Source organism: Cyclopterus lumpus, chromosome 17 (assembly GCF_009769545.1).
Source record: "Cyclopterus lumpus isolate fCycLum1 chromosome 17, fCycLum1.pri, whole genome shotgun sequence".
In the NCBI taxonomy this organism is placed as follows: domain Eukaryota; kingdom Metazoa; phylum Chordata; class Actinopteri; order Perciformes; family Cyclopteridae; genus Cyclopterus; species Cyclopterus lumpus.
In genome coordinates, this window is record NC_046982.1 from 10,333,170 (window position 1) to 10,405,258 (window position 72,089).

At 41.6% G+C, this 72,089-nt stretch overlaps 4 protein-coding genes across 5 annotated transcripts; 3 read left to right on the forward strand and 1 right to left on the reverse strand.

The window, feature by feature from the left end:
• The first annotated feature begins 1,817 nt into the window (after window positions 1-1,817).
• LOC117746743 (phospholipid hydroperoxide glutathione peroxidase-like) lies at window positions 1,818-6,152 on the forward strand. Of its 2 annotated transcripts, none has more exons than XM_034556048.1 (7): window positions 1,818-1,953; window positions 2,771-2,865; window positions 3,008-3,152; window positions 3,268-3,419; window positions 5,086-5,110; window positions 5,214-5,280; window positions 5,607-6,121. In XM_034556048.1, the coding sequence occupies exons 1-7, from the start codon at window positions 1,888-1,890 to the stop codon at window positions 5,723-5,725; spliced, it is 669 nt and encodes a 222-aa protein (XP_034411939.1). In that variant the 5' UTR covers window positions 1,818-1,887; the 3' UTR covers window positions 5,726-6,121. The 2 variants fall into 2 exon arrangements, with proteins under 2 accessions (XP_034411939.1, XP_034411940.1); XM_034556049.1 differs by having other exon boundaries at window positions 1,824-1,953; window positions 5,214-5,273; window positions 5,607-6,152.
• An 864-nt stretch (window positions 6,153-7,016) lies between these two features.
• Window positions 7,017-19,475, forward strand: LOC117746485 (phosphatidylinositol 4-phosphate 5-kinase type-1 gamma-like). Its single transcript, XM_034555639.1, has 18 exons — window positions 7,017-7,110; window positions 10,220-10,248; window positions 10,431-10,520; window positions 10,679-10,809; window positions 10,920-11,037; window positions 11,925-12,077; window positions 12,588-12,887; window positions 13,125-13,333; window positions 13,424-13,507; window positions 15,035-15,083; window positions 15,277-15,361; window positions 15,515-15,682; window positions 16,153-16,309; window positions 16,438-16,506; window positions 16,594-17,149; window positions 17,945-18,019; window positions 18,957-19,043; window positions 19,189-19,475. Exons 1-18 carry the CDS (start codon window positions 7,017-7,019, stop codon window positions 19,189-19,191), a joined length of 2,457 nt encoding a protein of 818 aa, XP_034411530.1. The 3' UTR covers window positions 19,192-19,475.
• An 8,212-nt stretch (window positions 19,476-27,687) lies between these two features.
• Window positions 27,688-47,386, reverse strand: LOC117746161 (ephrin type-A receptor 4-A-like). The gene is given in 19 exon segments (XM_034555087.1): window positions 27,688-27,805; window positions 29,130-29,315; window positions 29,512-29,699; window positions 31,851-32,024; window positions 32,622-32,831; window positions 33,015-33,076; window positions 33,189-33,370; window positions 33,463-33,580; window positions 33,827-33,885; window positions 34,685-34,797; window positions 34,899-34,937; window positions 34,939-35,064; window positions 35,209-35,334; window positions 36,752-36,987; window positions 37,180-37,305; window positions 37,970-38,125; window positions 46,037-46,391; window positions 46,777-46,887; window positions 47,192-47,386. Coding segments are annotated over 19 exon segments (2,865 nt in total). The 5' UTR covers window positions 47,372-47,386.
• Window positions 47,387-58,083: 10,697 nt separating this feature from the next.
• On the forward strand, window positions 58,084-59,377 carry ccl20l (C-C motif chemokine 20-like). The gene is made up of 4 exons (XM_034556134.1): window positions 58,084-58,183; window positions 58,339-58,459; window positions 58,975-59,052; window positions 59,187-59,377. Exons 1-4 carry the CDS (start codon window positions 58,102-58,104, stop codon window positions 59,287-59,289), a joined length of 384 nt encoding a protein of 127 aa, XP_034412025.1. The 5' UTR covers window positions 58,084-58,101; the 3' UTR covers window positions 59,290-59,377.
• Window positions 59,378-72,089: the final 12,712 nt, after the last annotated feature.

Sequence of the window (72,089 nt, forward strand, 5' to 3'; positions counted from 1 at the left end):
CGGACAACAATGGCGATAAGTCCAGGACTTTATAGCTTCCTTGACATGATCTGATAATGTGCAAATTATAAATAACGTGTCAATAACATTGTCAATAAACTTGCCTTTCTGCAGTATGTGCCAACTGATAACCTGTTGGCTTTACACTTTTGAATGACTCCTTTGTATGTATTCCCACTCCAATATCCAATTTCAGCAGGGAATACATTCAATTAAAAAAGAAAATGCTGTTTCATGGGGACTTTAATTATGGCACCAGTCTGACGTCACACCACTGGAGTCTATTTCAAAGCAACGTCCCAGGACAAGGGCGAGAACATTAATTAGTCCTCGACCTGATTTATGTGCATTTGAATAAACTTTTGTATAAGAATAACATATCCAAATCATCAGACTGGTTTAACTTAACATGGCTCTCATACAGACAAACTCCTGATCCATTCTCTTTTCAAAACTCTCTCCATTATGCTTTTTTTTAAAATAACAATCACCCTTCTTTCGCAAAATGACTTTCATGCTGCAACCAAAGACATGATTATGTTCTATAGTTGGATAGTGCCATCTGCTGGAAGAAGAACACAACTTCAGCTTTGATGAACGAGCAACTTTCATACCGTTCAATCTTGAGAGCAGAGTGGGGATACAGTAAAACTACAGTGACTTTATAGTTTCTTAACTTTTTACAGTATTTTCAACCTTAAGACATAAATGAAGATAAGTTAAGATAAGATTAATAAAAGGAAAAGCCAAGTATCACTCTTGCATGTGTATATTCCTGGTGACTAAGTCTGTATACCCAGCAGTCCATAATATGTTGGGGACATAACATATTATAAACATGTTTGACAGAATTATAGACCCATGTTCACTTTTCTAAACTATTTATGTACATTATACAGAAATGTAGGTAAAATGCAACAACAAAATGGTAGCAGTAGTACTCTACTGTATAGTCCATATATTTAATTGATCCAATTCCCAACAGATAAACAAAAAAGTAAACACATTCAATACGCCTAATTTTGCGTCCCTCCCCTATAGTCTCTAGTCAACGTGCTTTAGCAATATCACACCTATTCATACACTGATGGCCAAGGTGCCACCTGCCCATCAGGAGTAGCTACGGGAGCAATTTGGGTTTAAGTGTCTTGCCCAAGGACACATCGACATGGACTAGCTGGGGATCGAACCGCCGATGCACTGACTGAAGGACAACCCTGCTCACCACTCCTTTTCCTCTTGGCTCCACATCTCAAGGATTCTTTTTTCAACATGATTTTTTTTTCACACAGTATTTCAACCATTATTCTATTCTATGTAAATAGTTGTGTTTATTAAAAATAAATAAATACATTTGTGACAAGGAAATGATAGAGCGTGCATAATGAGCCTATGACTGAATATGAGTGTGCGTACGCCTGCTCTCTGTTGCTGTCCAACGTTTGACTCTGTACCCATTGCACAAACATGTTTAGGCAAGAAGTCAAATGTCATATTCCCCAAGTAATCTTATCACATGATTTGCTCCCCGGTGAGTGGGTGAGCAAGAACATCACACTCAGGCTGCTATAAGAAGGAAAACCTTCTGTCATCGTGTCCTCTCATTGTCCTGTTGCTCAAAAATGTCAACAAAAAAAAGAAAAAGAAAAAGGCAGATATTTTTCTCAACTAAGCTAAAAGAGACCAATGTTTGACTGCAATCACCAGGACGGAAACACCACTTCCAATGAAATATATTCTTGTTCTGTAACTTCTGGATATGTAAATAAACAACAGTTTGCGAAATAGTTAATCTCCGAAGCTGTCAATGTTGGTTTCACAACAGATGAAAAGCCCCAGTGGGCGGTGGTTACAGATCACGTGATAACTGGCGTCACCGTCTCTGTCATGGGCCTCTGGAGACCCACTGTGTTGTTAGGTCTGTTAGGGAGCAGAGGATTTCAGAAAAGCATGGTGAGTGTGTAGCATGACACGGTATGTTGTGTATCTCAATGTGTGCCGGGGTCAAAACAATGATGTTCGTATGGCTGTGTGATGAAAAACAGCATGTAGGTCGGATTAAATTTTTCTATTTTTAAACGCGGTGTAACGTTCATATGGGTCCGAAGGGGAACAGCCACTGACGTTAGCGTCGTGTAGAAGACAACGGCCCGTGGCGTAATGTCTGCCTCGGGTTGGTAGTTTAAGGCTCACGGACGGATTTAACTATCTGTTTGTCCCTTCAGCGGGTCTCAGTTGCTGAGTCACGCCAAGTCAACCGAAATATCTCGGGGGTTTTTTTACAGTTATGAAAGCGTGACAGCTAGCTGGTCGGCTGTGCTGCAGCCTCAGCGCCGATAACGCGAAGGGAGGAAATGACAATCAAGTTGCTTATAAATCTATGATTATATTCTTTGGATATGAATTAACATCAGATAAAGAGAAGCTCCTTTTATGTCTTATATTTTAAATTGTCCAGGTTGTAATGCATAGCAGTAACCGCTGTCTTTCCTACCTGTTGAGTAAGATAGACGTGCATGCAGAATTTCCACATCATGTTCACCCTGTTGTATTTTTAAATTCAAGGGTGGGGACATTATTGATTACACAACCTTACTCGTATTTCCTTGTCTTGACTTGTTTTCTTGACCTCAGTCATCATGTCATTTTCTTCTGAGATTACTTTTGCCCTTTGGTTTGCTTTCATGGACTTTAGCCCTGACTAACCCATCTGTCTTATCCAATCACACACTCACCTACTACAATCTGATTTCTTCCCTTCTATTTGCAGTGTGCTCAGGCGGTAGACTGGCAGAATGCCAAGTCAATCTATGAGTTTTCTGCCAATGACATTGATGGCAATGAGGTGTCTCTTGAGAAATACAGGTAATATATATATATATACGTTATTATTCCATGAATCATGAATATTTTGTTGGCAGTTGCCATGTTTAGACTTCACAAATAAGCAAACCTTCCCAGAACTGTTTTCCCAGTTTAACCTCCTTGTTTATTTCTCCCCTACCAGAGGAAATGTATGCATCATTGTAAATGTAGCCTCTAAATGAGGAAAGACCAAAGTAAACTACACTCAGCTAGCGGGAATGCACGCCTCCTACGTTGAGCAAGGTTTACGCATCATGGGCTTCCCATGCAACCAGTTTGGAGGACAGGTAACAAGGATAAACTGATGACAACATATATATATATATATATATATATATATATATATATTCATAACTTCAAATGTTCTAACTTGATTTTTTTATATTTTTTTGTATGATCAAGGAGCCAGGGACTGATGCAGAGATCAAAGAATTCGCCAAAGGTTACAACGCCGAGTATGACCTCTTCAGTAAGATTGAGGTGAATGGAGACAATGCTCACCCTCTGTGGAAGTGGATGAAGGCACAGCCTAAAGGCAAAGGAACCTTTGGAAAGTAAGTTGTCCTTTTTTTTTTTCACCTATTCTTTTTAAAATGGGAGCTTTGTGTCTATATTCATGTCATCCTGCTGCAAATGCCACATAGCTGAAGGGAGGGGACAACGATTACAGCCTTGGTCTTGTTGATAGTTTTGGCCATAATTCCTGTTTATAATTTTCTCCTCAATTTCATCTCAGTGTGTGAGGGCTTAAAAAGTGCACAATTTGAATGGGGATGTGATTGTAATATGGTTTAACAGGCATTATTAATTTCATCTTCACTTTTAACAGTTTTATTAAGCTTGAACAAAATGATCACGTCTCTGCAATTCATTTGGTAATTAACATGTAACCATAAGTAATGGGAATGGTGGCTGAAGAATAGGACCCATGTTGATGGAAACATTTCTTAGAGCGCTATAGCAGCTTCATACAATCCCTTTTAAAGTTGGAGATGAATGTAGATACAAAGCACATTTTGATATAGTTGATATATTATTTATTTTAGTTTACAGTTTTTACATTTGCCCTGAAATGGGAACACTGTCATACAAATCCTTTTTCAGTTTCTATTACTTCATCGCACTGCTTTCGTCCTCTTTATTTCTCATTTGCTTTGGGTGGGGTAAAACTGAAGAGATGATTCTGTCATGGTCATCTGATTACAACAACTAACAGTGAGCTAGTGTTAATAAGGGTGTTCAAATAAGTTCAGTATTTGTATGTGTAGAAGAAAATGTTATATCTTTAAATTGTAATAACTCTATTTTATTTGTTGTCTCTAACAGTAACTTCTGTGCAGACAGAAACTATTTTACATGAATCAACAAACCTCTGAATGATACATTTTTGGTGTAGTGCAAATTCACTACTACAGACTTGATCTTGGTATATAGGTTCTCAGACCTGTGTATAATCCTCACTCTGGTTAGAGAGAATTCTACAGACTTGTTATGAACTTCTGTCTCCACTGCGCATCTGAACCAGACAAAGAATTGGGCCTAAAGTACATTTTCATCAACACCTGCTACTATACCGAAACCAATTTGTTGTTGTAACAGGTTTGAGTCTCGGGCAGGCAGTAACTTGTTTTATTAATTTCAGTCCCGTTTCCGCTTCTGAACGCTCCAGGCATCTGCTACCCACTCTCATTCCTCGTTCTCCTCCTTCCTCATTCTCCAGCTTCCATAGTAGGGTAGGACTCTTCTATGGAAGACGTTTGTCTGCCCTGAACCACACCCCCGCTCCACCCACTCTGCAGCTGAGCCTAACCACACCCCGCTGCCACAGTTGTAAATAAAGTACCCTTAATAAGCTACGCTTGAACAACCGACATTCGTCGTCATCTCTTTTCATCTTGATACCATATGTAAAGAGTATAAAACATACTATAAAACATCACGGCATGTTGGCTTAAAGCTGTTTTTTCTTGTGGCTCAAAAATCGACAAACACCTGCTTGAGGACTGATCGAGAAGAAGTGCATTTTACCATATTTGTTGTGACAATATGAGTGACGTAGACGTGCGGCTGCGGTAAAGGCTTGTGAAGTGAATCTATATATTCAATATCTGTCCTCCCTGGACACCGGTCACTATTGTAATCCATTGTAACTGAATGGAGGCTGTGCTTCATGAAGGTAAAACTGCAGTTTGTGATGTAATATGTTTTTCCTCTCAACAGTAACATCAAATGGAACTTCACAAAGGTAATTTGCTAAGTAGTTGGCACTGTCCCTTTTTTCTAAGAAGCATCTTCACTAAAAATACAATAGGTAAAAAGCTAATATTTATATTGTCTTCCTCCAACAGTTTCTGATTAATAAAGAAGGACAAGTGGTGCAGAGATACGGGCCAACAGACGATCCCAGCGTAAGTTGTATGTTGTGCTGTTAATTATGTTTCTGTGCATGTGTCAACTTTCTCATGATGCTGGTGCATATACAATAGTTCTACTTTCATTTAATTAGAGCTTTGTTAATCTCAACCTAACAGGGGTTTGTTGCATTGTGCTTCAAAGTTTATGTTAATATATAGAGAGGCCATTACAAAAATGAATGGCCTAAAAAGGGAGATTAACTGGTTATTAATAATCCATTGTTCAGATGTTTGCCTTTATCCATATGTAATTCAAATTTGTAGTGAACAGTACATATCCGTCCATTGGGCTGCAATAGTAACATTTGTACTTCTTTTTCTTTGCAGGTGGTGGAGAAGGACCTGCCACCGTACCTGTAAAACTGCTGTCTCTATGTGTCTGTGTGACTCCTGACCTCTCCCGTGGACTTCTTGGTATTGGTGTGTGTGTTTGTCTGGACCAGTGACGGCCTGTCTGTAAACCCAACATTGGGAAGGGCAGGCCTGATGATCCCCAGCGTGCAACTAACCCCCAGAACACACTCATGCCAGACCCGTAAGACCATATGAGAGGACCTTCATTAGTTATGCAAAGTAGGGGCCCATCACATCTTACTTCATACTCAGCCATTCCTCTTTCCAATACAAATACCATGTTGTCCTTTCTTAATGTTAAGTGACAAGTTTGTTCATGTGTCAGTGTCCATTTATTGTAATGACATAAGATGCCATATATTTAATAGATTTCTGAAAAGCTACTGATAATATTATTTGCACTTAACTTGCCGAAGGGTCCATGATTGTATCTGTAGCGTATGACTTGTCATGTGATGAAATTGGAAAATAAATGCTGTCCAGAACAATAAGGTGTCAATTTACATGCACCTTTGCTCACCTGCTGGTTTCATGAATGTTTACTAAATTACTATTTGTTTTGATACTATAAAGCTAATATGATAAATCTAATGCAAGGTTTTGCTCTGCAAAATGTAAACCAGTTTTTAATTAGTGTTGGTAATGGCAGTTATGCGTTCCATAGTTTCCTCCTTTTAGTGAATTTCCCCATTCCATTGTTATGGGTTGACATGTAGAATTATCCAAATGCACAGTTTTTTAAAAATGTTATATCAAATGCAGTGTGTTCTTAAACTTTAATTTATGGGTCGGTTATACAAGTGGATTCCCAGAAGGTTTCCTAGAAATAACTCATTTTAGGGGAAATAGATATGTATAATTGGAAAATCTGTATGGAGTATTAAGCTTTCCTGTTAAGCTTTGCCAATAGAAAGTGTATAAAAACAACTTTAAGACATAATTAGAGCTTATATCTTATAACTGCGGTATTTCATTATTGTCATGACTTTTTTTCCCCTGCAATCCTATTTTTGTTGTATTGTCGAGGACATGATGGGATTACATGCCGACGTTCGTCCTCATCAAATGCAGAACCTTATTAAATGTACCTACAATTAAATAGTCTCTCCCCTTTCCAGTGGTATCATGTCGCCAGCTAATTAGTGAAGATGATGCCGTCGCGGCTCGCGCATCAGCCGTTGCGTGAGAATGATGACGCTCAGGAGCGCCAGCGATGATCAGCACCGCTGGCTCTGTGCGGCTGCGTTGGCAAACACCAGCGACATTAAGCGCCAACATGATGTCATTGTAGCAGTAAATATTGAAATGACGGGGGTTTGGTATTGTTTGGAAGCCTCATTTAGTCTTTGCTAAGGAATAATATCGTCGGGAACAGCCCGAGAGATGGACGGGAGGACTGCGGTAACCGGGGACGACGGGAGGACGAGTGAGGAGGCTGCCTCCAGCCTGTGTTTACAGCTGGACCTGGGGGACTCCGGTTCGTATGGCTTTCCTTTAGCATCGGTCAAATAACCCCTCGTGCTGGGGGTCCACCCAGCCTGTGTTTACAGCTGGGCCCGGGCACTCCGGTTCCTTTAGCGGTCAAATAGCCCCTCATGCTGGGCTCCGGTAGCTGCCTGTGAGAGCAGGTGCACTGGTGATAGAAGTTGGGCAATAGGGAGGCAGCATCCTGTCAATTAATCATTTCTGATAAGGAGATTTTTCACTGTACAGTGAACATATTTATACATAATGTTTTTGCCACAAAAGTAGATACAACACATTGTAGTTGGAGGAACCTAAGAGGTGGAAATGAATAATGAATTGCTTGGTTAGATAACAGTGTCAAGATTCAAGTCACTGCTGTTCGGTTGTAAACGGCCCACAGTGGCTCGATGCACGCTGGCACACACACAGGGTGCACATTAGGGATGTGTTCACTACGCACAGTCCAATTAGACCTCGGGACCAACTGCTGGAGACATGTTAGGTCCTACCTGAATGAGTGTGGAGCTATTTATAGACACACAGGAGCTATCTTTGTACAGCATCGGCACACAGTGTCATTTTGCTCTTCTCCTCAACCTCTTGTCGGTCTTTATAATTCATTCCACATCCCTTCGCCTCCTCTTCCTAGCTAAATCTGAAGAGTGCTTTCCATAATCTGATATGGAATTATAACATAAACCACCCACTAATCCCTTGTGTGGGTATCAATTTTAGGCATCGCTGTGGATGTCATGGCTACAAATACAACACAAACTGCATGACAGGTTTATGATAGATATTTCTGTGCACATGTTAATGAAGGAAAACAGATGTGATCCTGATCAGTTTATCAGGTTGTCTTTGCATGTGAATGCTCATGTGTACGTGGTTACGCTGGATGTCTGTGCACACATGATTATTATTAAATCCACCAGATTATACATATGTGTGTGCAGAGAGCATCTACTGCTGTGTTTAGTGTCACATTAATATGTCGCAGCAACCGGCCACCACTTTCTCAGCTGATAAGGGAGAGATCTAATCCTCTTTATGGCACTCACACAGGCCCTCAAGGCATTTTTTTTCTTAACGTTGACACAAAACGTTTCACTGCAAAAATATCTGAGTGAGCTTTCAGTAAATGCATTTTAACACTCGCACGTTCATAAGCCATTTTACAAGTGGCTTGTTTCGCACATCAGAAATGCGACAATGTGCTTGTCCTGTTTGCTGCTTGCAGCTCAGTGGCACATTATTCTGGCCTGACCCTAATCCCACCGAGACTCTTTGTGTGTGTGCTCCGGCCCCGGGATGCTCCTGACATTGTTCTGCCCGACAGGCTTTGATGCAGTGGTAATCTGCAGGCTACAGGTGTGGGCAGCCGCGTGCCACTGTGTGACAGTGTCCACAAAGAAATTAATGTAATCATGGGGATCCACTTATTTTTGTTCGTGCAGTCCAATTTGTGTTCCCTCTTCTTAAGTGTGTTCCATGTGCCAACAACCACTGATATCTATTACAGACATTCATAGTGCCCACAGGAGGAATTCTGTTGACGTTGGTGATCACCTGACTTTTCCTTTAGCACCACCCTCATGGTGTGAAAAGTCACACCATGAGGGTGGTGCTAAAGGAAATGGATTGCTATGACATTTAGTGCAGATATTCATGTCCCGTGTGCTAAACATCATCAGCATGTTTGCACTGTCATTGTGAGCATCTTTATATGCTGATGTTAGCATGTAGTTGACATAGCTGTGTCTCAGAGCCACTAGTGTCACATGCAGGCCAGCAAATATCTAGTTCATCCTAGATACAAGCAATGATAACCACCTTTTATATCTCACCAAGATATTCACCATTATAACAACAAAAAGAAACACGGTTGCTGCTTGAGTCAAATATAGTTAGTAGTCCATCGTCTTCTCTTTCTCTCTCTCTCTCTCTCTCTCTCTCTCAAAATAGAATATGCTGTGCATGTTAGTTTGGATTTGTAAGAATTCAGATGTTGTTTGCATATACTGACCCAAAACAACAAATCGTTGTATTAAGTATGATACTATTCTTGTGTTCTGTCACAGTGATTGCAAACTCTGCTACAACGGGTGTTGTATTTAACATGGCTTAAAGATTCATTATCCGTGCTCTGTCAGCTGCCTTAATCTTCACCCTCACATGACCTGAAATGTAGCACGATGATGTAAACCATTTAGTTTGTATTTGAAGTACTATGAACTGTCTCTTTTCCCATTCACTTCCTTCCTTCCTGCTTTCTCTGCGTCTTTTATACACAGTCACATACGTACAAGGCCCAGTTTCGTCCTTCACGTAAAGGGGAAAGATTCTTCCTAATCCTCATGTGTGATTGGCCGACAATGTGACCTGAAGACTTTAGCCAATGGCAGCACTCAGATTAGGGAGGAAGTCAATCCAATAGATTTTACCTTTCTTGGTGCACATCTCACTGATCCAGGAATAGAAAACATTGACTGCACTCCGCCGTGGTCTGACAACCGAATGTTTCTTTGGTTCAACCAGAAATGTTGCTGCATGTCTTTCTGGATTAGAAAACAATTGTTAACCTGTAGGCACTGAACTCCTCTGCTGGTGAGTTGACCACCAATTGATTTGGAACAAGGTTAATGAAGTTACATTTGTATGAAAGTTGCCAAATTATCTTCTAGCTGTATCTGTTGAAATTAATTTATTGTGCATTTTGAGTAGCCTGAGCTGAGGGATGTGGATCTGGACGTTAATGAAATAATTGCATCCTTTTGCAGAATATTATCTGTTAAAAATGTCCAACTCTTCTTTGCACTTTAAGTTATTTACTACAGCTTCTGTTTGTCTTGATACTGGATTGTATTCCTTGTAAAAGAAAGAAGGTCTCAGATGGGCTAATTTGGTTAAATAAATACAAGTAAAATTCATAAAAACAACATATGCCCTAATGAAAGGTTGAGTTTATTGTAGTTCATGTCATGTACTCATAAACCCATCTGGGTAACAATTATCAAACCAAGTGTGTCTCTGAGGACAACGTTGACAATCTCTGTTAAATTATAATGTGCCTTATTAGTCTAAGTAATGTACTGATCTCCTGCCCTCTCTGTCCACAGATTCAGCCAAGAAGGCGCAGATAACAGAGGTGAGAGGCTACTTCACACTGTACACCTGTCTGTCTCACCTGTCTCTGTGGTTTCCTTCTCTTTCCCTTCTTTCATCTGTATTGGTTTATTGCATTGTTCAACCCCTTACCTGTGATTGAACAATACAATACATGCAGAACCTATATCACGTACACATTTCCTTTTTCTCTCCTTATAACAGATGCCGTCCCCATTCGGAGTAGGCCAAGCCCATGAGAAAAAGATTGGCCATAGGAGGGTAGACGCCTCTGGAGAGACAACATATAAGAAGGTCGCCTCTCCTCTTCATCTGTCTTTCTGTTTGTCTTTATCTTTTGCCTTAAATACCTCTTGTAGGTTTGTTTGGCGTCACGATTTTATCAACTACGTTCCACCCACACCTGAAGGCAACACTACTCTGTTGTTCTTGTCTCTGTTCTCCGCCTCCAGACTACCTCCTCTGCCTTGCAAGGGTCCATCCAGCTAGGTATTGGATACACGGTAGGCAACCTCAGCTCCAAGCCCGAGAGAGATGTGCTGATGCAGGACTTTTATGTGGTGGAAAGCATCTTCTTCCCCAGGTGCGTTTGTACGAGCGTGTGTTTATGTGACGGCGAGTTTGTGGCAAGCAACGCACCTTTTTTAAAATCTTCTTTAACTCTTCTTGTTGGCCCCATCTTGCTCCACGCAGTGAAGGCAGTAACCTCACTCCAGCCCACCACTACCCAGACTTTAGGTTTAAAACCTACGCCCCGGTGGCCTTCCGCTACTTCCGAGAGCTGTTTGGGATCCGACCAGATGACTACCTGGTGAGATGTTTATTTTTTTCTGACCACTGCTGCTGCATTGTCAGTATGTTAATGTCTTATAATGAGCTATATAGACTCTATAAAACAGACAATATGTCAGTCTATATTGTAGAGCATCAGAAGGGAAGTGAATATTTACACATCATACATAATTATTTGCCTCAGAACGCCTTACCAATGGTCATATTATCATATTATTGAACTATATTACACATATATATATATACACACATTTATATTACAATGTCCTTGTCTATGACCACAAAAATAAAGATTTGATCATATTTAATATTTTTTGTTGTGTCTCCAGATTCTAACCAACTTCAAATATTGCTCAGCTGCTTCATATGCATAATTTGCTTCAGTTTAACACAATTATTGCTTGTGCAATGGTATTCAGCACAAGCAAGAAGAGGGTGAATGTAACATTTACACAGTTAAATGTTTAACTTAACTGCATTAAGGTGTAAAAGTCATATTGCACAGTTTACACTCTTTGCACCCATTACGCCCTTTTGTACTTACTAATGTTTACACACTTGCACTTTGAAAGAAAGTTCCCTTTTTGGTTCTGGTGAGCAATGCCATGTGAGTGGGTGGATGTATTAATCTTTTGGTTGGTTTATTGGATCCAACATTAACAGTGCTATGCAGCCCTGCAGCGCCCATGAAGTGTTAAAGCTCGGATGAAATTACAACCTCTCATTAAACAAACCTTTCCTAAGAGAACATTGGTTCCTCTAAAACAGGCAGTATAAGTTTAGAAATTGAGAATGTCCGCTTTTATGACGGTTGTATGTAGAAACACTCTTTTTAGAGAGTGGGGTATTTTCAGGCTCACGTTTTTGATTTAAATCGTTGTTCCTCTGCGTCTGTGCTCTTTTTAGTATTCTATATGTAATGAGCCACTGATCGAGTTGACAAACCCAGGAGCGAGTGGCTCGATATTCTATGTGACCCGCGATGACGAGTTCATCATCAAAACTGTTCAGCACAAAGAGGCGGAGTTTCTCCAGAAACTCCTCCCCGGGTACTATATGGTGAGTAAAGCCGAGCCCTTCCCACGCCACAATCAACTCAATAGCCAAAAAGGTCAACATCCATGTTATTATGATGTATTACATACTGTGTGTACAATACAATATGTAGTATAGACACATTTGTTTACTAAACATAGTGTGTAATAGTGTGTCTATTCTGAGATGATGGGATGTGGGATGTTTGTGTGAATGCTGAGGAGCAACGCAGCACCTGAAACCTCTAGTCTTCTTAATCCTCTTGATCCTACCCTCTGGCGTTGTCCCCGGTCAGCAGTGACGCCAGCAGTTTACTTTGTAAAAGATATATTGTACCTGACCGAGACCCGGGCTAAGTTCTCCTTAATAGGTTAACAACCAGTGGAGACACACAAGAGTTGGCTGAGGCTTGTGGAAGGATCATGATCCTCTAGGCGCATGGTGCTGAGGCTGGAACACATGAAACTAAACACCTTATTAATGTGATTCTCTCTGTCTCTTCCTCTATGGTGGCTGCATGAACCCCTTCTCCAGAACTTGAACCAGAACCCCCGTACTTTGCTGCCAAAGTTTTTTGGCCTCTACTGCGTCCAGTGCGGGGGCAAGAACATCAGAGTTGTTGTGATGAACAATATTTTACCATGCTCTGTACGCATGCACCTCAAGTTTGATCTAAAGGGCTCCACATACAAGAGGCGAGCATCCAAGAAGGAAAGAGAGAAGTCCAAACCCACTTTTAAAGACCTGGACTTTCTGAACGACGTTCCTGAAGGCCTCACTCTGGACCAGGACACATATGGCGCTCTGGTCAAAACTCTGCAGAGAGACTGTCTGGTGAGAAAAGAAGAGCGGGGAGTTGGATGAATAGTGTTGTGTAAAAGTAGATTAACACTGGGCATTTTATTTTAACAAAGCCGCACAGCCAACCACACATGCACTATTGAATTGATCGCTCAGTAGTTGAAGAATAGAGGAAGAGAAGAGAGAGAAAGTACATTTAGTATTTTTATGCATATGTGAAAACAAATTGAATATGTCCTTTTGAAATATCACGCGTGTGTTTCATGTCAGGTTCTGGAAAGCTTTAAGATTATGGACTACAGTTTGCTGCTGGGGGTCCACAACAAAACCCAAGCCAAGCGAGAGCACCAGTCTCAGGGCTCACCTGCAGCAGGTGGGGACGAAAAGAGGCACGCAGCTCAGAGAGCCTTGTATTCCACGGCCATGGAATCCATACAGGGAGGCTCCACATGCAGGGACACCCTGGACCACGATGACACGTTAGTCACCATCTATAATCTTTGACCTGTTTGCTCTTATCACCACGTTACATTGACAAACGATGTTAATGTTCCCCTGTCTGTCTGTAGTATGGGTGGTATTCCAGCTGTGGGTAGTAAAGGAGAGTGCCTCCTGCTCTTCATTGGAATCATTGACATCCTGCAGTCCTACAGGTAGGCATAACCACTATAAACCAGCAGAAGTTAAAGGTGCCATGTGTCATATGGGGTGAGAGTAGGTGGCTTGTTTGTACACACTTTAGGCTTTACTTTCATTACTATTGCAAGATAAGGTATTTGTGGTGCATTCATATGGTGTAATTACTGGAAACATTTGTTTCCAACTGGAATGGATTTGAACGCCCTTGAAAGTCGGAACAAGAACAAAAAAACAGCCGATATGTTGTTAAAGCAATAACATATCTTGTTTGTAATGTCTATGTTGTTGCCACATTGTGACTCAAAGCTCAAGAACACACTGAAGCCTGAAGAACGACTTCCCAACTTGCGAAATGGGACGGTTTGAGAAGCATCCCATTGCTCCAGTGGCCAGTGCCAGTGTGTGAGTGCTCAGCCAAGACCTGAGAGTTTTTAATCCGTGCTGGCTGCCTTTCCAAAACTGTTAGCCGACTGCTGTCAAACGTCAACTTCTGCTGCAGCTGAGTGTCTGATATCGAGTGCTGTGAGTTTGACAGCAGGTCAAACACAATATGCACATTCAGTCTGCTGGCATACACGTGTGCATCTTTATTGGTCAACTCGTGAATTTAGTTGTAATTCAACACAAAATAAATTATGATTTTCAAAGTTTTTTCAACATTTTCACACTAATTATTCAGCGGCATTAAAATAAATAATTTGCTCTACATGACGTCAATTATTTCTAATGTCTTACACAGGCGTGATATTTACAAGGTAGCTTTAAATTTAAAAACTGAAAGATCATGCCTTCTTCCCCCTGAACCTCTTCTGCCTCCTCAGTCTGACGTACTGTTAGCCTGCTCTCGTAATCAGTCTGCCCTTCATCTGGTTGTTCAGGACACATTAAATGACAAGGATTTTTCTCTGGCTTCAACATCAGGAAATGATTAGTTTTAGGCAGACAGTAATCCAGACATTATGTGTCTGCAAGGAATATTAATAGATGTGAGATCATAAGGGGAAAAGCAATCCCAGACTTGTCAGACTGTTTTCAATCAAATACTAATGGAGGAGACACATAACAGCTATTAAAGTGGCAATCCTTAAGAGCTCAGTCTTGGTTGATACCTTTTGTTATTTGATTGAAACCAAAGAATTGTGCTTTGAGTTTAGCAGCCTTGAGTCTTTGGCTGTATACAAAAGTCCAAACTAACAAATATCTTTCAGAATTGTGTGCATAGGTTCATGTTTGGTGTGTTTTCAAAAAGAGGGAATTTCGCCACATACACCCAGTTTGTAATTCTACAGATCTATAAATATGTAATACTTTCATCAGTGGGACAGAGGCTCAATCACCATTGTGTTGCCTCATTCAGCAAAAGATAATTACATACTTAAGTACTTTAAGTGTTGATATAATGGTGCTGAGCACAAAAGCAGTTTTTTTAATGCACATCAGCATTATGAGTGGGGCTGTAGCCTCTGATTCAGAGCTGCCAGGTAACCACAGTAAGTCACGGAATGAGTTTAACTAAATAATTCAATTGTTTTGTCTGACAGAATGATCAAGAAACTGGAGCACTCATGGAAGTCCCTCATCCATGACGGGGTGTGTACCTTTCACATAACTCATATGTAATTTAATGTAATCCAAGCAAAGCAAACCTCACCACATTTGTTTAATTTGTTTACCATATTTTGTCACTGTGTCTGTCTTTTATGTAATAAGTTTAGCACATTGATGGCATTATGTATACAAAAAGTGTGACATTATTCAAATCTTTTTTGGTATCGCCCCTCAGGACACAGTGTCAGTTCACAGACCGAGTTTCTACGCTGACAGGTTCTACAAATTCAGTAGCACCATCGTCTTCAAGAAGAGCAGCTGTGAGTTTGTGCATGGGCCATTTACTTCTGCAGTGTGTTATGTTTGACGACAACAATGCCAATAAGGCATACTTATTTAGATTTCCTATTAATTACAGGAATATTTTACTTTGTGGAATGAGAGCAAACGTAAACTATCCCCTGCTTTCACAGCATTGCGGTCTTCTCCATCCAAGAGAGGACGAGGGGCTCTCTCAATGTCCAAGTCCAGTGCAGGAACGGGTTCAGCCGGGCAGCGTCCCTCACTGAGCGATGAGATGCAGGACAACCTGGAAAACTTTGAGAACCTTCGAGAAGTTCGCAGCATGCTGGAGGACAATGGTAGTTCACTTCTTATCCACTTTTACTTTTTCACTGTTTTTCTTTCAAAGTGAAAATGAGATGCTTAATACCATATATTGTTTGGCCATGTAGCAATAGCCCTCTGTCATCATTAAAGCTAGTGAGGAAATGCCTATGCAACATACTAGTGCTGCTAGAATACAATAGTAGATACTAAACAGTGAACTTGTGATTGAAGGTTTGCCCAAGTTACCTTTAATGATCCCTGTGCAGAAATGCTGCAGCAGTAACTCATCAAGACTAGATATGTATTGATATATGTAATGATAATGTAATGTATTACAGGTGTAGGAGCATGCATTAATTATTGCCCACATCAACACTCATGAAGGGGTTAAGAAAGGAACAGGATGTGACCATGCCTTGGAAATCTGTTCAGATTATTGTTTTCGTAGTAGATCGTCCTCTCTTATATTTAATGATCTCTTGGTTTTAATTATGCCTGTCAGGGCGAGAGCCACCCTGCACTCCTCCTTCTTTTGAAGATGCCACCACAGCTTCTATTGCCACCACTCTCTCCTCTAACAACTCCTTACCCACAACCCCCTTCGATACTCCAGAGCACCCACGCTACAGGAGACAAATGCTTTCCCCGAGTGTGGCCAGGTGAGAATAATCATATGAATATGCAATGATGCATCTTTTATGACAATATTTTGTGGAAAGAATGATGTCCTTTGTGCCCTGTTCCTCCCTGCTGATTTCACATTCTTCACTGTCCTGGGTTCTTTCAGGGCACAGAGAGAGGTAGTTGAGGTTCATGGGGAAAAGCAGGACACAATTACAGTGGAGGTGCAGCTCAGGTACACATGCATAACACAATATCATGGTGCAACGTTCAGAGCAGCCCGTGCAACAGTATTTTAACATTGTTCTTTGTCTTCATACAGTAAAATCCCAAAGAGCACTGAGCTCACACAGATGACAGAAATGACCTCTCCCAGCCACCTGTCACCTGACCACCAGCTCCATGCCGCTGCCTCATCCACCCCTCCCTCTGTTTGTCCATCCTCAGCATATTCCTCTTCCACTCTTCCTTCTTCCTTTGTGTCTTCCTCCTCCGCTGATCAATGCATTAGCCAGTCATCCTCCACACTCGCTTCATCCATCTGTCCATCCACCAAACCACTCACTTCTCCTGCCGCCGCTCAGTCTTCCACTCTTTCTTCTCTAATCTCTCATTCAACTGCTCAATCCAAACTTCTCACTTCAGCTCCGAACACCTCCACCCTCCCACCTAGTTCAGCATTTACTCCCATCTGCCCTGCATCTTCTCACTCCTCCACCCCTCCCTCTTCTCCCCATCTCCCCTCGACCCCTCCCTCCTCCCACCCTGCAAGCCCCCAGGTACCTCAGCAGGCGCTGAAAACACCGTGCAACCAGCTGTCTGTGTCCAGCAGCCACAACTCGTTGGATGGAGAGGTGCAGGTGTCTGACATCTACTTTGTAAGTCCCAAGGATGTTAGTAGTAAAACTAAAAATAATTAACTGGAAGCTGAACCACCATACACCTAAAACAGACAGAATAAGAAATACAATTCTCACCTATTTTGAAGAGGCTTTCTGTGTAAAAAAGAAATAAAAGAATTGGATCTGGATCGGGTGTATCAGTACTCATTCGTATTCAGTAAACTAGAGAAAGCTCTCTTAGGTTGGTTTTTGTTGACATTCCTCTTCCAGAAAGTAAAGATAATTTCCCTTCTCCTGTTTTCCTTTGATCCACTGGGTCTCTAGCAGTGGCCCAGTCAGGACAGCGTGGTAGAGTTATGATGGTGAGGGGGGCGGGGGAGTATGTGTGTGTGTGTGTGTGTGTGTGTGTGTGTGTCTGTGTGTGTGTGTGTGTGTACTATGGGGTTGCTCTGGCTGTCCCAAATGCTTTTATCCAAAGCACGAGGCTGCCACCGGTCATAGTTCATGCAACACTAGGTGTGTCTTTCCTGCACAGCATGATGTTTCAATATCTATATTCTACATTCATGCATCATGTCAGCGTCATGCACAGCTCTCCATAATCCTCTCTTTCTCTCTGTTTGAATATTTTTTTTACATTATAACATTCATTCTCCATTTTCCACTTTCTTTCCTCTCTCTCCTCGATTATAACTGCTTCTCTCTTCTCACCTCTTCCCTCATAGTTCTCCTCCACTATTTAATAATTCATGCATTTCCCTTCACTTTCCTGTGCACACATTATATGCATTTGTGTGCTCATTTTCGTGTGTGTGTCCATCCATCTATCAGTATGCAGATGGCAGATATTGGGTGTACTCTCCTGTTCTTGGCCGTCGTAAGCTAAACTCTAGCTTGAGTTACAATGTAAGTCTGAGTCATTTGTTCTGCGTTCCATCGCATCGCTGGTAACGGTTCCTCTGGGACTGTCAGCCACAGCTGCTATGGATCTTCAGAAGTAGTTTCTTCCCCACATTATTTATTTCTTCGTCTAAGACTGCAAAACACTTTTGCATATTAATAGCTAAAGGGCGATTATATGCATTTGAATGGAGCATGCGTCTTTATGTTACAGTAATGTAATTGTTTGAGGGTCTTTGACCTGCATTTACTTAACTGTAGCTAGCTTGTATTGGCGTTGTGCTTTAAGCGATCCATCAAGCTTTTGCCCTGAAGCACTGAGGTACAGAGATTAATGTTGTCAGTGCTTGGCTTTTTACATTTTAAAGGCCCTGAAAACATGGTTTCAATTATTGAGTATTTGTATACAACATTGAATATCCATTACTTACCATCAAAACATATCTGCCTCATCTGGTTTGTGTAGATGTGGTTTGATCAGATGGGCAACCCCACGCTGATTCAGGCGTGTGACATCCCCTATTTTCAATTTAGAAAAGGCAAACTAAACATAAATTAAGACATTTCTTACATGTAAGAACCAAAACCGTTATGACTTTGACAGAAAATTGTTTGGGATAAGAAGCTGATTGGGAAAATATGATTTTGGGGTCTTTAAAGTAAAGTAAAGAATATCCAGATTATATCATCCCTTCTAACTAAGAACCTGTAGATTTCCCTGAGTTGCAAGTTGTCCTTTTAAACAGTAATCATAGGTTGCCCGTGAGCCCTCTGTGTGCATCTTGGTGCCTCCAAAATGTAAAATTGTACCGGGCTGCTCTAGCCCATCCAGTATGTGGGCGCTTTCTTTATGAATTATTATTTCCCCTAGCCCTCCTTTTATTGGTCTCCTCTTGTCTCCTCTCTTCTTCTGCTGCCCTCTGCTGCCTGCATTTGATCACAGCAGACTCCGGAGGATCGGGGCTGGGTGTACTCTCCTCTGCACTTCAGCTCAGAGTCCAGAAGGGGCTCAGACGGGGAGAGTGAGACAGTGAGTGTACGGTTCAGTAATTATTCATCATCAACTCACACAACAGAAATTAAGTGTATTAACTGTATGTTTTGCTATTCTCCTGTCAGAAAGTCTCCTAGTCCTACTAATTCCCGATGTCTCTCCCTCTGTATTTGTCTCTTAGTAACTCACAGTGGAACAGCAGGGATGGGTGGAGCCAGAGGCTGTCCCCATATACAGAAGCTGTGAGGTTTTAATAACAAAGCCACCAGGACACTATGATAATTAATGCTAGTTGCCCAGGCTGCATGTGGGAGCTTGCTTTGCCCACAGAGACGAAAGGAATGAACTTAGAAGCATTCAAGTGTACAACAACACAAGTATGTGTATACACTCGCATAAATTCAAATGAACATACATACATAAAATGAAAAAAAGAAAATCATATAGCATCAATTCCTGGACAATCTGACAAGCAGATAAATAAAGATGAATCACAATTAGCTGAGTGACACTGTGTTTTAAGTATGTCGCAGTGCTGTTGCCTGCTGCGGAGGATTGCCCTGTTCATGAGTCACGCTGCTCTGGGCCAGCTCTGTTTATGCAATTTGGACATATGTATTATTGATTTCTCCTATTGATGAACTACTTCTGAGTTTATTCATGCGTTGATTTTTCACTAGGGGCATGTCAAAGCTGTATATAATTTAATGTTAGCACTTTATCAATGTACATGTGGCTGAAATTGTATTTGTCTGGTTATTTTGTCATCAATTATTGTTTGAAACACTCCAGCACAGTCAATGTGTTGCGTGCGGTGTACACACAGTGTGCTGTTTTTTCCAGGGTTGTGTGGTGGTCCACTGAAGAAACTTTGATCTGACAATGAATGGTTGTGTTCAAAATGCCTTATTGACAAACTCATTTTCATAACTGTTTTTCATATTTTGGTCACTTCTAACCATTTAAAAATAACAAAAAAATATAAACATAAAGAGTATTTTATTGTGTGTAAATACCAGATATTTGATGAACAGTAAAAAAAAATATATATATATAGAGACCATGTATTTACACCTCTTCAGGATTTAGGACCAAAAGATCAACAGCGAACAAAAGAAAATAAATAAATGAATCTTTTGTAAATGATAGATCAATTGTGTGTGCGCTTAAGCACATGCATGTCAGTTTGTATGTGCCCTTATGTCTCAGTGGGCGCATGTGTTTGCATGCATATTAACGTGTGATTGGAAGACATTCTGTCCTGCCTCGTTGTCAAACTGTCAAAAGCTGTAACTTCCATTTGTTGTAATAGGCCATGAAAGTCTGAACCAGCTACTCGCATGTTGGCTGTGTGAGAATATGGAAATATCATCTTCTATGACTGGATTAATAAACGACCCAATGAAACAAACTGAGCTAAACTGAAACAACCTCAGATTGTATAGAGTTTGGTAAGAACATCAATGTACTGTTAGCAGACAGCCTCCCTTCTGTACATGGGGATCATCAGACTTCCTGACTGGGTCGATAAGCACTGCTGTAACATATGACTGTGTTATTTGAGTGTGCTGAAGTTAACCTGCCGGTGTGTAGGCAACAGTGTGTGTAGCTGATTACTGTGTTGAAGAAAATAAAAATGATATTGTTTAAAATTATTTTTGACTGTTAAATGTTATGTGCATAATTAGTCCACTAGAGGGCACTACAATGTCTCAGAAAGAAAGTATAGTTCTTAATGCTGCACCATCTTGTGTGGAATCTTACAGTCATGCACAGTCTTGAACTATTTGCTTAAGACTTAGTTGCACTGTAAAATTAAATTACACGGAAGCATATGCCAATATTTAAGCTGCTTAAGTGCCATAAATCTTTTTATTCTGTTCATGATAGACCTGAAATGAAAGTTTATATTTAAAGCTTCATACTTCAACCCCCCACATAACAGTGACATTTAAATACTCGCAAACATAATGATATGAAATTGTGATTGCTATAGTGGTGCTGGCATTTTACATCTACAGAGGCTTTGCTGCTAAAGATACACTAGAAAAAAACAGACAAAGATCAATATGGCTTTAACTAAAACACCCCTCTGGGATCTTAGCCATCTTAATACATACACACACACACATATATATATATATATATATATATATATATATATATACATACACACACACACATTCACATATAGAAAAAGGAAAACGAGAGAATACAAGCTGTAGTCCCCCGAAGTAGACATTAAAGTTAGCTCAGTGTGCGCTCACTGTATTCCTCTGCATGTGCATTTGTCTGCGGGTACACGAGCATTGCTCTGTGGATGCGTGTGCTTTATTTGTAAGCCAGTGTTGCGAATGTCACTCAGGGTGACAAGTGAGCCATGTCGGACCATGATGGAATGTGTGATGGACAAGGATCAGCACCCACGTGACCAATTGTCCTGGAATTAAATTGTTTTCCTGACCCTCTTTTTGTCATCCTTCCTCTGGAAACACCTAATCCTTTTGCTCATTCTCTTGCCTCCTCAATATCCTCCCTGATATTGAGCCAGGTGGGCACTTCCTCAGTTCAATGGTGCCAGTGATCAACTAAGGTAAATAATTGTTATAGGGTACGGCTTGTTATATTCTAATATAACAAGCCTTTCATAAAAGGATCTGTGTACCCAAAGCTTGAAATACAATATCTTATTCATCCCATAGTTGTCAAAAGCTTACTGAAAACACATCGATGAGGCCAACAGTTGTACTATTCCTTCATTATGATGAACATGGGCAGTGTAGTTTAATGTAGTGGCTACTCACCTGAGCACCAACTATGCAGAAATCTGCAGTGGACATTATCAACTCCACTTTTGAGTAACGTTTGCTAAAACCACAGTGGCTGTCTGTTAAGGTCATCTTTTGACCTTGGGGTCAAATGAAAAGAGTCCTATGAAAAGTTTATTGTATAGTATCCAATAACACATTAGAAAGTCTTGTATTAATCATCATGGTTACCAAATGAGAACTTTAGAACTATGATGTTATGGTCAACAGCGGCAACATTTATACATCTGAGAAAGCTGAGCTTTCATCTGCAGGACACATAAACAAATGCCTTTGTTCTTTCAAAGGACAGGGGGGCGAAAGCCACAACAAACAGGCAAGTGTGTGTGTGTGTGTGTGTGTGTGTGTGTGTGTGTGTGTGTGTGTGTGTGTGTGTGTGTAGAAGAGATGGGAAAGAGGAGATGGTGTTAGAGAGAGCAGAGAGAGATCAAAGCAGGGGGTATGTTTTTGAATATCTGTGTGAGAGGTGGAGCCTCACCTACCCAGAATGCCTTGCCTCACTTCTTACAGCCCACTCAGGTTTTAGAAGATTCACTTTTCTTTTCAGCTGGTTTATTATGGTATCTCTAGACAATCATCTCCAGCTATTCTCAGAGAAAACTGTTACTTGGTGTGACCCAGCAGTCCACCTCTGCTCCGTGATAGTAAAACTCCGTCTCCCACACGCGTCAACACGTGTATGTCGAGCTGCGCACAAAGTGAAACATCGACAACATTTCAACAGACTCTCGGTCTCATTACTCTCACTACCTAAACACACTACCACCACATTGGATCAGATCCCACCCCCTTCTCCCAATCACATGAGGGAATTGACGCGTCGCCTTTTAACTCGGCATGAGCAGCTGCAAACAGATGTCTATCTGTCCACACAGGGAACGTCGTGCCCTCTCACACACAGATGAAAAGCCATAAAAGTCTCCGTGGTGCGTTGTCAGTGTCTTAAGGCAGTGTTTATCTTTGGCAGGCTGAAGAAAACAAAGCCATCGATTTCTAATCCTAATCCCCTTCTACTGCTTCTCTCCTATTGATCATCTATCCATCGTTAATGAGATGGAGAGATAGAGGAATGGAGGGCTGATGAAGGGCACAACTTTCCCTGCTGGTGTGCTGTCCTTTTCTCTCTCTCTCTCTCTCTCTCTCTCTCTCTCTCTCTCTCTCTGCCCATCTCTTTTCAATCGCTCTCTTTCTCTCTCACGCTCGTGGGGCTTTCACTGACCTGGCATTCTTTATGGTGCAATACAAAATAAATGCAGCCCTGGTGCGTGTGTAGAGGTTTATCAAACCTAGAGGCTTGCAGAGCTGGAGACGTTTCACCAACATATTGAAATTGGATGACATGGATGAAAGCACTGCATCCACAGTGAGAGTGGATAGAGTTTCAATCCAAACAGCATCGTGGTATTTCAGCCCGTGTCGTACCATGTCTCTGAGTCTGTGGTGACGTCTGCTCTCTCTGGTAAATGTCTGATTCAGTGGAGTTGGCTTCATGTTGAGGGAACTCAGTTCCCTTTATAGGATTTTAGTCAATCATCTTCCTCACTACTAACTTTCACTGATTCATCAATGTCTATTATTGGCTTCTTACTAATCTATGGAGTATAATTGTCACAGAATGTGACAATTAACAACATGTTCAGCGGGTATTTGGCGACTGTGTCTTGTCTTGTCGAATCCTTTTTTTACGGCTGCATGTATCATTACTATTGAATGAATCCCTTTGGTGATGCATCTACAGAGAATTAGTCCCCGACTACAGTTTCCCGTCTGTAGCGTCTTTCAGTTCATTCTTTACCGTTTTGGTTCACTCTCCCTCCTCTGATCAACAATCGTGTTTCCAGTCTCAGCAGGCAGCTGTTTCTAGCGTAAAAGCTCAGATGAACCGACTGTGTTTCTTGAAGAGTATTTTACCTTTGTTCTAGTATGCTGTACTTAATTCCTGCTGAGGGAAATTGTTTGTTATCATTAAATTGTATATCTTCTTTATGCTTCATATATATAGTTTGTGATTCAGTGTCTTCACCATAACAACATATCTGAGTCTTTCAGACCACTACAGTAGACCAGATATAACAGTTTTTACTTAAATGCTAAATTTCCCTCAGATTTATTTTTAACAGATTCTTATGCGTTCACTAATGTTCAGGACTTGAAGAACAAATGCTTGAGCCTTTTGGATCCTCTGTCCTTCTCACGCTGTGATCACAGCAAGATTGTAAAGAAAGAGAAAAATCAGGGGGAAATCAGCTGATTGACAATGGCCATAAGCAATATTATTCTATGGACTTACTTAACCCTAAACCTAGACAGGCACAATTTCAAACACTGAACTCGAATGTAAGGAAGAGATGAAAGCTCTTGAACACCTGCTGTTGTTGTTAGAGTGCATTTGGATATGGTGTCTGTGTTGTTTGTGCAGAGACTTGTAGGATTAATGTTAATCACAGCGGTATCCCCTGTGGGATCATGGGTAAACAATCCATCTAATGTGGGATGTCCATCAGCAAAGCCCCACATTCCTTAAGCGTTGCTTCTGAGTGAAACTCACGGATATCCTGGACTTAACTTGAGGCATCATCACAGGCAAAAGGCAAACAAGAGAAGAAACAAGAGAATGATTGCCTAGGAGTGAAGACCCTGAAGACTTGCAAAACTTCTGGACACACAATCCATGTCACTGCAAAAATGGCACCCTGGGGATGTTTCTCCCTTAATGTGTGATAATGGCTGCAGCAGAAGTCATTAATAGCAGGCTAATGTGTGTCAGATGCTACCTGTCCAGCAGCAGCAGGGAAGAGAGAGCCAGGACACGAGTGACTGGCCAGCTTAATGAGAGGGACATGGCCTGCCAACTTGGGCAGCTGCTTCTCTAGTGGGACTGAGTAGTTTGTTTGTGTGTGTGTGTGCGTGTGTGTGTGTGTGTGTGTGTGTGTGTGTGTGTGTGTGTGTGTGTGTGTGTGTGTGTGTGTGTGTCTTCTCATCTGTGCTCTTTCTGCTCCTTTTCTCAATGTATTTCTCATCATCAGCATCAAGAAAGCAGTTATACTCTACATACACTGGCACACACACACACATAAACACACACACACACACACACACTCAAACACAGACACCTTCATGAGGTTACCGTGGGAATGCCCGGGGCATTCTGTCAGTCATTGAGGTGATGCCTTTAATCCTGAGACAAATCTAGACTTTGTGCTGTGTGTCTCCGGCTGTGTGTGAGTGAGCGTGCCTGTGTATAAAGCCCAATCTCACACCCATTAGATTACGGCTGGCTGCGCAGCAAAGACACCCCACTGCCACTCCCCAATGGCGGAGCGGGCAGGATTAGCCAGCTCTATACCCGCCCTAATCTGAGGACAAAAACCCACAATCGCCTCCCACTGAGATACGGAGACAGAAATATTCAATTTGATTTGCCCTCCTCATTATAACAAGAGTGTCATTTAGGGTTAAAATTACTACTGCTCACTCTACCATCAGTCAATGTGGATCCAGCCCTAAACGGTGTCCTTTTCATCCCTATTATCAATCCCTTTCATAACAATTTGGAGCAGCTCCAGACCTTGCTCTGTGGCAGGGAATGCAAATGCAAAAGAAGATCAAGCGTCTGCAGCCATGCAAGCGTGTCTGCACTCAGCAACCAGCTGGGACTACGGTCGGCATGCTAACCTGACACAATGACAATGTTTACGATGTTCACCTTCTTAGTTTTGTGTGATGGCATGCTAACATGCTCTACTTAGCACTTAACACAAAGAACAAATCAGTGGGATAATAATTAAATCAGTTTAGCAGGTATTTGGTCATAAACCAAAGTAATGGACTAATTAGATGTCTTACTTGATGATGGCTATAGAGGAAAGGTCAGAGGTTCACCAAAGTTGGGAGAATTCTTCACGAGGGACACATGACTGTCTGCACCAAATGTAATGCTAATCCATCCAATAGTTAAGATGTGTTATTCAGAGCCACTAAAGTCTGCCTCATGGTGAAGCTAGAAGAAGTCAGGGGATCACTAACGACATTAAGATTCCTCCTCTGGGAGCAATGCTTGTCTGTAGTGACTTTTGTGTCAATCCATGCAATAGCTGCACCGATATTTCAGTCTGGACATTGTCATCAATAGAGCTAAGTCTGAAAAAGAGTTTATCTACAGTGTGCAACCAGTTATTTCCTATATGAACAGATGCCTTGCTCTCAATTTCGAGTAGAGCTCAGCATGTGATGCATCACCACAAAAGGCTACCTGCTTAATGTGTTGTGAGTGTCTCATTATTTGACAGAAGCTGCTTGTTCCATTGCCCCCGAGCCAAGCCAAACTCTTTCTTTCTGTCTCCTACTCAGAGGCATCTGCCTCATTAACCACCATCAGCATTTTGTTTGCTCTGCGTGATTTGGATGTACTGGGAGTAAGGTGGGGGAAGAGGGGGGGGTCACTTGTGCGTGTGTGTGTGTGTCTGCAGGAAACCCTCATTAGACTAGAAAAACACTGACATTTTCCACAAAATCGAGATCATATCTTTTCATCCTTTATCTATCAAAGGATTCCTCCAATCAATTCCCTGGTGTGTGTGTGTGTGTGTGTGTGTGTGTGTGTGTGTGTGTGGTAGTGGGTTGTGTAGAGACAGATGTTGATGATTCGACAAGTTTGCACAGCAAACTCAGCCCAATTTAGCCTATAAAGAACATGATGCCACACAGACGCTCGTGGTGACAGCCCACTCTAACTTTTCAGTCCTTTTCTCCCTTCGGTTTCCCTCTCTTACTCTTTTTTCTCTCCCTTCTTCCTCTCTTTCACAAACAAACACACGCACACACACACACACACACACACACACACACACACACACACCTGAAGCTTTTCAACTGACCGTTCTGGGACACTTTCTTCTGCCAAAATGTATAAAGAGCATACGGCTTCATTACAACATATGCTGTGCATTATATACATTAAAATGCTTAAACAACATCAAAACTTACATACATGGATGGGTTTGGGAATTTATTGCAATGCAATATAGCAGTCATTACAATATTTACTCAGTGTTTCTATTTTACAATGTACAAACTATAAAAAAGACCATAAATAAACAAAATGCTTCATGTACCTAATACTTAACAAAAGACATGTACAATTGACGAGATATGCCATTCTATTCTAAATGTCATACAAGTAAAACATTTGTAAACATAACAATTAAAAAACACAAGTAAATCATACAGTCTGTTAGTATGATCTTCCAGTATGAAACCATGAGCTCGTAATGATACATTCAGTCCGGCTCCTCCCGCTCTCTCTCTATTGGGTAACTTTGCATATTCAGAATATTCAAAGATAGCTGACGTCTTGACAAGGGAGAGTCCATGTTGTGTGCATTCACGCCACACACACACACACACACACATACTCACACGCACACACACACACACACACACACACACACACACACACACACACACAGACACAGACATCCACAGAGTAAACACAATATACATTTTATTCAAGTCAAGCCCAAAGCAGCAAAATAAAAGTTGGAAGCCATTCTGCTTATGCACAGCCTTAACATGTCAGCCTTCACAAAACATATAATAATATGATGAGAAATAGAACTGGATAAGAGGATGAGGCTTCAGGCTAAGCTCGCAGTAGCTTAATGCTATCTGTGGCCACGTCCAGATCATGGTTTTCAGAAAACTTCACAGGATGGAAGTTCACAAAAGTGCTGCTTTTCTCCTCTTGTAATTTACGCCACTCCTTGTATTTCCACTGGTGAAAAGTTTCTCTAAAGTGCATGGATGAGGTAAATGAAATTCTTCTCGAAAAAGGTTTGTAGTCCATCTCCAGCTCAGACTGGAACCATCGTGTGTTGCATATGCTGCATTTGAGACAACATTTCCTGCTGCACACTAGCAATTACTATGTCCTGGTGAGACGGTGTGATTATTCCAAGTCTGTCCATCTCCCTGTGGGTGCAGAGACAAAGTAATATCAATATAACTTGACATGTAAACACATGTTCAGACACACAAATCCACATCATGCAGTATTCAAAGGATAAGGCTGGTGGCAGATACTTTGATTTTCCCCTCTACACGTACATTAAAAGCTTTTTTGGGTTCAGTGTCGGCTCAGAACACATGTACAACCGTTAAACTACCAACCTGCCAATTATTAGCCAACCCTGTCTTCCAATTAAGATAGAACCTTATTATCAAGTTGTCTTTGTCGCCAAAGCCTGATACAGTCTTTGTTATTCAGAACTATTAAAATACATAAAAGAGTAAAGCATCAAAGCAAAGCAATGTGAACAAGAAACCACAACCCTGAGCATGCTTTGTTGCAAAGCTGTTTTACATTACATTTCAAGAGCCATATTCATTATAATAAATGGGTATGTAATCCTTGCATCGGTATGGCTCTTTTATCTGTTTTTAATCGATTACAGATGACATTAGACATTCTTTAAATAACCTAAGATTAAGGACAGGATTTTGCTTTCGGAAGCGTTCTGGTTTCTCTTTGTAGTCCAAGTAGTATAAACCAATCAAGTTGGAGCGATCTTTGGTTGAATGCAAGTAAACAGTCAGTTTGGAGGGCAAATAAGTCGGACCACATAGACCGAACAGTAATCCTTGGCTTGGCTATCGTCTGACTATGATTTCGCTTTTTATTAGTTTAAAATGAGCTAATCGGACGGTAAGCGATGAGCAGCACATAGTAGAGGAAGTCTGCTGGCTGGCGCCCGAGCCCCAAAAATAAAGCCTAATGCCTCCAGAAGCTTATTCCCGACCGATAGCCGATGGGTTCTGAGATTGCTCATTAAATGAAGCAATTAGAGTATATTTATAAAGAGGTATCTACTGACATCTTGACAAATTGTAAAGGTGTCAGTGTGCTTATTGGATCGTTGAATCTGATGTCTAAAACCTCCTCCCTCCACACCTTCCTGACATGAACAAGCACCGCTACCTTTTATCACTTCATTTTCTTTAGACGTGTTCCAATCACATTTCATACAAACTACTTTGTTTGAGCATACTGAGTCCAGATACAAACATGACACCAAACACGGTACATCTTTTGCTCTTTTATGTGTGCAAATCAATACGTCTGTGCTACAGGCGGCTCTCATTCTGACTGTGACACATGAGAAAACGTCTGTCTCTTGTTTTGACTTGAGCCTGACTGTTGAGCTAAAGGGTTATTCTGTGCATGCAGCTCGTGCTTTTGCACTAGAAACGTGACGAACAAATGCCAAAGTCCATTTTCCCATGAAGGTGCACTTACTGGTGTGTGAGAGCCAGTAGGCTGTCGAGGCTGGTATATCCTGCTGCTGCCAGAGTGTCTCTGTACCTCTCCAACCCGATGGACCGCAGCCACTCACATACTGACCAGGCTGGCACACACACCTCTGGCAGGACTGACACACACACCTCTGAACCCACACCCGACTCCAGCATGGTGGCCGTGTGTCTGTAAAAACACAGAGAGCGAGAGTTTGGTGGTGGCAAAGTACTCGAATAGGACTGTGAAATCATAATTGAAGGAGCACTGTGTGCGAGGAATCATCCGTGTGAAGGCGTGGAGGTTGTGAGTGTAGAATGAGTGCTGAATTAATAAGAAATGGACATGTATGTATTCAGTGTATTCTTTTGTGATTTACATGTACCTGTCCCCTCCTGTCCGGCGCAGAGTACCAGGGTTACGGATGAGTTTATCCAGCATGTTGAGGATCTGGCTGAAGGTGGGTCTCTCGGCTCGCTCTCTCTCCCAGCAGTCCAACATGAGCTGGTGCAGCACCACAGGACAGTCCATGGGAGCAGGCAGGCGGTAGCCTTCTTCTATCGCTTTAATCACCTAAGGACAGGTCAGGTGAACGTTTCTTTTCATTAAGAGTTCCCAAAACTTGGATGCAGTTAAACACTAATGCCAAACTACAACGATACAAAACAAGAAAAGACTCATAAACAGGCTGAGATGATACGATACACGGCACACTACACTTACTGTTACAGTACATTGTATTTGTATTGTATACAATAAATGATGACGGTTTGGTTACGGAAATGATTAAATATATGCACCAACAGACTTCAATCAAACCGCCACTTTGAAAAGCCACTGCCAGTTAAATTTGACAAAAAGAAAGCCAAACATTTCACCCAAGATGTATTGCTTTTCTGTGGTCAACATCTTTCCAGAGCTGTCTCACCAATTTTATTGTAATTTTTTGCAGCTGTGAGCAGCGCCACGATTTCCTTCGTAAATTATAGTGAGGGACTGATCATCAGGGGTTTCCGAAGTCTGACACTGTGGGCCCCCGCTCAGTCAGAACTGAGACAAGTCTGAGTAGCGTCAAAAAACAATATGAACTACTAACTAACTAATACCTCCTACTAATTTTCTTTGTGTATTCCTATTTTGGGGAAAACATGTTTATTTTTGGAACCTGCAATTGGGGGCTTTGGGGTTGTAAACAGGAATATTAATTGTTGCCTTGGAGTCAGTGAGTTAGTGTTTTTTAGCCTATATGTTGTTTTCATGTTGGATCATTGCCATATGTATAATTGCCTCCACAAGCTGTGTGTCCCAGTCCCTGCTCAGACAGCATTTTGACTATGAAAATACTTTGTATTCAAAAATGTTTTTGCATGAAATAAGGATAAAAGTTGTATTTAGCTGTATTTCACAAAAACATATCAGCTATAAAATAACAGAAGAGCATCTCAGCGTGCACTAATTTGCTCTGAAGAAGAAGAAAGTAAATAAGCTGGATAGAGTGTTTAGAGATCGGCTTATGAGGAACGTTTTCTAAGACTACAACAGCGCGGTAGATGAAATCAATCATGTCTGAAGATTTCCATATGCCAGACTGTCTCTTTGACCTACTCAAACTTAACAAGCTCTGATAGCAAAGTGATTGCAAATTTGGGCTGAAATAGGATTTTTGTCTCAGATCTAAAAACTGTTTAGAATAACTGAATCACCCCAAAATTTAAATATAGTGTGTGCTTTTTGCTGAGGGATAACACCAAGCAGCATTTTCTAGTCAATTCGAATTAAGACTAAATATTTATCTCCAACAAAATATCTTGTGACTGAAGAACTAAATCTTGGCTTTCTGCCCTTTTCCATTTTTAACAGGGTGCAGAGGCTTCTGGGTCAGCATTCAGTCCCTCACATAGAAGTCCTCTCCGAAGATATCCTAAAGAAGTGGTCATTAATGTATTATCTGTTTGAATTGAGTTCATTTAAATCCAGTATATGGACTGTACAGAAGTGAAAGTTTAATTTGAATTTGACTTATAATTCATTTTATTGTAATGTCAACAGTTTTTTAGACCAGGAGGTTGATAAGAAAAGGTTTTAGTTTAATTTATCTTATCCATCTCTTTTTGGTCATCTTCCCTTTCAGTTACGATGACATTGTACTCACCAACTTCATTGCCAAAATCAAACTTCACGACAGAGTCCATGAGTGTCAACCACGAGTGCAATCCCAGAGACAGCTTTTAAGAAAAAATCGCTTTGACCATATTATACAAACCACGTATTTGGAAATTAAAATGAAGATGAATCTTTCAGTTATTACTGAAACCGTAACCCTTCATTTGATCTTAAAGGGCTACTTTGATGTCGAACTTTGACCTACCGTGCCTGTGCACACACACAGTTTCATGAAGAACATTTTGGGTCTTACATTTGTTTTCATTTGCAAATAACTGTTTAAGATTCCCCAGAAGTGAGCAATAAAGCAGGCAAGTAGAGTGTTATCATTACCAACAGATGTATGGCTAGAACAATGAAAACAACTGCATCTGCTCTGAAAATAAGAGAGTAATCCCCGTTCTGGAGGCAAATAATTTATTCCTTGAAATCATCATATGATAATAATGGAGGTGAACGGTATTTTGAGTTGCCATTTAGCTTTTAATATTATATTGATTGTTTGGTGATTTAGCTCACTCGTTTGTCTTTGAGGCAACTCGTCGATATGAAATGACTCACATCCTGGTTGTTCATCTCCCAGTAGGGTCTCTCTCCGTAAGAAACCACCTCCCACATGACGATACCGTAACTCCACACATCGCTGGCCGTGGTGAACTTCCTGTAGGCGATGGCCTCTGGAGGCGTCCATCTGATGGGGATCTTCCCTCCAGGGGACAGATAAGTCCCAGTGGCCTCCTAGAACAGCAGTACATGTCATTTTGTTTTAGTGAATAATAGCCGCGTTAATTTGAATTCTAAAGATACTTTTCAAGGAACTAAAAAGCAGTATGGAAACACGATTGGCCCTCTATTGTCAGTGTTTCCATATTGGTCTAAAGACCTGGGAAGATTAGGCAAATAAGTGCACTGACATGAAAAAGCAACATGACATGGGACAAGGGCTGCTAATGGTCACATAGCTAATACACTTTATAGCCTGCAGTTCAGTGTGCCCACCTTTTTCATCTAAAAATCCTGTCATTTACTGCTGCATAGTATTTAGTGATGCACATTGGTTGTAATGAATGAACTGCAACTGAGAGTGTGTGTGAATCATCTGTGTTTGATGCTCATCTATTTGTGCTTAAGAATGTAACCGCCGAAAGGCAATCAGAATTTCTCTCTCTTCTACCTCCCACCCTCTCATCCTGGTCGCCTTTTTGTCTTTTAGCCTATAACACATATGTTTACAAAGGCAACTTTCAACAATAACAGTCCATACACATAAGCTGGCATCAGATATGTATCCATATCCAGTTTGTGTGCATCCGTTACTTCTGAGTGTCTTACCCTCGTAGTGTAGGCCGCCTCTGGGTCGTCTTCCAGAACTCGACTCAGGCCAAAGTCAGACACCTTACACACCAGGTTGCTGTTGACCAGGATGTTACGAGCTGCAAGGTCTCGGTGGACGTAGCTCATGTCTGACAGGTACTTCATACCTGAGGCGATGCCACGCAGCATGCCGACCAGCTGGATCACCGTGAACTGGCCGTCGTGCTTCTGGAAAATTAGAATTATAAAGACGCGAGAAGAGGTTGACATGGGCAACGATGACTAGCTGTACAGTCATGAGTGAGTGCATGCTATCTGTGAATTGGTAAATGTTTCAGCCCAAGTGGGGAAAAAAAATGCTACTAAGAGCTACATTTATAAAAATGAAACAGTAAAATCAAATGCATGTACCCGAAGAAAAGCATCCAGGGATCCATTTTCCATGTATTCTGTGATGATCATCAATGGTTTACCTGAACAGGTAAGTTTAGAAATATTGAATAACAAAATGTACATAACACACATACAACTACTACTACTACTATTACTACTACTAAGAGTTCACAGGTTCTGTCAACAACTCACATCTTGTCACCACACCCTCCAGCCTGATGATGTTGGGATGGTCAAACTGGCCCATGATGGAAGCCTCAGACAGGAAGTCCCTCCTCTGTTTGTCAGAGTATCCCGCTTCAGACTCTTGATGGCCACAGTAGATCTCCCTCTTCCCCTGAACACGCAGCCGACCACTGCAGACGTCCCCAAAACTCTCCTAAACACAGAGAGAGCAAGCAGCAGCGTCAGCGCCACGTGAGTGTGTGTGTGTACGTGTCTGTGTGTGCGAGCTCTAATGCCAGGCTTACCCATGCCAATAACCCTCTCAATGTGAATACTGCTAACATCAATCTCCTTGGCAAACTCGTGGATAGCCTGTTCGGGGTCTTCATAGGTGAACGGATCCACGTAGATTTTAACTCCTGCCATAGAGGAGATGCGGGAGAGGAGAGGAAACGAGGGAAGAGGAAGACAGATGCAGGAGGAGGGTATGAAATATGAGTTGTGTAACTGCTGTTGCATATGTTATGTAAATGTCTTTGCAGTATGTGTGTAAGATGTGTGAAGGCGGATCGAAGAGAAAAAGAGCATCCATCTATCTCTCAAGTTTTCTTTTCTTCTTTTTTTTAAACAGTATATTAAAGTATGTATATGAGTGCTTGAAGTACCTGGGTTAAGATGTTTCTCCTCCTCTGAGTCCTGCTTTGTTTTACTGTACTTGCTCCTCCTGATGAAACATAAGAAGTGATGGACATTTAACACACAATCATAGACACTTAAGTCTGGAACAATCTTGTTCCCCTTGTCACGTGTTTTGTTGTGATTTTTACAGTTAAGAGAACAGATAAAAGGACAAATGTGTCAAATTGTGATTTTTACACACACACGCAGAGACACAAACACATTTCCAGTAGCGCTGTGCATTCATTGTTTTTTTTTGCTGCAAGAGAAAGAGCGATGACAATGAGAACAGAGAGCAACGGGCTGCAGGGAAGACAGAGCGAGTAGATGAAAGCATTCGAGGGAGAGAGGGAGGAGGGGCGATGCCTCAGGGTAGCGAAAGATAAAAGGTGTTTTCCATTAAACAAAGAAACTGTCAAAAACACCTTTGTGGCTGAGGCAGGTGTGTGTGTGTGTGTGTGTGTGTTTGTGGGCAGTTGCGCGTTCTTGTGTGTGTAATGTGCACGTCAGCGGAAGCCGACACACAAGCTGTGCTGCTGAGAGACAGTAATGACAAGTCAGGGACAAAGGGATTATCACTGTCTCCACTCTAATCCCCTTTAAAAGCTCCAGGTACACACACACACATTATTTAGCCGCACAATAGCAGGGGAGTTGTGTGTGTTGTTTGTGTGCATTGTGATAGTTTGGTCAAAAGCAGTAGTTATGGTTTAGATACAGCACTCATGTTGACGACAGTGATGGCACTGATGGGGAACTTCAAACCAAGCTATAGGTGTGCATGCATGCCTGTATGGATGCCTGTATGCATGCCTGTGTCTGTGTGTGAGTGTGTGCATGCATACCTGCGGCTAATGATGAAGACAGCTGCAGATATCAGCAGTAAAATCCCAACTCCACTGACAGACAGCAGCAGGAAGGCTGAGTTAACTCCTTCTCCAATCAGGGGGAAGGGAATCTAGGAGGGAAGGAAACACAGGTCATCAACCAGAAAGTTGTGAACCTTCGTGAAAATAAACTTTGGTGCATCCTGTAAAACTCTGAAACAATTATTGCCACAATACCTGAATTAGTGGCGAATTCAAACGGGGAGCTGAACCTCTCCGTATCCAGCAGCTGTGCGAGCACGCACATGGAACACGTACACAGTCAGGGGGTTGAGACCTGTGACATCGACGCGCCGAGAGAAGGTCCTCATTATGCGGTAGGACCTCTCTTTCTGATCCTGATTAGGCGGGACAAAAAGAGGGGTCTCTTTTCAATGCTTGACTGCAAATCCATCGTCAACATCAGTGAAATACAAACAGCGTGCCGCCATATTGGCTTTCCAGACAGCTGCCTTAGCTGCATTAACCTGCAGGCGGCCCACCTTTTCATAGAACTTGACCTCGTATTCCAGGATAACCCCGTTGGGTCGATCCGGCTGTTGCCACGACAACGACAAACTGTGCCTGGTGACATCGGTGGCTAAGATGGACGACACCGGAGAGGGGAGCTGGGAGGGAGAGAGAGATGAGCAGATATGATGAGGTGATAATAGTCTAAATTTGTAGAATGACATTCTGTATATTCTATGATGCTGCTTATAAGATAACATGTATAATAGTTTGTTCACATCCCAGAATAGTTAACAAGTTATGCATGGTGCCGGTTTGTCAACAGTCCCATTGACCCAGTGCACCTGAGAACTGACCTACATCTCATTCCTTCTTATTCCACAGAGACAAGCCTCATTCTCCACTTTTTCTCCTCTTACATCCTCCCATCTTCCCTTCCTTCATGCTGTGTGTCCTCCTTTCTGGCTGCTCACATGATATAGGGCCATATGGTGGTGCTGGTTGGACTTCACAAATCCCAGTCAGTTCTCATGCTGTGCACACAAAGTTATTTCCCCGGGGCACCTGGCACTAAGCAGGTGTGGTGTTTTCTAAATGCCATCTTAAAGACTTAAAGCAATGACAGTTGAGATGTAACAGCATGCGAAAAGAATTGCACACATTGAAAACTAATGGAGAGCATTTGTGAAGAGCACCACACACCGGCTGACACCTTCACAACTTAAATGAATTCTAGCTGATTTTTCACAGACTTCCATTGTCAAGAGCTGACCAGGAAACCCCGCTCTCACACTAATAATGTTCTGAGTCTACGGGGTTGTCATTTACTTATTCCTTAAATCTACTTTCCCAACACGCTCTTCCTATTTGTATTTAAGTCAGTGATTTACATGTCCCAGAATGCTTTCTGACATCCTCTTAAGAAAACCCCTGTAATTAATTCAGCAGGTGGACAGAGTAATAACTATGGCAACTATGACAGTGATAGTAAGAGCAAGAGTTTTCAGTTGAGAAGGAGCAAGAAAGGTGTCTTGGAGCTTCATTAGTGATGATGCTGTTATCGGTGGAGAAGTAGTACATTTGCAATATAAACACTATATACAATGTTATGTGCTATTAAAATTGAATGCAATTTATAGCAAATATATTTTATTTAATCAATTTAATTTAGTCCGTTTTTCTTCATTAAATGTATTTGAAATATTCAATTTATTATTTATTCATTATCTCAAAATTAATTTTAGGTCAGAAACAAAGACATGGCCGAAGCACTGAAAATATATTTGGAAAGCGTTAAAGAAATAAGCATTCAAAATATATTTCTTCAAATCATTTTGAATGCAAAACTACATTACCAATAGCTGTATTCAACAGTGTTCATAGTAGTGTTGGCATGCACGTATGTAGCTCCATACAAAGGATGTTCATAACATGCTTCCACAGTTTCAAACATTACCCATGGGGCTTTGCTTCCCTGGAGGCCCGCATGCAGTGAACAGCAGTTTGTATTGTGCTGACCCACTTACGGACAACATCTATAAGCACATTTTGTGTTGCTGCAATAATCTGAAAAACAGATAATTTATCACACTCACCAGCTTGGTTGGTAGTGACAGTGACAAACACACTCTGGGCTGCCCCTGCACCGCTGGCCTGGGAGACCCCGTTGCGTGCATGGACGATAAAGGTGTAGTGTGTGTGGGCCCTGAGCTCGCTCACCACCACCCTGGTGGTCTTCAGGCCGGATTGGTCGGGAGAGAAGAACACATCGGAGCCACAGGGCAGGCAGAGTTGAGAGCTGGAGATGGAGCCTGAGCCGAGTCTCGGGTAGTCTCCAGGTACTGGTCTGCTCTGGTAGACACCTCTCCCGGACTGGACTTCAGATCCCACAATCCCCTGGTCTGACTGCATCCCTTGGCCACTGTGCTGAGCCTCAGGCTGGGAGATGCTGTGATTCCTGGGGAGAGCTTTACTGCTAGTGTGACTGTGGCTCGCTGTTTGACAAATGAGACACTCAAGACTGTAGCTGGTGTCACTTCGTCCTCCCAGCCGGCGAGGGGGGCCCCACTCCAGGACCACCGAGGTCTCGTTCACCACAGAGATGAGCTGCTGCGGGGAGGACGGTGGCTCTGAGGACGACACAAGCTTGACAATGAACAAAACCAACCAAGTGTACATTCTATCTGCACATAACTGGACATAACACTCTGCGAGCTGCTGGCATGAGTCGCAATGTAGACATCTGGCATCAGACTGAAAACCATACTGTTCAGTGATGTTTTTGAAGGGTTGGTGTTTTCTTTTGTGGTATTCCTTTTTTGTGTGTCTTATGTTTGAGACAGGGTGTGTGTGTGTCTGTGCGTGCTCGTGCATGCATGCATGTTTTCATTTTTCCCAGGCCAAGGAAACCATGTGCTGTATATAGGCATAATTAAGTTTATGACACAGACCAAGGTCTCCAAGTCTGTATGTAACACACAAACTACTCAGAGACTTGGAGAGAGAGACCGAGCGAGAGAGACAGAGCGAAAGGACATTTATTCACTTCTCAATGTCTTTACTCTCTGACAGGATGTAGAAGGTGGCTTAGTCATAAGTAATGGGATCATGAAACAGGGGTGGCATTCAGACACGTTTGTGTCTCCCTCTGTTTGGTAGAGATAGAGATGTTGGGAGACAACGCTTTTATTTGTAAGCAATGCTCAGACATATTGTCTGCCTTTTCACTTATGTATAGTCTTACTAGTATTTGCGTGTGTGTGTGCGTGTGTGTGTGTGCGTGTGTGTTCTTACGGGTGCAGGCCATGGAGGGTGGGTCGCTGTCAGCGCGGAAGAATACAGAGTTGCAGTCACAGACAGTCGCCCCGTCTCTTGGTGAGTGGCTGTGTGGAGGACACTTGGAGCATCCTGCATCTGAAGACTTGGCCTTGTAAAAACCAACAGCACAGGCTGCAGAGGGACAGAAGAAGACCGATTTAAGACACTAATTAGCCAGATACACCAGCAACAGAAAATGTCAAAAACACATTGATGCAAACGTTATGAAAGACATTAAAAAAGTACTTGTTATAAATGAGGTAATGATGTTACTTCGAACAGAACACACTTGTTTAAAGGTGCCCTGTAACCTTGGTTACTCGTGGTGCTTTGGAGCAACGCTTTTATGAAAAGGTCCCAGTTTTACCTGTATTTTATTCTCAGCTATCATATGCACATAGGCGAAACATTATTTTTTCCTGAGCTGAAATTATTATCGGCAATAAATAAATTAACAACAATTTGGATGATTTATTAATTGTTCAAGTAGAAATGCCAAACACATTTTGTAGTTGCAACTTATAAAATTGAGATATTTTATGTTTTTCTTTGTTGTCTCTGAAAGTGAACTGATTGGGGTACGTTTTGGTCCGTTTGTTGAACAAAGAAAATCTGCCATTGTTACTTTTTATAGAACAAATGGTTAACCAGGTCAGCCGACCTCTGACCCATTGATACAGTCTTTGTTGTCTTCCACATTGACAGCTTCAACAGCCCACATATCAAGTTGGATCGATCCAAAGAAAAACAACTGTGAAAACAAATATAGAGTAAGCAGTAGATATAGCAGAAAGGGGATGGACTCTATGATTTCTTTTATCTTTGATTATGATAAGCGAAGAAAGAAACACCTAAAGAACACTCACTGATCAGCTCCCACTCACAGAAACCAGAAACACTGAACATCGAACAGAATACATCAAAACTAAAACGCCAACACAAATATTACTGACATTTAAATATATGGAGGAGAAACAGAGGAAGAGAGAGAGACAGAGGGGGGAGGAGTGAGCGAAATCTTCTCTCTGTATACCAAGGAATTCATGCATTGACAGAGCAACAATACAATAAATGAGTGCTTAATTATACCGCTTGACATCCACTGGTGAAGCAAAAAAGATGGCATAGCGTGACTGGTTAGAGACACGTTTCTCACTTTAAATTCAGTTAATTTGTCTCCACTGCAATCATTTTTCCAACACCTTCTCTTTCATCATCACACCCTATTCACTGTACTTCCTCAATCCCACCATCTTTCCCAGTTCTCTTTTCACATTTCCAAGGGAGATGAAGACATCCCAGTGGGAGTGGATAGGAATGTGGGAATGATGTGTGTGCGTATACGTGATGTGTATGTGTGTGTTGGAGTGTCTCAGAGTGCTTTATGACACTCTCATCAGCAAATGAAAGGGAGGAAGTCTCCTCTGTAATCAACTCACACCGACAATCCTGCCCCATCTGCATGAGCCACCATAGATTTGCTCTTTCACACACTCAGTTGCCCTCGCTTTCACATTTTTCACAACCTCCCTCATTCGCTCCCTGCGCACTTCCTCCTCGACCTCTACTCATCTGTCTTTGTATCTCTGATAATTCTCTCACTCCTGCTGCATCCCTGCATATCTCTGCAAGCTTTAAAGTCCACTCCCAGCGTTTATGGCTCGATATTGATACCAATTCCAATGAGACTGCACACATGGCTGAAAACTATAAAGACGAAACTTGTAAATTCATAAACACGTTTACAGCTGATAAGGCTGGCTTTCATCTGGTGAATGACTTATCATAATGTGTCAGCTGATATAATCAACAGTGAGATAAAACAAAGTATTATCACTCTCCTGCTGTTGTGCATATTCCTTTGTTTTTAATCATCAATGTGGGAAAGGAAGCCTTTGAAGGGAAAGGGGGGGAATTAAATGGAGACGTAGAAAAGTATTTGACCTGCTAAGGACTTAAGGGTTGATTATAGGCCTGAACAAGACTCTGCCAGGGGGCGTAGCACACTGCCTTTGTCTCTGTCCCACCAAATCCTCTGTCCTTGTCTCCAGCACAGAGGACAGACTGAAGGAGGAAGAGAAAGAAAGGAGGAAGTATTTGAAGCCATAAACTTCCTTCAGCACCCTCACATGTCTCTATTCTGTCTGTTGTGTGTCGCCTTTTGTGTCTTTTTTAGAGCTGGTTTCGACGAGGGAGGGGTGAGTGCTGCTGACCTGGAATGAGAGCTCATGAGAGTGTCATTAACCCGACATTAACCCCTACGCTACCGAGGTCCGTGCAGAACCTGCACAAACCAATAAACTGGGAGGGGTTTGGACAAACGCGCATAGCGATAAGATAAGGTGATGGGGGAGATTTGTCGTGCGTGTCTATGAGCGTGTCCACATTGTGCCTGTTAGCAGAAGAGCTCTGCAATCAGCTTCTTGTCTGCTTGTGGCGAGTACGAGAAAGTGACAGCGTGTAAAGGATGGAGGGAAGGTTGTCTGGGACAGACAGCGAGAGAAATAGACTGACAAGGAGTGAGATATAAAGAGGTGAAGATAGAAAAGAGAGTGAGTGAGAGGAGGGAGCGAAGCGGAGGGGAAGGTGCCCTTTGATTACTATCAGCATTGTCGGCATTTGCATATGTATTCATCTGCTACCTAAAATGCAAATGCAGCTCACATGAAATCCAACTAAGAGCCTTGTCGGGACACTGTATGTGGCGGGTGTGTATGTGTATTCTCCTTGACCCCGTGTTATCTGTCATCATCCCTTGTTCCTTCCCAGCAGAGGGTGTAGAATGGAGGAAGTACCCCCGACCGCTCCACTGTGACACCTGTCTCTGTGATGGATGGATGGAGGAGGGACCGATTGACGGATGGATGGACGGATTGATAGACTGTCACCCAAGGAGGGACACCTATTAATCACAGGGGTCATGCCCTGTTAATTAAACCCACAGAAAATGCTGGAGATAAGATGTGATTCTTATCTTTCCCTATTGTATGTCTTCCTTGAGAGGACAGCGTCGCTCACCAGAAACTCACATTCCTACACAGCTTGGTATCACAATTCCTCTCATATCTTACATGGGCACCAGCCATCATATCACTCTGCGTTTAAAACCTCAGGAATGTGCTCTGAGGAAGCCACAGCTTTAAGTTTGCCCACATTTAAATACTCACAAAAAACTTGTTGTTTGAGGAGAAATGTGTATGGATGTGTGTGTGCCTGCCCAAAGCCAACAGTTGTGAACATTAGCATGTGAAAAGGGCTCTACAACAATACCCTCCCCCCCCTCCCCAAACACAGAACACTCCCCGCCACCAGCAGTAGCACCCCCCACCCGAACCCTGGATCAGGAAGAGGAGTTGGAGAAGAGAAAGGAGGGATAATGAGAGCAAGACAGAGAGACAGAGAGGGAGAGCGAGGCTTGTTCCGATGCCAAAGAGCTACAGACGGACTGGTGGAGCTGGCAAACCTCCTCTCCATTAGGAACAACCTGGGAGAAGAAGACAATAGAACGCACACAGAGACACACACACACTGATTGTGATGGTGCAAACCATTCCCCCCACCTGGGTTTTGTTTGCTTCAGACTTGTGCACTTTCTTTGCCTGCTTTGTCACCTGCATACACACATATGTACACACAAACACAGACACAATACACACCCACCACACACACGCACCACACCACACACACACACCACACACAACAACACTACGCACACACACGCGTCCTCCCTCTCTGTTTGCCCCACCACACTCTAGGCAATTCTGGGCAGCCCTCCAAACTGCAAGTATATGGAAGGGAGGGCTTTGTCTAAATCAGAGATACAGTATACCCACACATTTACACGGGTGCAAACACACACACACACACAAGCACAAAACACAACACACACACACACGCACACACACCCACGCACGCACACACACACACAGTAAATCAGCAATCCAACATGACCACAGTCCAGAAATGCGATGCAATAATTAGAGGGACTGAATAGAGCGATTACGCACTCTTTCTATCATCCGCTCGATCTTTCTTTCTGTCGTCTCTCTTTGAGTGTGGCTTTCTTTCTCTCTGACGCTCTCTTCTCCCTCTTTTCATCCCCCTCGTTGCAAATGCTTTCTGCTGTTGACGAGACACTGCAGGTGCGTTGGAAAGAAGTACAACCATGAAATCTCTCTGGAAGCAGGGAGCACACACACACACACACACACACACACACAGAGCAACAGTCCAACCCTCCCAGGCAGTGAGCAGAATCAGACGACAGAAAAAGGAGGCCAGGTCAGAGTCAGTCAACAAAAAGCAGAAGGCTCCTCTTCATTCCGCCTCTCCGGCCGTTCACATTTCAAATTCTCTCTGTTGTTTCGCTCCTCTTGTCTCTCCCCTCTCGTTTCCGATCCTCCCAGACGGATCGCAGCTGTCAAACTTTTGACGTCTTCATCTACCTCGGTCATGACCCTGCACTCTGTAGCTAAACTCTCTCTGTATGAGTATGTGTGTGTGTGTGTGTGTGTGTGTGTGTGTGGCTGTCAGTCAGTTTTTGACATCTTCATCGGGCTCAGTCATGACCTCGGTCTTAACCGCGGGTTTAGAAAAGAGGGGGACTTCCCTCTCTCTTGTGTTTCTCTACTGGTCCCCTTTGCAAGCCGCTGACGAAACCCCAGCGGGGAGGGGCGTCCCTGTATTGATGCCTTCTGCTGTCAGTGGCCTTCTTTCATTCGCCCTCTCGGCCCATTCAACGCCTAATCCCTTCTTCCTCTCCAGAGCTTCTCCTCTCTTCCTCTCCATCCTCATTACTCCGTGACAACAGTGAAAATTAATTTTCACATTTAGCTAAGTCTATTCTTGTTTCACTTTAATTCAACAGGACTTTTTGGGAATGCTAAAATAAATTAGAAAAGCAAAAGCACAGGGCAGAGAGTACAAATATCTGCACAGAAGTAAACTGTGGTTGTTACACCAGGGCCCTTCGCATAATGAACAAATGTTCAATAAATAATGCCACATGTTGCTGTAAAAAACAATGTAAGCTATATGATGTATTCTATTACACAAATCCATAGTTTTTCACCAAGAAGGTCTGGACTTGTTTTTGAGTTTTTCTATAATTTGAGGTATATCATGGTGGTATCGTAGCAATAGTTTGATTTAATCTTTTTTTGAAAGAGTTAAATAGAAGAGTGATATCTGTCTGTTAAATGTGAAACTAGGAGAAGGTTAGCTTAGCTTAGCATAAAGACCGGAAAAAGGGCGAGGCTGCTAGCCTGGCTTTGCTTAAAGGTAAAACTTATTTAAAGAACTCAATAAGAAACATAGAATATCTAATGTGTTTCATACGTACAAAAATACAAGTAAAGAAACAACAAGTTGCTGTTATAAGGGGTGTTATAGACAGCCCAGAAGCTGTGATTTCTTCAATTTTTTCATGAAAGCAAATGACTAGTAGTAAAAATGTTGCTTGGTAGCTATTTGGTGCATAGAGTGAGGGTATACAAGATTTATTTTTCTTTGCATCGTTGAGTATGAACCCATAATCACAAGTGTCTTTGTCAAAGCTATAACTGGCGGTGTGCACTCAGCTTCTGTCTGTGTCTGTTCCATTGACTGAGTGAAGGCACATGAATCTCGAAGATCCAGAAACCTTTTGACAGATCATCTAAACCTCCTCTCAAAACTCAATGCCTTGTCCCTCCATCCTGCTCTGCCCGCCCCTCTCCTCTCTTTCGCTCTGCAAATTTCAAACTTAAAATGGAAGAGGTGTTAAGGCGTCCATCCAATACTGCAGGGTCAGAGTTTTCTCTGAGCAGCATTCGGTATTCATTCAGACTTTGATAGATTTCCACTGAGGCAGCTGAGCGCGGCCAACAAGCTGACAGGCAGCGAGAGTGGGGAGACAGAGACGAGAGCAGCAGATAGATAGATGGCACTTCACATCTGCTGGAGGTTCAACAGAGTCAAGGGGCTCTCCTAAATCTAGTTGAGGAGGAACATCTTTCAGCCTTCAGGGACCACCCCACAAACCGCCTCCTCTTTTCAGATCGAACAAATGGGGCGAGCGGACTAAAGGTTTTAGAGAACATTTGTCACACACAAATTTGGCTAGTGCTCTTCTTATTGCACATTTTGCTCCCCTCTCTTTAACACCAACTGGCACTGACGGCATTGCTCTCTTTATGGCCATCTTTTTGCCTTTCTCTCTCTCTCAGCGTCTCTTCTTTTCACTTTGAATTATGGGGTCTGTTTGTTATACAATTAGCCTGCTGGGATAGGCTTCATAAATAAAACGGAGGCAGCAGATCAGTGAGTCGCTCTCCCTTGTCTCTATTGGTCCCCGTGCATCTGCTTGTGTGTGTGTCTGTGTGTGCGTGTGTGTGTGTGTGAGAGAGAGAGAACATCTTGTGTGTCCGTTGTGTATGAGACTGAATAAGGGGAGTGAAGCCATGTTGTAAGTCGGTTGTCCCACGCTCACCCAGCCTTCTCACACAAACACGCACATTTAGTTGTCTTCACTATCACAACAAGTCACTTCCAAACATCACACGTCATTGACGCCACATGTATGTTGGTGAGAGGTGTGTGAACAGCTTGCATATTTGTTACCGTAAAGTTCAGACCAGATTTGTAAGTGATAGAATGACATTTTAGTCCAGATGGCTGTCAGGACACCTCACACTGAGACCTGAAAGCATCTACTTATCATTACAGGAATTAAAACAAATATAAAACTCTTTACTTCTCGGATTTATTAAAAGATATGGGATGAACTCATTATATTGAGGATATTGTATTTGCATGGCAGTATATTTAAACAGATGGGGGTTACTTTTCAAAATAATCTGAAAGTTCAGAGTCTACAGCAAAATGTTATCCAGTTTTTTGACAAAACAATTGTAATATTCTTTATTACTATCTCCTACAACCTGAACAGATGAATATTTTAAAGAAACAGTTTGGCATTTTGAGAAATATGCATATTTGCTTTCTTGCAAGAAAGTTCAACCAGACGTTACAAACTATTCTCAGGACTGTGGTCAGAAGACAGTTGGAAACGGCTAGCCTACCCTTAACCTCAAGCTCACTTATTAACACATTACATTTGTTTCATCCATACAATAACAATTATTGTGGTTTTATGGACGGGTGTCAGACTATTTCTTGACAGGCGTCCGCTGGTGAAGTGTCCATAAGATATATCATGTTTATTTATGAGCTTTAGATGTGTTGGTAGGTGATATAATGTGTAACTTTTGGACAGAGTCAGGCTAGTTTCCCCCGTTTCCAGTCTTTGTGCTGAGCTAAGTTACCAATCTCCTGTCTCCAAGTTCATATTTAACGGATGGATATCAGAATCAGAATCAGAAATGTTTGCACATACAAGGAATGTGGCTTGGTGAGTGGTGCATAACAATAAAGCCTGTTGCAATAGTAGAATAAACAAACAAAGTGTATATTTAAAGTGAAGAGATGATTAGCATTATTAGTCATCTCATCTAAGTATTCCTTTAAGGCGTGAGTTTGTAAAAAAACTATATCTGCCAAAAATACACAAAAAAGTACAGAGATCATTTTAGAAATAAAAACGTGTATTGCATATTGTAGCATCATCTTTTGCAAACCAATCTCCAAACTACTTTTGCGCTGAAGGAATGTCTGATTCAACTCACTATCATTTTGTAAAAAAACAAACTCCAACACTGATTAATTTGTTGCGGTGTTATAGAATATACTTCCAAACATGTAATAGCCCCTTTAAGAAGACAACTATTCTAAAAATAGAATATGGAAAAACAATCCGACGAATCATCAAGAAGGTTTAATTACTACACAAACCACATCTCACTGTTTTCTATTGTTAGCGAATAGCTTGTTAAGTAGAGCACTAATCATTGTTACTCGTAGGCACATGGGTCTAAGAGGTGGTAACACAAGAGGAGTGGAGAGCTTATAGACCAATGGAGTCCAACATGGATCAGTTGGACCACAACGAAAACAAACAACAACACACGTTGTTAGAGCAGCTCTGGTGCACGCAGCTTCACTTACCTTTACATGTGCCGCCCTTCTCTTGATATCCTGGGTTGCAGAAACATCCACCAATAGGAACCAACCACTCTCCATCAGCACCGCAGTACATTTTAGGCTCCTCTCTCTCTTCCGATTGGTTGACACAAGACCCCCGGACCTCCACTAAGGAAGACGTATCGGCCCCGGTGACAGTGTCGGGAAACGTTGCCAGGTTACGAATGGTGAGCGGACAGGTTTTGTAGAAAACTCTGACGGAAACCAAAGCGATGCAGGCGCCAACATCCTGAAAGGCCAGGTAGAAACCCTTCCGGGTCGCGACCTTCACGTCTCGCACCTCAGTATTCAGTTTCATGATGCGGTCGCCAACGTCCACCTGGATGTAAAGAGAATGGAGCCGCATTAATGAAATGCAGTAAACTGTGTCAACCCTTATTAATTCAATTTGCTTGTCCAACTTAAAGTGGGAGTTGCTATTGAACCATGGCTGATCTTTTTCAGCATTTGGCTCTCAGACAGATTGACTTCTATTGACTGCAAAGGTAAAAGAAGCAGTAATGCCAACAATGCCAAAATCAAAAGTCATTGTTGTGAGGACGAGGCCAAAGCATCAGGCCAGCATTTCTGGGACGGCAGAATGGACCTCCAAGATAAAAGTGCTTGTAAAACAAATTTTAAATTTTTTTATTTCTGAGATAAGAGCAAATTAATGAGTGGAGAAGGCAAGATAAAGAACTCAAAGTCGGACTCAGTTGTTTTACCTGGGTGAAGCTCTCATCTGCTGCCACGGTGTCCACCTTAATGAAGCTGCTCTCTTTGATGTAGCTCTCTCTGTCTTCATTAGACTCGTGGTAGTAGAGATTGAATGTCTCCTACGAGACAAAAGGGGCAGAAAAAATAAAGTGAGACTGGGGCATCTATCTATCATCATCAGTGCTCCTCTTTTCTCTTAATATGATAATGAGTCAAAGGGGGGGTTTGTGCTTGAATAACCAGCAGCTATAATATATAATAAAGCACCATTAGCAGTGGCCTGTCCATTAACGAAGTTAAAGAAGTGAAGTACTTAACGTGAATCCTTGACGTCATCTGATTTTGTTCAAACTTTCTACTGCGCCCAAACCATACAATGATCATCATGCTCTGTAAAGACATTGTAAGTGTGTTTTCTGGTACCTTGCAGGTGCCGGTGACCCCTGGCAAGCTATTACAGTCTCTCAGGGTGAACTTGACTTCAACGTAGACCCGCTGAGCTCCGGACCGAGGGATCCAGTCAGTCCTCAGCCAGTTGTTTTGATTGGGCTCTAAGACATTGCACACCTGGTATGTTCTGATTGGGATGTTCTTCTCATCCATTATACTCACCTCTTCCCACTGCAAACAAAACATACATGCAAATGCATTATTACACTTGTGAATTTGCCTTGATGACATTTAAGCTCCTTAATGAGTCACTGTGTATACTTAACTTTAAAGGCCACCACTTTAAAACATCTTCCATTAATATTAGCGGACAAGTAGCAATGCTAAGTGATGTTGTCGAAAAATTAAACCTGGGATACAAACAATATACAGATGTTGTGGAGAGGACGGGATTGTGGAGGCAGCTTGTATTTAAAAGGTTGCTGACTACAAAGTTTCACTTGTCAGAGTTTCTGACAAGTGAAACTGCACCAACAGCTGAGGGATTTAAAAACTAAGGAGGCTTAAAGAAACAGTCCCAAATTATGCAATTTCGACAAAAAGTAAACAAGGCTAGATGTTAACAATGCTTTTTACAGCAAGGGGATTTTAATTCTGCACCGGCATGAACTGAAACCTATATGGCATAATGTGTGTTTCACTCTAAACTTAGCTGAACCCTTACAGAAGCTGTTACAATGAAAACATGCTCCCTGTGGAGAACTTGTCTTGTGTTTCTCACCATTTGAGGATATATTTGACATCACAAATACAGGTTCAACAAAATTTCAGATGCTGGGGCGCATTTGAAAACATTAAGTCTTGCATCAATATTCTGCAGTGAACAGTGGTTGAGATTTGTTGCGACTCCAAGGTTTTTAAAGGCACATTTCCATACGAGAAGCATGCTGAACCTTCACTGCACCATCCATCTCAATACAGCTGACTATTTGCCTTGTACTGTGACCCTTCAAATGACCGCTTAGCCTCCCAACTCCAAATTGGCTTTTTATTGCCACTGAATAATAATCTGCTCGAGTGAGAGCTGTATACACACTCAATATGCCGTGTCCAAAGAGAGAAAAAGAGAGGCACAGTCAGAGAAAGACAGAATGTGTGTGTGTGTTGGAAGGAGGGGGTCTGTGTTTGAGTGTGACTAATTGAGCCCGATCGATACGTCATCAGGACTGATCTTATTGGCCGATATTGGCTTATTACAAATATACTAATGAATTCATATTGGTAGAAACTGAAGTGCAGTCCATTTTTATTTTCATGTACATTTGACCTAAACTTTCGCGAATCAAGTTAATTATTCATGTGTTTTTTTTGTATTTGTTTATTTAGATTTTTTAATTTCCCGTTGAGCAAGTCACTTTGGACAATTAAGTTTAATGTTTAAACATTAGTTTATTATATCATTATCAGATTAATCTCAAATTATCGGAATCATTATCAGCCTCACAATTCGAGCATTGATCCGACTGGAACTGTGCACTATATGAATATAAGTGTGTGCACATGCTCATATCTTTGTGTGCTGTCGTATGTTTACATGTGTGTGTCTTTGCAGTGTATGTGTGTATTGGGATGAGAGCCGTGGAAAGAAAACTCTCATGGGGTAGGATGCCTCCTCGTCTAGGTTCTTTTGTCAGCAGACAGAAATCACAGCTGTCAGAGGGGAAAAAAGCTTTGCCCCAACCATACAGAGATGGTGTTTTGTGTGTTAGCTGAGGGATACGGAAGGTGGGGGAGGGGGGGCTGTAATCAAAAGCTCAGTGCCTGCAGACCAGGACCCCGTCAATCAAGCAGCATGTGGTAAAATGAGAGCATGGTGAGTGAAGAAATAAGTGTCAAGTTCACCAATAACTTTTAAACCAACAAAGAAATGAGAGAGACACTGAGCAAAAAGGGAGTTAGAGAGGAAGAGGAAGGACATAGATGGCAGATCACAATATACAATGTAGGATGTAATACAAAATAGATATCTGCAGGATTCATCCTGGCAACTGCATGGTAGTAAAAATTCCTAAAAAATGACACCCACCACCAAGCTGGTTTATGCCTTTTCGTGTGCCAAACACAATGCCAGCAATCTCATATTAGCACTGAACAACAGCACATTTCAAAATCTGTGGGCTGATTATTTACAGTTTCCTGACCAAGTGTGTACAAGTGTGTGTGAGTGAGATAGAGTGAGTGTGGTGTAAACAGTGTATCTGTAAAATAGCTCCCACTCACCCCTCCCTCAGAAGGACTGGCGGCCCATTTCAGCTCTCCTGGCACTGTCCTTGTATCCAGCAGGGTCACTAAAAGGCACATTTACAAATGCAAGTGGTTTAAGGGCAAACAGCCTACATTGCTGCAATAAAATAAAAATTATTCAGCAGTGGGAAATAAGTTGAATTTGTTTTGCAATTGGGAGACTTATACACACCACACGACCATCCCTAAATAAAGTATAAGGACTACGCTCGGGGTACATTTAGAAATGATCATGAAATCTACCTCTCTTGATTTGCTATGTATGTATGATAATTATAATTATCCTGTGTATTACATTATATCAGAATGAATATCATTTAAATTTTATTTTTGATTGAATGGCTTCAAATCTTATTAATGCATAAAGAAACAACAACCAGATATGAGTTTTAAGGTCCAACTGTTGAATAAATGAATAAAGGCCTATATGTTCCACACTTATCTGTATATACACTGTGCGCTGACCAAATTATGTGAAAATATCCAAGAGGCAAAATATGTTCGTGCCCGTAGTGCGAAGACATAACACGCAGCTGAACAACTTGGAGGCAAAACTCCGCGAGAAACCAGGAGAAATAATAACTAAACATAAAATATCTCCTCCTCCAACTTTTCGGCTGTTTAATGCATAATCGCCCTGCTCCTATAACCTTCCAGGACGAGGACGCAGCGCACGCAGCTGTCTCCCAGCGGCAGGAGCGCACAACACGAATGTGTCACACGCACAAACACACACAGACACACGCTTACACGCACGCACGCACGCGCCCGCGCGCTCAGACGATTCCCCCCCTCACTCACCTTCGTTGTGTTGATAAATCCTCGTCCTCGAACTTGAAACTAGTGGTAAAATCCAGATGAACGTGTAATATATTCGCCATAAATGTGCAGCCATGTGTGCCGAGTGACAGCGTGTGTGTTGCCCGTTGGCTCTGCGCGCGAGCTGAAGCGGCTCCATCCCGGTGGGAAAAGTGTGTGTGAATGAACCCAAGTGTGAAAGCGAGTTGGATGCAGCAGTGGATACTGGGGCGGTCTCTTACACTCAGGCGCTTCCCTTCACGGTAACTCAAACGACATGAGCCAAATGGCATACGTCGATATGTGCTTCATATCGACGTGCGTTGCAATCTAAAAAGACAAGGGCACGATGGATTTGAGCAATTGTTGATATGATTTATAGACTTATCTGTAGGCTCTATGGATTCAAACAGGGGAGCCTGGGAAGTGAATAGCACACATCCCTGCTTAGCTGACTGTGGTAACTTTAAATGAAGTAATGACAATTCTCCATTTTTCCGGGAGACACTTCGTGGTCTCCTGAACAACAGCAGGTACATTGCCGGTCAGGACCCCACTTTGAATACACTCATCTAAGGTAACCAGAGGAGACAGTTAACTCCTTTACATGGTCGGTGTCGCACGTGAAATTACATTTAGCAGTGATAACCCTGAGAGGTGCCTTCTGTCAGACGAATACCAAAACATGAATGTGTCACAATTTCCTGATAAAGGACTCAATTGCTTGGATTTGGTTGCCTTGCTCACAACTGGGGTTGTTGGAAGGTCTTTGTCCTGGGGAGCACGAAGAGTGTGACTGCAGTGCCACCTGTTGGTGATTGCTAGGGGAAAGAGGAGAAACCCCATGAATGATCAGGGACATTTCCCAGTAGGCTTTTGGATGTTTTAGGGCAAATACGATGAGGAAAAGGAGCTTCAATCATTCCCCCACCAACAGGATACAATGAAGAAAAAGGAGCAGAATCCTTCTTTAATAATAAGACCGTTATATACAAAAAGGCACAGGACAATGGCCTTGTGGAGAAGCCGGGTGGCGCAAACAAAGAGCCAGCTCGTGACCCGTCCTCCTACACTCTCCCTCTCTCAAAGACTCTGCTGAACAATTCCAATCGACAGAGTCACAGCTTGAAGAAGTACATTCTTTAATTTAATCTGTTGTGTTCATATTCGACCACAAAAGGAGGAACAGAGATATGCTTCTCGTTGTTTGGTCCTTGTTCAACCTGTGCACAGTTAAGTTCTGGTTACCTTTGTTGAAATCGACCAACACAGAGCACTGAATAGCAAGTGTTTGGCCGGGTAGAGTGCTTTAAACAGAGAACTTTATGTGAGTGCATGGCTAAGAGTGTGTGTGTGTCTGCATTTGCATGAATGTGGTTGTGTGAGTCTTCATGTAGGCCGGTCTCCATCTCGCTTTGTGTCTTCACAGTTGCTACGCCGAAAGCATCTCGATCTCCTGTAAAGCATCACAATGGGCCCAGGAAGAGCATCTGGCGCTTTGAGACGCCAAAAACGATCTCCCCGCTTCGACCTGCCACTCTTACCATATACACTATAATGACGTTTTTACGTTTCATTCTCCCCCAGCGCCACGACAGACTGCGCAATCACAAAGACCCAATTAGCCAAGAGGGGATCACGATTTGGCTCGGGGACCGATGGACCAATCGCAATGCGTGGAGCACGGTAAGAGCCTATGGGGCAGCGGCGCAGGTGGGTGGGACATGACTGTGGGGCGGAGGTGACACAGTGACATGGATGGAGAACGCTCTCTTGTTTCTGGTCATTTGTGTCACCAAAGTTTTGATTGATGACCGTCGGGATGTTTTTCCCACTCTCCCTTGAGATTCCCAGCTCTCTGGAGGGGGTTTCCACAACGGGCCCCAGCCTCGAACCTCTACTTTAAGTTTGGCCCTTAGCCCTAAACCACACAAACACACACGCACACTTTTTGTTCAATTTGAGGCCCCAGATGGCTGCTGCCCACACATCTGTATTGTAAAGCACTAACTATAGTCCCTGTGTCTGGTTTGTATTGTATATTTGCACATGTGAACCTGCATTTGCTCACATAAAGTGTCTAATAGTGATGAAGATTACGAAAAGGGCATAAATAAATAAAGCGAAGTACGTACGAAGACGACAAATGTAAATGCGTGCATGTGTGCGGGAGTTTAAAGAGAAAAGCCAGAGGGACTGTAGGTGTGTGGGTGGATGAGAGAGATGAACAAAAGAAGCAGAGAAGAGAGATGAGGAGCAGCGCATCGCCAGTGAGGATTTGATTGGGTGGGTGGTGGTGTAGAGGAGGGGGGAGGCGGTTGGGTGTTGAAAAAGGATCTTCCCTCAAAGCCTCACTAAGATATTCCTGGAGTGAGTTAGGTTTTCATTTGGCTTGCAGTACTACACAGAGTGCTTACATCGTACTGGGAGCTAAAAACATTTAATATTCATTCCACCCGGCTGATATTCGGTGGGTTATATGACAGATAATAGTCTGATTTTCTAAATCTGAGAGGTGTGAGTGTGTGTGGTTGAACTCCTCGGGCCATTAGCATGTCAGAGGCGTTCCGCTGGTACTCAGTTCTCTCCATAACAGCTGCTAGTCTGGCAAATTACTCAATTCATGTGTGCGTGCGAGTAAATGTGCGTCTGTGTTTATGCATGCGTGTGTTCGGTATAAACAAAGGAAGAACCGAACAGAAGGTTTCATCAAAAACACCAAAACACCAAACGTGTGTGTGGCCGTGCATCATTTGCTCACTTTGATGAGTGAAGAAATCTCCATCAGCATCTTGTCTCTGCTTGTATACGTGTGTGTGTGTGTGTGTGTGTGTGTGTGTGTGTGTGTGTGTGTGTGTTTGTGTGTGTTTGTGTGTGATTGCATAAACATGGTGTCAGAGTGATGAGATGTTCTCTGCATCCATCTGTTCTGCTGGCATATTCCTCTTCAGAGGGCTCCTTTACAGGAGAGATGGAAAGAGAGAGCGCACAAGAAAGACATATAAACAGTTAGAGTGAAGAGATTCTACAATTATGTTGGTTTTGTCTGTCAGTCAGCGGCGCAATAACACTCTGAGGTCGCCCTCGGAGCTTCGAGGCTCCATTCAGACGTGATCTTTTAACGTGTCTTTAGCGGGTTTTAACACATCTGTGAGAGGCTGTGTGAGAGTGAAGCTGCAGTGTGCTTTTCCTGTGGATGTGGTTACTAGATTCTTCGCGTGCATGTGTGCATCTGTGCATCTGTGGACGTGCTCGCGCGTATTTGAGAGTCAGAGAGAGATCTCATTGTTCTGTTCCTCCTTATCTGCCGTCTCGGCGGAAAGCCCGAGCTGTTTCCCCCCTCGGCGATGTGACCCGGCTGTGATACCGCACCCCGCTTGCCTCCGAAGATAACAGACTAACCCTAAAAATACTCCTCTTTCTACCACTACACACTCGTACCCTCTGTTCTCCTCATCTCTTCTGGCTCACTGTATCCTCCGGAGTCTCCGTGGCCAAGAGTTAGCTCTGCCAGACTAAAATACCTCTGGGCGCTTCCTAATGTCACAGAGGTCCTTTAAGTCTATATTCCCCCCTCTTTTCGTCTTCTACTACTCATTCTTTTGCAGGCCGTGGATGTTACAGTGTCGGCTTGAACAGTAGAAGTGCAATTCAGACTGTTACATCACAAGTTTTCTTAATATTTTCCATAATAATTCCTCAATCCCCCCCGCAGATCCTTCAGTCACCCACACTCTGGACACACAGGGCAGATGGGATGTAGGAGGAGACGGCATGGACAGAACCAGCCAGGCTCACATAATTATACATCAAGTAATTCAACATAACTCCTCCATAAATTATTGAGAAGTGCATTGTTTTCCGTGCCTCACGGGTTTGACAGTCTGAAACAACGCTAATTATGATAAACTAGGCATGTTTTTGAAGATCATGCTACAGCCAAGTGCTTAGAGAGCGTTTTCATCTCTCCTCTGTTGTGAAGAGCTTCTAAGGATACTGACAATGCCCCTCTCGGTTGTTTTGAGGAAGTTTCTTGCTAATTTAAAACACTTTTATTCCAAGCTCCTTTGCCACATTTGGGGTTAGAAAGCTGTTGTTGCTGTTATTTTTGTGTGTGCCTATGTGTGTGTGTGTGTGTGTGCATCCTGTTTTTTCTTTTGGCCCAAACCCACGCAGGTGACCAGGGGTGGCCTTGTGTGGGTGGACAACTCAATGGTGACCCCCTCTCTTCACCCTCACCCTCCCTCCTCTTCCCTCCCCTTCCCCCTTTTCCTGCAGTCCGTCCACCAGTATGAGTCCGTCTCAGACATTTTGCAATCGTCAAAAGTCACAGCATAATAAGACAATGCTATTAGAAAGCTTGCTGGCTTTTGATCATGAAGCATCTGTGTAGATGAGACAAAGCATGAAAAGTGGTTGCAAGGAGTTTCTTGTAACGTCGTGCTGAGACAAGTAAACAGCACATAAATCAATGACTACTTTGATAAGACAGTATCAAAAAAAAAGTCTTATTGTAACAATGGGTCAAATAATGCCCGATTGGAAATGAGTCGCTTATGGTTACCAACCTGCAGCATTATCTCTGGAGTCTGCAGGACTCTACAGGACTCTGCTGGACTGCAGGACTCTGCAGGACTCTGCAGGACTCTACAGGACTCTGCTGGACTCTGCAGGACTCTGCAGGACTCTGCAGGACTCTGCTGGACTCTGCTGGACTCTGCAGGACTCTGCTGGACTGCTGGACTCTGCAGGACTCTGCTGGACTCTGCTGGACTCTGCAGGACTCTGCTGGACTGCTGTACTCTGCAGGACTCTGCAGGACTCTACAGGACTCTGCTGGACTCTGCTGGACTCTGCTGGACTCTGCAGGACTCTGCTGGACTGCTGGACTCTGCAGGACTCTGCAGGACTCCTCAGCTCTAGGGAGTTGAATGAATGCTCATGAGGATGTGCAATAGGCAACAGTTTGCTAACATGTCAGCCAATCAAGTTGATAAGGTAATAATGATCAATGTTGTGTGTTTTAATGTGTTTAATGTTTGTAAAGCGTCTTTGAGTATTTTGAAAAGCGCTATATAAATAAAATGTATTATTATAATTAGTATTTCAGCTTGACCAAAGTGTCATTTATGAAGTTAAGATAACTGCTTCTACTTTAAAATATGTGTTAACTGAAATTAGAAACTTGAACTTTAGTAACATTTGATATTTATTTTGGACTGATAATTTAATTTATTATTTAACTAATCATTGTTTTCATCATTGGACAGTCTGCCAGTTATTTCCCAAGGAGACATTTTCAAATAGTTTGTTTAGGTTTTTTACACAGAAGTCTGAGACTGAAAAAGAGGAAAGCAGTGAATCTTCACACTAAAGAAGCTACAACTAAATGCTTTATGTTACGTTTAATTATGTTTAATACAAACACTCAAACCATAACAGAATATTATAAAACTATTCCCAACACATTTTCTGTAACTGTCTCATCTAAAATGATTAATCGTATGATCAAAAAACAAATCAATGACTCAATAAGGAACATAACCATTTGAAGTGGCGCTGTGACCTCATACGTGTGTCTTTCAGTGAGGAAACTCAAGATGACAATAAGAGGCGGTGTTTTACGGAGGATTAGCGAGGATTACTCTGTCAAACCAGATGTCCGTCTTATCATGTTACCTTTTCCTTTATCAGCAGTCGCAGGTCACAAACACACAGAAGGAGCATGGATTAGAAGCCAGGATGTGAACATTGTCGTGCGCTGGCACAGAACAGTGCTGGTCGAAGGGGAGAATGTTCTCTGCTTCTCTGCTGCTGAATGTGCAGCAGTGCTGAAATCTGCTCTGCAGTTTAAGAAAGAATAAGCTTGCTTTGCATTCCACAGATAACGAGCGGCCGCCACTGATGTTATGACAGATATTCAGGTCGTGTGTGACATTCACTTCACATCCATTTAGCGTGTCACGCTTGACCATAACAACACTGCCCCCCGATGGATGACAGAAGCCCAAACTGCTGCAGGACGCCATCAAATGTGGCGTGAGTGTGTGTGTGTGTGTGTGTGCGTGTGTTGTGTGTGCGTGTGTGTGTGTGTGTGTGTGTGTGTGTGTGTGTGTGTGTGTGTGTGTGTGTGTGTGTGTGTGTGTGTGTGTGTGTGTGTGTGTGTGTGCTGAACTGAGATGTGTGGGCCTGGCTGACAAGTGGGAGGACAGAGGAGGTTTCAAGGAGGGCACAAGTTGGCCAAGTCGTAACGAGAACATAATGAGTCATGATCTCTGAAACTGTCACGAAATGACAAAGCTCAGAGCATTTAAATAGGCTTACTAGATCTTACTAGATGCCTAAAACAGACAAAAACAATACTGAATGTGACTGTATAGAATTAATAAATAGTCAAATCCAACAATTCTTTCGGCACAGATGAAAATAATACAGCTGCAAGGCGGTGTTCCCTTATTTCCCGTATTTCCATTGAAGGACATGCATTGTAAACATTGTTATATAAACACAATAGCAGCAGTGAATTGTCAACTCGGCTCATTTTGTTCCTGTCTAATTAATTCTCATGGATTCTCAAAGATTATTAAATTAGACTCATTAATTCCAAGGGAAAAAGGTTACTCTAGTGTTGAGTCATACTTAATGTCTGTGGGCACAGGAGATGAAAAATAAACAAGTATACACACTTTTTAATCATCGCCACATGTGGTGAGACTTGTACTCAACTGGCAGCATGGTTTCCAGCATCCGCTTTTCTGAGGTGCCCTTGAGCAACACACTGGATCCCCACCCGCTGCCGGGGCCCAGATCTGTTGCTGACCTTCACGCTCTTGAATTCCTTGTGAAAAGGGCAACAAAAAAATGTCTCCTTCAGGGGTCAGTTGTGCATCACTCTGAATAGCGTACATGTTTTTGCCAGTTTACTGTGTTTATGTATTGGCTGGCAAAAATATCCAGACCCAATCCCATACCGTATGAAGTCTAAATGTGGTCACAGAAAACTCACGGTGACTGGACAGCATTCATGAAGCGTTTACAGTATTTTGCTGTACTGGAGGTGTTGAGTCATTTAAAGCTTGTAGATGTCATTTTTTAGATGTACAGTACGCTATTGAGTGTTTACAACTTAAAGATGTTGTGCCTATGTAGGTCAGCTGAGCTAGATTTGGAGTTGTCAGCTTTCTGCACAATAAATAGGTCACGCTAACGAAGAGGAGGGGCTCTCATTCTCCATCAGTTTTCACTACAAAACAATCTTAAGATTGCTGATTATGTAAAACACCCTGACTTCAGCTTTAAGCCACAATGTCAAATTATGACAATGGATATTACAGTCGTTTTTGTCAACACTGGAAAATATATGAAGCAAGACGAGGGCACTATTTTGTGTAACAAATTCCATTTAAGTGCAATTATTCAGGCGTATGCACTGAGAGCTAAATATGCAGCAATATGCTGTCGCTCTGGAGAAAACTAAATGAAGGGAAGAAAGTGTGATGATAAGAATCTGCTGTGCTGTATATGAATGACTTCACAGCATGATTAAGAACCAAAAAGCACATACATATTGATAGAAGCCCAAGGAAATGGTATGAATCCAATGCATCAGTGCAATAGTTTCTCTCACATGCCCACATAAACAAATCTGGGTGTTGCTTCATGGCACAGTAGAGGTTAAATTCTTATGACCAAAGTGCAAGGTGTGCAACTGGCTGCGATGATGCAATAGTGGGCTTCCTGTCCTCAATTTATCAGCCACAGGTTACAAAAAAAAAAATATATATATATGTACACAGGTTGTGTATTCATTAAGTTCTCTACTCGTTCTCTGAATCGTCGGCATGGCTTCCAGAGGCATGATCGCCGTGACAACCGTCCTCCTGTGCTTCATACTGGGCTCGCTCGGTCCATTTCCAACTGCTTGTAAGTTTATTTATTGAATTATAGATATTACATTGGGACTCTATACTAAACTGATCAGTTAATAATGTGGTGTGTGTGTGTGTGTGTGTGTGTGTGTGTGTGTGTGTGTGTGTGTGTGTGTGTGTGTGTGTGTGTGTGTGTGTGTGTGTGCGAAGTGGGTTCCAATCTGGGCAAAGGCTGTTGCACCAGATACAATAGGAAGCCCGTACCCTTCCAGCGCATCAAGGGCTACAGACAACAAAGCACCAAGGAAAACTGCCACATCGAGGCCATCATGTAAGAGCGTCTCCTACTTTATGAGAGGGTTAGTGAGGACTGATTGATTGGGTTGATTGGATTAATTGCTAAATATTCAAAAGACACTGGTAATGTTTTTTTGGAAAGCATTACTAATGTTGTCTCTGCACAACGTATTTCCATGAAAGTAAGCCATTTGATCGAGTCTACCACAATATTTTACTGTCAAAACTAATTACTGTGGATTTCATGACTCTAAAGAGGCAGCTGTTTGATCTGCTCTAGATCTCCATAAATCATGTTCAGAAATGATTTGTATGCAAGCTGTCTAGGATTTAAGATTGAAAAAAGTCAAATTACACAACATCAATACTTTTTGGATACCGATCGAATTACAAAGGCAGCGACTGATTTTAAACTAAAAGTTTAAGTTTAAGTATCAGTACTGGAACTCAGGTATCGAATGGGAAAAAAATATATACCTCTACTATGCACTGAATTACAATATACTGTACTGCTTTCTATGTGTCTCATAATGTTTCTCACTATTGTAGTTTCTATACGGTTAAGAAGAATCAGATATGTGCTACACACAAAGATGAGTGGGTGAGGAAAACTCTGGAATTACTCAGGTAGGAGACTCCTACTCACTTTTAAACAGCAATAGTTTCAGTTTGATATGGACCTAGATATGGACATCAGGACAAGTTTTGGGCTTTCCTTAGTTTTGGAAGCATTGTGAGTAACAACTCTTATTTCTATACAGCTCAAGACTGAAGAAGATGTCCAAGACCGGCTTCGCTGCAGGTGAAAGTGGATCTTTCGTCAGGACCACAGAAACCTTCCCGAACAGCACCAGATTGTATTAGCAAAAATCAGGTGTTGTTAGTTTGGAATTAAACAATTTGTGTTATAGAAATGCTAATTCGAGAGAAAGTCGTGTTGGGAATATAATTTCTTAGAAAAAAATAAATGCTAATGACTTTTACTTTCCAAAACATATGCAGTGTGCATGTAATCATGATCCAAAGGGAACCTGAGAAGAACAACATTGAGACTATGGATTTAGATGATGTATTTAGCCACTTAACAATGCTTTTGTGACTTTGCTGTTTCATTGCCTGTATGAATCTGCTGCTTAATCAATTTAATCTGCTAAAACATACCAATAGCTATTCTCACAAATAAATTCATTTATTTCATAACCCTCCAACATTGTTGCCCACATTCATTTAATTAAACTGCAACACACACAACGCAGCCACGGCTAATATACTGTTACAATTTAATGCAACAGTTTCTTAATTGTAACAGTTTTTAGCAAAAGTGCTTTCGACCATCAAGTAGCATTTAATAACTTGACTCTGGATGACAAACGCCCTCTAACATCATAAATGGTATATTTTCTTGATGTACTCGGGAGCCTGATGCTCTGTGTGGTGTGTGTTCTCGTGGCGTGACATATGTGCCTGGTGCACTTAGGAGAAGATGCTGCCAGCACATCTGCTGGAAGGTGTCTGAACACTTTTTGATGAACTGTCCTACTCCCCCCCTCCCCCATCCCCCCACCCTGCCCCAAGCTCATACAGATTCATGACTTGACTGACAGGGAGGCACCCCAAGGGGTTGGTGCTCCAGTCAGACAAGGTGACTCCCTCAATGACACGCTCTTCTTATCTGAACGTTCCTGAAGTCCTTTCAGGTCCCCACTAGATGGCGTAATTGATCTGTAAAGAAACTGAGCCTCTGACAGGTACATCATGAGGTTCTGATGGTCATTTGATGAGCAACAGCTACCGTTGATTTGCCAATATCACCAAATAACAACGAAACCAGTGGATAAAGGACAAGACATTTATTTTGTCAATGGCAAACAACAGACCTCTTAGTTGCATAGACTTTTTATCTCTGTTAGGTCGTACATTAGCTGAACAGGAAATTGTAAAGAAAAGGGAAATACATAAATAGGGCTACTAATAAATATTAAATATTACAGAATAAGCATTTTAAATATGTTTAAATTAATTCCATAACATTTGCTATAGATTTCAGATGTCTAGAGGCTGGAGGTTGTAGGACTAGGAGGAGTGTTCTTCCTCCCTCTGCGGAGCTGCCTGTAAGACACACAAACAGGAGATGGCGGTTCAATTAACAGTAGGTGCTTCCTATAATCATACGCCATACATCACGTCTGAAGTACAGATAGCAGGAACGGTCTATACTGGAGGACTCACTCAAGCTCCTTGATCTTTTTGAAAACCCACTGTTCTCTCCAGTGGCTGCAGACTTCTCCCTCAGTGGTCTTAAATCTTGGAGAGACAAAAAGAAAAAGAAAAGCTCAATTACAATCTCCAAATACATTTTCACCAATAACCTTTCAAAATGTTTGACCCCACCCCCTCTCTGTTTATTGAAATAAGGAGGAGATTCTTACATGACTGCGCGGACACATGGGAGGTTCTTCCTCTGGATCTTGTAGCCCAAGATGGGAGCACTGATATTCTTGGTACTGACCTCAGTGCAGCACTTGAATATCTTAATTTCTGTTTTTCAGAAAACAAACAAAGGATTGGTTGTTATGAGCCAACATCTCTTACATTTGCAGCATGAAATATGAATGAATATCAATGGTGTTGGCCGACATTTTCATCAGAAGTCAATTGTGCATGTCGAGTTATATACAGTTATTATGTGTACCTCGGCGATCCTGGAGCAGGCTAGTTGTGTAACGTGGGGACTCACCAGATGCCGATGCCGTCATTGCCAGAACCCCGGCGAGGAGAGCCAGGCAAGCCAGTCTTCTGATGCACAGCTGCATGGTACTGCGTGAGATGGTCCAGAGGTTCTTTGCAGAAGCTGATTGTTTAATCTGGCTGATGGAGGCAACTGATCTTCTCTGACTAGACCTCTGATTTATACCGTGAAAAGAGGAACCAGGGAAACCGAACCGGATGAATTGTATCTGAGGGCTTTCTACATTCTGTGTGAGTCGACCGGTTCCTTTTTTTGTGATTTCATCATGACTTTGACTGAGCTGGGGAAGAAATGCACTCAGATAAAGGCTCCACTGCAGCCATTCTTAAGTATTGGCTTTTATCACTTTTTCTATTACTTTCATATCTATTCATATCTAACAGTTAATTTACAAATTATCTAAAAACAAAATTATAGATTTTCAGCAGGTTTAGCCTATATTGGATATTTGTATATGTATTCATTGTGGAGTTGGCACATTTGGACTATGTCAAGGTTTGTTTTCTCTGGGTGTCTCTTCTCGCAGGACCAAGACATGTCAATTGAGACATTTATTTGCCTGTACATGCAATGTCAGAGTCTCTATAAATGTTAGCTAGGGACAAATCAAAATCCTGTATAGGTTGCTCTTAGCCTCTGACACAATCCAGGCTCTGAAAAAGGAAAGCTAGACTAGACAAATAATAAATACACTGAATGGATGGATGGGCCTTGATATCCTTCTGTATGAACAGTTAACAAACTAGTTAACTATGACGCTTCTTTCTTAGAAATCCTGCTGATTTCAGCATCATGTGCTGGTCACTCTACCCAAAGTGTCATCTTTCTCTCTTTCTTTCCCTCCTTTTTCTCTGGCGCTGACAGTCATGGTCAGGGGCGAGAAAAGGGGAAGGAAGCAGATCCCAAGGCTTTCCACCGCAAATCTCCGATCATCCTCCACCCAAATTTGGTCATTTGTTTGTGCACTTTCCGTTCTTTTAGTCTCTATTTACATAAAAAAGATCAAATTACTTTCAAGTAGAAACACATTCCTTTCTAAATTGAATATCTGATTTACCAAAAGCTATAAGAGTTGAGGTTTTTTTACTTCAAGTTCCATAAAAAGCTGCCAAATAACTAAAAAGACTAACAATCCGGTTCCTTGTTGCCAGTTGTCTCTCTGACGAAACACACGTGGGTTTCAAATCAAAATAGATTTGTTCTGACTAACCTTAGTTTGCTGTACATTATCATTATATATATATATATATATATATATATATATATATATATATATATATATATATACATTACAACAATACATGTAAAGGGGCGGTAAGTCATAGATGACAAACAGTTTATACAAACAGTTTTTGAGCCCAAGGATCAATTATAGAACCACCAGGGATCATTTTTCAACATAATTGTGTTGCTGTTCCAATATCACGACTTTTAAAAATGAATTTAAGAAAAAGCCTTCATGATGCCCAAAGCTTAGTTTCTCAAGAAGCCATCTGTGTACCATCGTCCTCTTATGATGACAGTATTTTTGATTCATTTTGCAGAAGCTTGCAGGGGCGTCTGCTGTACAGAGAATAGGATCTTTTGATAACCAAGAAAAAATATAGAAATAAAATCCCCACATTGTAAAAGTGTGTGATTTAGGTTTCTCAGACAAGGTGTTTTAAATGATCTGGTAACACAGCAGATCCTCACATGAGGCTTAAAGGCCTGTTTCATACTTTCCACGTTTGCGTGTCTGTGAGAGGCCTTGCGCATAGCGAGTGTGCTGACTGCATTGCTCCAAAGACAGCCAAATGGCATTCTGGGAAACTACGTTTTGGTGCAATATTGCTAACAACTGAAATGGATTGTGGATCGTGAAATGCGCATGCATTGCGTGGTACAATTCAGCAGCTGTCTGCGAAAAGTATGTCCAGGGCTTATGGGACTAAAGCTGTGGAAGTTGGTCATGTTCCAAACGGAGACAAGCAAGCTAGTTATGTAAATCATTATAACAAACAAATTCTAGTTAAGATATAATATACTGTATGTCAGTTGTCCTTAACAGTTTTAAACATCTATGATTCTCAGCACCTGGTGAGGAAATCATTGTGATTGATGTCAATCAAAAATCCTTATTAACCCCTTTAAATACACACTAATATGATCTTTGACCAAGAAGGGCTTCAGAAAAGTTATGTCTCTCTCAAAACTATCATTGTAATTCTGTTTATGACTTAGTGTGTTTGTAATGAATGTGCTTGATGATAATAAAACAGTAAATCAAGAGAAAAATTGCATGTAATAAGTATTTGTTGTAACGCATCTTAAAAACGTTTAGCTTTATACAATAGATGGTTACGCCACCAAGCAGCAGAGTCAGCTGATGTTGAATTAAACAGGGATGTATTTACTGGATTTGGTTAATGAAATGTCAGAAATCCTTTTGAATGAAAAGCAGAAATGTTTACTCAAAATGAGGAAGGAAGCATGAGCAGTGTGATCGGCATTGCTAATGAGGAGATCAAATTGTGAAACAGTTGCACTTTCTGAATTGAAAAAGTCCTTTTTTATGAGCCTCATTCACAAGTTTTTATTTACATCACGGCTATTAATCTAAAAGATTAAATCAACCGGACGTATTCTTCTCTCGTATCATCATCTTTATGGGCTCCAAATGAGAGTACAATACTTAGGGGAACAATCTTAAGGTGAATCAGTGCCCTGCAGACCTCAGCACTCCACGGTACAACTAAGGAATATATCATTGATTATTCCTAAATCATAATAACTGACTATCAGTGAAGAGGGACAGAGTCAAATAAACATAATGGACCGATCTAGAAAAAATCCACTTGCATTGATAATTCTATAAGATAACTTGGTGGCTGCAGGGGGAGTTGAATTTCTGATCTCTATCTTGAAGTGTTGTGTTCACTTTTTATATGTATAATCTCAGTTTGCTACAACATTGGTTCTCATCAGTGATAATCCATGTTGTGTTCTTGTGATATTAAATAGTCTAATTTGTCATTTCCATAGATTTGTCTCATCTGAATAAGAGATAGAGACTCATTTACCAACATGAAAGTGCTGTCTTTCTACAAACTGGTGATGTATTACTTATTAAGGAATGAGTTGGAGGCCAGTGAGACTCTCGTACATCTCTATCAACGTTCTACAAGGACGATACACAAACTACTGCTTTATGAAAATAACAACACAATGTATGCTCAAAAAAGCTCATAACATATTGTTTGTCATTGCCATTACAACACATGAATATACCTGTTTTTGGATCTGCTTCTATGATTAAGGTTCGTTACTACTTGGACAGAGTAGCGATAACTGATGTGTTTTGCCTCTTCGGGGCAGCAGAAACAAGCTGTGAACACAACATGGACACATCACCTTTTCAGTTGACTAGCAATCAGTTGCCTTTTTACGCAATCAGCAGTTACAGATCAATATGAGCATTCATTTGGAGTCGTGCTTTTGTCCACATGATAATTGTCTTTTTGCTCGGTTGTTGGTCTCCTGAGGGAAATATCTCGCTCTCGAGCTGTTAAAGGTTCCGCTTGGTTCCCCAGCTGGTCACTAACTGTCACGTCTGCTCTTTGGTGCAGCAGGTATACTTCCTGCTGCACCCGGAAAAACACTAAGAGTGGTGAGAATGAACCAAAACAGTAGGGTTTCGGGCCAGAGAGCTAAGTAATGAGCTGAAACTCACTATGACGTGAAGCACATTCAGGTGATAATTATCTAGGTTCATCACATCAAGCATCCCCTTTATTGTTGTTTTTCACATTGTCATTTGATACAACGGTATAATATATAGATGGCTTATAGCCACTGAAAGATTAGGAAATCCTCAAATCCATGGTTAAATGAAAAGAAGAATGAATAAATAACAAATGCTGTGATTGTTCTTGTGACAGTAGAAGAAAGAACCTTCATTGAAATCACCCTTCAATGGTTTACTTCACATTTTCTTCAATAAAATAAAAAACCTAGGCCTTAAAATGAAAATAAATAAAAACTTAGTTCAGAATCTAAATGAATCAAGATTTAAAATACTAAACAAAAAGAAAAACAAATGTCCATCCCCTAATTAACATGACCCCCACTCATTTGGTATTCATTCCAGTTGTAAGAAGAGTTTACTATATTTTAATACATGTCTGTATATCATTTCATACTGTTTGTTGAGTTCACCTGAATCCAAGTGAAGAATCGTGTTTCTCTGTCTAAACCCTGAGATGATCCTTCTTTCCTTCATCAGGTGTCAGTCAGCATCTCTTGGGCTCTCACAGTTTGACTATGAAAAAACACCCTAAATCCGTATCCAGCAAGTACAGGCATTGTTCATTTCACCACATGGGAATAGACCTAGCACTCCCTAGCTAGCTAACAATATGCTAACATCAGCAGAAAAGATACTCACCAGAGAATGTTTTCATCAATAACATGAGGAATTTGGGCCCTCCTTACATCTTTTAATGAACCACAACATCCCAAAACTCAAGGCATTTTGTCCTGATTAACTTTGATTTACAATCGTTTTGCTACTTTTCATTTATCTTGAACTTCTTCTTGTCTTTCTTCCCTTCTACTGATGGCCGTCTGTGAACGTGTTAGCGCCGCCTGTTGGACATTAAGGAAACCTGCACTCATTTCATGTGTACAGTAACATAGAGAAATAGAGTAAGATTACAATGTTCAAACAATGAAAAATTGATGAAGGTTAGTTGTAACTCGTTATGGTAATCTTTACACTTTGGTGTAAGAAGAAAGGGGAAGATATGAACACAAATGAAACCAGACCCTTAGTTATTGTTCCTCTGTTAGTTAAATATATTAATGAGCATCACTTGGAGGATAGACAGTTGTGTAGGGAGGCCCTCAGATTACTGCAGGGTTTTACCAATCGGGTGTGGATTTACGTGAATAATTTAAAGGTCATTTTAGTGTGTGCAGGTGTGATCAAGATTACAAGGTCTTTATCCCATTTTGCTATAAGAAAAAAACGATAATATATATATTATTTGTGGATGTTGGATAATTCATTTTGGAGTATCATAGCCTGAGGAAAGGAGCTGCTCTGAAATCTGGTGTTACAACAGCTATACGTTTGTAATGCTTGCCAGATGGCAGCTGAACAAGCTGTTGCTGAGGTGGGAATTGACTTTTATATCCTTTGGGCTCTTTGCAGGTTTACGTTGAACCTCGCATGGCAGCTGGATATTCACAAAGTCACGAGATCACTCGAGAGTCGCGGACACCTCTTTGGTGTTTCAGGTCCCCAATATCACTGATGCTCACTGGTTAGGTGCCAATTAAGTGCTGAGTTTGAATCCCCCACTGTAGATCCCTCCTGTTCGTGGCCATTGCACTTCCCATGCTGGTCTGTAATGTTTGCAGGATGCTTCCTACGTGAAGAACGTGGCCTTGCCCTCTTAAGTTTCCATAAGAAATACAGAGGTTTATGAGCTTTCTTTACCAGGATGCTGATTCCCAGGAACTTAAACTGTGCACTTGCTTTTCTCTGAGCACCACTCTGCAAGATTATAGATTCCATTGTTTGTAATCGGACCGATGACAGTAGTATCGTTTGCAAACACATCGCGTAATGGCCTCAACCATTTCATCCTCATTTTGTTAAAAAGATATCTTCAGTCTAAGGTTACAATGAAGTTTTACTGTTATGAAACAAGGGGAAGGACTGAACTATTGGGACAAAAGAGAGAAGGGTGCAGCTTGGCCATGCGCTGCAAATATATTGTTTCATTTAGCATGAAGATGACAAGGACATCTCAGTTGCAGATTCAAAACAAACAAACCAAAATATTAAATGATTGTATTTATTTATTTTTGAAAGCTTGTTCTACTATTCTTGATGATTCATCATGATTTTACCACATGCCCCCTGTGGTTTTGTTTATAGATATTTGTCCTTAAACAACTCTGTTCAAAATGCTGTTGCTTTTTGGCACGAATATTCCAGCGTATCGATTGCGCAGTCAGAAATAACAAGCAGCCCGGTGTGCTTACGTAAGGGAGGCAGCTAACACAAGTCACAGTTGAAGAGGAGCTGAACCCTCTTAGGGGAATTAAAAAACCTGTGATGAAGTCACACTGACTATCAAATTATTTGTTGACATTTTTGGAGTAGAACCACAGCTCATTACTTCATCACTCAGATGTGCTGCACTGGTGGAAACAGAGATGATCCTTCACGTGACTCTGACCATCCCCACTGAAACCTTTAAAAACACAATTCTACTCGGCTGACCACTGTGATGTAACTGTAGATGAGTCACTGAGTCGTAGCTTTGACCTTTTAGACTTAATCCTGTTTTGTATTGGTAGGACACAACAGATCACAATAAATACAAAATGCACAGGTTCAAATGTATAGGAAGTCATCTGTTTTCTCCAGATGTGCCGAGTACCAACAGAAACACAGAATGTAACTTCATGTGAAAACTAGTTTATTAAAGACGAAAGCAGCTTTAACACAAACATAAAGGGGGTTCAGTCTGAGTAAGCAGATCAAACGTGTGGGAAGGATTCCTTCATACGACGTTTAGGTTTGAGGTGGATTCAATGACCTCCTTGAGGAGGAGGACGGAGCAGCTTCCATGTCAAACCGGACTCATGGAGCTGTGACACCTTGCAGACTTGGTGGAGACCTGGAGTCCAGCAGGATTCTGGATGTGATGAAGTTCAGGCTGTGATGAGGTTGTGGTACAAGCTCATAATTGAGTCCCTCATGGAGTCAATGTTGTCTGTGCTCAGAGGACGGTTCCTCAGGTTGGTAAATAGCAGCTGAAGGATTAAATCTGACCGAGGCAGATTAACTGAACATCAAGAAAAGGAAAACATTAGTCACGTTAGTCAGGATGACGTCACTCATCAAACCTCAGATGAACAAGTCAAAACAGCATCAAAGCACAGTTTCACACAGAAAAACATCAATATTCACAGGCGCTCTTAGAGTGGAAAAGATTATTTTAGATCATTTATTTTATATCAAACAGAATCCAATCAAATGTCTAGTTATTCTATTTTTTGTAACCTTAAACAAATAATAAAAATGTCTGTTGTTAGATTTTTACAGTGACATGAATGAAATAATATTTAAATGTCCTCCAGATTGACAGGCCGGTTTCTCTTAGAATAACATGTTCAAGATTGTGCCAGTTCTATACTTTTATTTACGTGAGGTTTATAATCAGATCAAAAGATGAAGATGCAGTTTGTGAGGCTGCTGTCTTGTTCATTGGCAAAAAACAGTAACTTCTTTTAAAACACTTTTTAAAACCCATTATTGTGTTCATTGCCTATATGGCATGGTCTCCTTGCCTCCTGTATTTTCTGAAATGTTTACTTGTTACGTTATGTTTTACCTTGCTTCTATGTAGAGCACTTTGTAAACCCTGTTTTTAAAGGTGCTATATATAATAAAGTTATTATTATTATTATTATTATTCATTAACGTTAGCTCAAATTGAATTGAGACTTATAAAGCTTTTAAATCAAAACAACAACAATGTATAGCACATTTGAAAAATGGCAATTGCCGTAATGAACATCTACGTTAAATTAAGTTAATATTGGTATACTTGTTTGATCTTATATATGCTTCATATCATAAAGCAGTGGCTAAAAGTTCCTAAATGAAGAATGTGTTTACCATAGCGGTCATCCAATACACGGTCGATGATGATAATCAGCATGTATTTCTCACGCCCAAAACCATAGGAGTCCATGTTTTGCTCACTAGCTGCTGTCACTTCCAGATGTCAGGGGTTCAACACAGATGTTTATTATATCAAGGTTTTCACTTCCCAATAAGTCAACACGTGTTCACTTTCAGCGCTCGGGTGCAGAAAGAAACTTGAATGGAACCCTGCAGTTCTTACTGAGCAGCCAAAGGTCGTCATGGTCACTCATCACCATGACGACCGGTGGAACATTCTATACGATTTCATTCAATATATTTTATATATTATTTTTAATGATTCAAACCTAATAACATCAGAGCTGTGACTATTATAGTTCCTAACTGACTAGCACCTCAACAGAAAATCATTTAGTTTTACACACACACACACACACACACACACACACACACACACACACACACACACACACCTGTTCACAGCCCCATATATAAAGTTGTTCACATTTCAAACTTCAAACAAAGAAATCAGGTGTTTGTTATGGGAACCCATCTCTATCCTGCGCGTATGTGCTCACGTGAACCACACTTTCCAGACTAAACAATGTTTCTTATCTTCTCACGTTCCCCCTCACTTTCTGACAACTTTTGGATGATTCAACATGCACCGGGCCACATTGACCCGGGAACATCATTGCTGTACCTAAGAAACAAACTTAACAGGAGGGTTAGACATGGAGGTGGAGGTGAAATGCTGCCCCATATTTCTTTGTAGCATGTGGCCACATCTTTTACCTTTCATTAAAAAGCCTAATCGTATAAGAATCATATAAGAACTTGAAAATGTCACCTAATGAAATGGAACTTCCGAGATCGTGATCACGACGTGGCTACCCGTGTCGTGATCACGATCTCGGAAGTTCATATCCGTGATATGTTTGGCATTTAACGTCTGGGTCAAAGAACACCCTGTGCTCTGCAACATTTGGCCAGTGTCTGGAAGCCACGGAGGCTAACAGTTTAGCTAGCTAGCGAGCGGATAATGCAACGCAGGAAATGCCGTGGCATAATGACAATAAGGATAATGAAGATGAGACCATTGGGAATATCAGGATTTTCCTCAGACATATTATGAAATAATGAAATAACTATACTACTTAAATTGCTCTCCTAACCTTTCAACTAAAAATGTACTTCCATTGCCTTCATGACTTTTTAAAACGTCAGAGCTTTCAGAAAAGTTCCACTGAGAAAGTTGTGAACACATCACCGACAAATATGACACTGAATAAATAGAGAGATTGTTTTCCTGAGAATTAAAGCCTTTGCATACTGAATCATTTCCAAGATTTTTTCAAACTCAAAGGGCTGAACTTTCCCTAAACCTGAGGATAATCCCCAATTCAAGACGTAAGGAAAAGAAGTGCATGAACACACACTCGGACACAAAGAGATACGTAGGCTGACTGATGTGCTCGCTGCTTTTGGCTGTACTAACAATACAAAACTTTAGTGAATAGATCTATATTCAATTACACTTCTGTTTAATTGGATATAGTTATATTCATTAAAATCTTGAATTTATTGTTGCTTGGGGGGATGTTTTCAATTGAAAAGCGTGAGTTAAAAGAAGAACCTGCGAAGTAGTTACAGGTTGGTCTACCGTGAAGGTCTTCCATACAGCCATTTTAATCATGTATTGAGTTAATTGAGTATGATGTCATTTTTCCTGATGTTTTTGAGGAATGAGGATCCGTGTTGCGGGGACTTAGCTGTGCTTAAGCATGTATTTACCACAGGCCCTGAATCTATCAAAGAAGCTGATCAGCACATGGGCTGATCAGCTTCAGCTACAAAGGAACACTCACCTCAAAACCAGTAGAAAACAAACAGGAGAAAGTTTCTGTGTTACAATAGATGTAATGTGACTAAATGAACAAACAACGGATGTTAACAGCTTATACTGACCAACTATCACATGTAAAAGCAATCTTAAAAAACTAAATACTATTATAATACGTGCAAAGACCACAACCTCCTCCAGTGGAACATGTATTGAAACCCTCAGACCGCCAGCAATGAGGCGAGGGCCGGGGGTCACACCGCTGCGGGAGGAAATATGTACTCTGCTTTCCAGCCATGTGCATCTGTGGGTGCAGCATGCTCCACTGTCAAGTTGCGTAAACGAATGTGTTGGTGGGCTTAAAAGGGGCTTGCAGAGCAGACACACACATCATATCTATTTTAGCCAGAGACAAGCAATGGCAAGTCCTGCTTTTGTCTCGCTTCTTCTTTTAACTATCGTGGTGTCCACAGCCTCAGCTCAAGGTAAGAACAGTGTGAAGACGTTTGTGTATTTTACATTAATTTAATATGATGTGATTTATTATTTCATGATTATGTAAAACATGATGATGATGATGATGATGATGATGATGATGATGACGATGACGATGGAGTCTTGTGTCTTTATTCAAAGGTGGGATAGCCAGTTGTTGTCGAGAACTTTCAAACACTCAAATCCAGCGTGTCTTGCTGAAGAGTTACTACAAACAGTATACACCGTCATGCCCGATACACGCAGTCGTGTAAGTCATCCAGTCCGTTCAACGTTGGATTAATGTGCATTGCTTCTCAAAGTTTAGTCCATGTATACTGTGGTGCATTGTTTTTAAACATAAATCACAATGATTAGGGATCTTCTTTGCAAAACTGTTGCAACATGTTACTGAATGTGTCTTTTCTTTGTTGTGATTTACAATAGATTTACAACTCTGAAAGGCAAGAGGATCTGCGCTGACCCCGGGAAAGTGTGGACAAAGACCAGCATGGCCTACCTAGTAGGAAAAAACTGGCAACTCCAACGAGCTACCCACAAACACCATCACTCACACAATTTAAACTAAAATTTAAAGGCCATTGTGCCCAATTTATATTCTACCATTTGAGTTCCACAGACTTTTGAATGTTTTCATATTTACTGCAAAGTCCTTACCTCATTTTAAGTGATGGCTATTATAGTTATCAATAGGTATCATTTTCAATGATGTGTTTGTTTGATGATTGTAAATATGTAAATAATACTTTCATTATGCAATGATTCTAAGTGAATTACTTAATAAAAATTGCCACAATGTCACAGCTAAGTTTTGTTGATTGTGTCTTGTAGATAGATTACTGTTTAAGTGTGTGTACTGAGAAAAGCTATAATGGGTACCTTAGCATCTGGAGGCGCCTTATCATCTCCTT

What these genes read in the sequence shown, in the direction of transcription:
- ccl20l (XM_034556134.1), top strand. Translation starts at nt 58,102, where the DNA reads ATGGCTTCCAGAGGCATGATCGCCGTGACAACCGTCCTCCTGTGCTTC. An exon ending in CGGTCCATTTCCAACTGCTT is followed by an intron (nt 58,184 to 58,338) that starts GTAAGTTTATTT and finishes GTGTGTGCGAAG; the next exon opens with TGGGTTCCAATCTGGGCAAA. An exon ending in AAAACTCTGGAATTACTCAG is followed by an intron (nt 59,053 to 59,186) that starts GTAGGAGACTCC and finishes ATTTCTATACAG; the next exon opens with CTCAAGACTGAAGAAGATGT.
- LOC117746485 (XM_034555639.1), top strand. Translation starts at nt 7,017, where the DNA reads ATGGACGGGAGGACTGCGGTAACCGGGGACGACGGGAGGACGAGTGAG. An exon ending in GCTGGACCTGGGGGACTCCG is followed by an intron (nt 7,111 to 10,219) that starts GTTCGTATGGCT and finishes CTCTGTCCACAG; the next exon opens with ATTCAGCCAAGAAGGCGCAG. An exon ending in GAGAGACAACATATAAGAAG is followed by an intron (nt 10,521 to 10,678) that starts GTCGCCTCTCCT and finishes CTCCGCCTCCAG; the next exon opens with ACTACCTCCTCTGCCTTGCA.